Source organism: Lactuca saligna, chromosome 4 (genome assembly GCF_052625555.1).
Source record: "Lactuca saligna cultivar CGN05327 chromosome 4, ASM5262555v1, whole genome shotgun sequence".
Lineage (NCBI taxonomy): Eukaryota > Viridiplantae > Streptophyta > Magnoliopsida > Asterales > Asteraceae > Lactuca > Lactuca saligna.
Window position 1 is genome coordinate 14,922,897 of NC_136420.1, and position 72,089 is coordinate 14,994,985.

Genomic DNA, 72,089 nt, shown 5'->3' on the forward strand with positions numbered 1-72,089 from the left:
TTGGACCCATTGCATATTGGTATTCCATTCCGCTAACTGACTGGGATGAGGCATTCCAGTCCGATGACTGATTGGGTCAGGGGTAATCCCGCCCGATGGTTGTGGACCCGAGGGTATTCCATTCTAATGACTGATTGGACCCAGCATGCATGTTTGTATATGTTATATGTTTGTGTGGTGGTATTTTGGGGGAACTCACTAATCCTCGTGCCTACAGTTTGATTGTTATGGTTTCAGGTACTTCAGCTGATCAGGGGAAAGTAAAAGTGTGACCTTACACCTCCTTCGATAACATGTTTTAGGAAGATTTTGTGATGCAATGATCTTGGGATATTTGTAGTTGATACTTGGTTTTGATATGAGTTTTCTTTGAAAACAACATTTTCTCTTAACTTAAAAATGAAAATGTTTTACTGTGATTTTGGGATGTTATAGAAATAAGGAAATTTACTTTGACATGTGGCATGTGATATAGGCATCACGTCACGGTGGCTAAAGTAGGATACTCTTGATAAAGAATACCACGATGTGGGTTAGAAATCAAAAGCTTATGAGGTAATCATCTCCTTCATCCTTAATCTTTTAGGGATTTAATGGTGATTAATGGAACTGAGTTGGATATGAATGATTACCCTTAATAAGCTTGCTAATTGATGTCATTAATAGTTTTTAGAAGCTTTGAACAAGCTTTATGTGTGATATCAATGGTGAAATAACCATGTGTGAAGTTAGGGTTTGAAACCCTAAACTAGAAATTATGTCAGTTGATACATTAGATGTTAGATTATGATGAATTAAGTATTATGGGATGTTTAATTCATTGTTTGGATTAAATTTAGAAGTAGAGAATGAAATGTTAGAATGATGATCAATTAAGTGATCATTTTGACATTAAGAAGTAGATAAGATCTTAATAGGCTAAGACAATTTTTAAGGAACTTGAATTTTTATTTGAATAGGCATTGAGTAAGAGGATGAGCTAAGATGCATCAATTGGAGAAAGGAGTCAAGAATAGTAGTTAGTCTTACTACCTAACAAGGTGGGTTATATCTCCCACCCTATCTCTCTCTCTCTCTCTCTCTCTCTCTCTCTATATATATATATATATATATATATATATATATATATATATATATATATATGCATATGAGAATCATGTATCGGAGTATGACAAAGAGAAAGAAAGAATAGGATTATATGCATTATAATCCTAAGTATGATCATGTGCTTGTGGTTGTACACTTAAAATTACGTATGTGAGCATGTGTGTATAATCAAAGTATGTAGATATATATATATATATATATATATATATATATATATATATATACATATATATATATATATATATATATATATATATATATATATAGAGAGAGAGAGAGAGAGAAAGAATAATGGTGTTATGAGTAATGCCCTTAAGAGTAGATAAACAAAGTATGGATTATGTCTTATAATCCTATGTAAGAGTAGATGATGAGAAAATATATATGTGTATAGCTAATAGAGTTTAGATAAATATAAAGAATGATAATATGTAATATAACCATAAGTGTATGTATCTATGTCAAGACATGATGGTATTGTATAAAATACCTATATGTTGCTAGACATAGATAAAGACTAAGTATTTAATGATTTAAGTACTGGAAGTGTAATAGTAGATCTCTTGATGAGATAGAAAGATTGAATTTCCATGGGACAAGCATTATATGACAAGTCATATAATAGAAATAGAGTTGTGTAGAAAGATGTTTCCTTGATGAATGAGATAGATTCACCTTTTGCGGACATGATTATGATTCCTTCGGGAATAAGATAGGTGTTCCTTCAGGGACAAGATTATGTTTCCTTCAGGAATGAGATAGAGGTTCCTTCAGGGACAAGATTATGATTCATTCGGGAATGAGATTATGGTTCCTTAGGGAACATAGATATATGATCCCTTGGGGGATGTAGATAAATGATTCCTACGGGAATTACAATGTGTACGAATATCCCGATGTTTTCCCCGATGATCTGCCTGGACTTCCTCCGGATAGACAAGTAGAATTCCGAATTGACCTTGTGCTCGGTGCTGCTCCGATTGCAATAACTCCTTATCATCTTGCACCAGCCGAGATGAAAGAAATAATGATCCAACTGCAGGAATTACTTGACAGAGGCTTTATTCGACCGAGTACCTCTCCCTGGGGTGCTCCAGTATTGTTTGTCAAGAAGAAGGATGGATCGATGCGAATGTGCATTGATTATCGTGAGCTGAATAAGGTGACTATCAAGAACAAGTACCCACTACCTCGCATCAATGATTTATTCAATCAACTTCAGGGTGTTAGCTATTTCTCAAAGATTGATTTGAGATCTGGCTATCATCAGTTGAAAGTACAAGAGCAAGATGTACCGAAGATTGCTTTCCGTACTCGTTATGGGCATTTCGAATTCCTTGTCATGCCATTCGGTTTGACAAATGCTCCTGCCGTATTCATGGATATGATGAATCGAGTGTGCCGACTAATGCTTGATAAGTTTGTCATCATATTCATTGATGATATTCTAATATATTCCAAGTCTGAACCCAATCATGCCATTCATATTCGTGAAATCTTAGAACTTCTTCGAAAGGAGAAACTTTATGCTAAATTCTCGAAATGTGAATTTTGGCTTCGTCAAGTTCAATTTCCCGGCCATATTATTTCTAGTAATGGTGTATCTGTAGATCCCATCAAAATCGAAGCCATTCAAAATTGGGAAGTGCCCCGTAATGCTTCCGAAATTCGAAGTTTCTTAGGTCTCGCGGGATATTACCAGAGATTCATTAAAGACTTTTCTCGTATAGTCGTACCTCTCACAAGTCTTACACGGAAGGAAGTGAAGTTCGAATGGGGTGAAGCTCAAGAAAAAGCTTTCTCAACTCTAAAAGATCTTTTGACTCATGCTCCCATCTTATCACTCCCAGAAGGTGATGATGATTTCTCCGTATATAGCGTTGCTTCAAGATTGGGACTCGGTTGTGTGTTGATGAAGCATGGTAAAGTGATAGCCTATGCCTCAAGACAACTGAAAGATTATAAAAAGAATTATCCCACCCATGATCTTGAACTCGCTGCAGTAGTATTTGCCCTAAAACTTTGGAGACATTACCTTTTTGGTACGAAATGACAATTATTTACCGACGATAAGAGTCTCAAGTATATATTCAGTCAGAAAACTCTGAATATGAGACAACAACGATCCATGGAGCTGATCAAAGACTATGATTGCGAAATCCTGTACCATCCTGGAAAGGCTAATGTGGTTGCAGATGCACTTAGCAGGCAATAGTAATAGTATGTGTTATACTATTACTCATACTACGGTGAAGTTCACCATTCTTGATGAACTAGAGAAGTGGCAAGTTGAAGCCTTAAAGCCAGAAAATGTAAAGAATGAAGGAATGGTACATTATGCCGATGTTTTACTTGATGATCCACGAGGATTAAAAGTATTTAAGAATCGGCTATGGATTCCAAAGATTGGTGGATTAAGACAGAAGATTTTAGATGAAGCTTATAAGTCTAAGCTATCAATACATCCTGGTACAAGTAAAATGTACTATGATGTAATAGTTGATTATTGGTGGCCTGGATTAAAGAGAGACATTGGAAGATATGTACAGGAATGCTTAGTATGCTTACAAGTCAAAACAGAACACCAAAAGCCTTATGGAACTCCAGAAAGCCTTAGTGTTCCTGTATGGAAGTGGGAAGAGCTGTCCATGGATTTTATTATAAAATTGCCAAAGACTGCTAGACAACATGATAGCATTTGGATAATCGTCGACCGCCTAACTAAGAGTGCACATTTTCTCGCCATGCGTGAAACGGCTCCAATGGAGAAATACGCACAAGTATACTTGGATGAAATTGTTGCAAGACATGGTGTGCCACTAAAGATCATTTCCGATTGCGATACTCGCTTTACTTATCACTTTTGTGCAAGTATGCAACGTGAATTGGGATCTCGAGTTGCTCTCAGTACCGCTTATCCTCCCCAGATAGATGGTCAGACGGAGAGGACAATCCAAACAGTTGAAGATATGCTTCGTGCATGTGTTTTGGAGTTCGGTGGTAACTGGGATAAATACTTACCGCTTGTCGAATTCTCATATAATAACAGTTACCACACTTCAATCAAAATGCCACCATATGAAGCATTATATGGCCGCAAATTCCGTACGCCATTATGTTGGCGTGATGTAGGACAGAAGATCCTTAGAGGCCCTGAAATGATTCAAGACACCACCGACAAGATTCAAATCATACGAGAAAGAATGAAAGCGGCCCAGGATCGACAGAAGTCCTATACGGAAAAGAGAAGACGACCTATAGAATTTCAAGTGGGTGATTTCGTGATGCTAAAGGTATCCCCATGGAAAGGCCTTATGCGATTCGGGAAGAAAGGAAAGTTGAGTCCTAGATTTGCTGGTCCTTTCAAAATCATCCAGAGAATTGGAAAGCAAGCATACCGCTTAGAATTGCCTGAAGATTTGGTAGGTATTCATGATGTGTTTCATGTAAGTTATCTGCACAAATGCTTTAGCATCTACGATGAGACGGTTCCATTATCCGAGGTGAAATTAAATAATAAGTTAAGATATGTTGAAGAGCCTGAAGAAATCGTGAATGAAAGAACAACTAAGCTACGCAATAAAGAAGTAGAATTGGTGCTTGTCAAGTGGAAACGCCATCGTGGCCCAAACTATACTTGGGAAAATAAGAATGAGATAAAAGCAAAATATCCCCATTTATTTTAATCTATGTAATTTCCGGGACGAAATCCTCAAAAGGATGAGGTATTTGTAACATACACATTTTGAGATCGTGTTTTTTAATGAATAAAATTGTGAAATATTATGTAAAATTGAGTGTTGAGTTCTAACAGATGGTTTTTACTAGAAATAAAGTAAAACTATGTTTAGAATTACTCAGAAAATATTGGAAGTCTTATGAGATTCCAATTAAAAGCCAAATAGTGAAATTTAGCAAAAATATAAAATTTTAAATAAGTAAAATTCTATTATTTGATGTTGTAGATAATCTCGTTGGAAACTTGTAGGCGAAAACCTCGTCAAGATTCGAGTTATAACGAAGAGGTTATGACCAACCGAAGATCCGCGACAAAACCGGCACGGCACCGAATGACGTAAAAAGTGAGTTTTTTGATAAACTACCTTTTAGCCTTAGTATTCGTTATACCGAGAAATTCTATAAAAAGAACGTCAAAATCTGACTTCGTATGAGGAAGTTATGATTTTTCGAAGTTTCAACTTACCAGTAGACAGCTAAAAACTCGAATTTTAGATCGAGCGATATTTTACCAATACATCCTAAACGAGAATCGAAGGTGTCATCATTTGTAGTTCAACGGTAAAAAGTCTGACGAAAATGGATGTCGGGTGAAGAAGTTATGAATTTTTAACGGATTTTCCTGTCCCGGTCTGTTAAAAATAATAATATTAAAAATAAATCAAAATTAGCCGACGAAGTGTAAACGAAAGTTGTAGAGCGTAATTTTAGCTACGCGTGCATATAAAGAACGTCAAAAACGGAGGTCGTATGCGAAAGTTATGGAATTTAGAAGTTTGGGGCCCGAAAATCGAAGAATTTCGCATGAATAGTACCGGCCACGTCACCTCGCACGAAGCAGGTGCGTCACCGGAGACATGGCCCAAACCGAGCTGCTTTGCTGCTTGCTTCCCGAGACCGACGCGTGTTCCCTTCTGATTCGCCGAAGCCGAGGTCCAGCAGGAGCGAGACACGTCTCGCCTACCAACCTCGTATCCGACCCTCGCATCCGAGCCTCCCCTTCTCGCCACCTACCCCTCGCTGCTGCTGCCACCGAGCCCTTCGCTGCTTAGCCGACTCCAAACCTCGGCCCTATATAAAGGGGGTTGCGAGACCTTCAGACTAACTTTGGAAATTTGCCACTTTTAGCCCCTCTTTCCATATTTTCTTCATTTTGACTTTCCCCGAAGCCCCGATATCAATTTAGCACCCGAAACACGTCCCGAGACCCCCGAGAAGCCCGGAAATTTTATCTTTTTGGTTTTGAAGCCCTACCTTTGCAGAGCCTGGTTTTCAATCAAGCTCCCGGTTTTCAACATAGAAAGACATATTTAAAGCCGAAGTGATGTCCAAATTACTATTTTAACCCCCGGTTAACTTAAGGTGAGTTCAATATATAGGAACAATTGTATGTTATGTGTTATATGTGCTATGTGCTTTTCAGTATTATCATTCTGAGTTATTTTCTCGTGTTATTCGCTATGTTTATAGCAATTGTAATACCTTTGACCATGTGATCAATGAAATGACTTAGATTCACATTGGTACAGGTACGTAGCCTCTGGCCATGTAGAGCATGTCTCCGTAAGAGAATGACTTCTATTCTATGGCATTGGCAAATGGTTAGACAGGACTATAACCCTGAAATCTAACAAGATGTTACTCAGAAATTGCATGTTTTCTATGCTATTTGGGCCAAAGCTTTATTGATGTATATCAAGAATTGAAAAGTATATCTTTGAATAAAGTCTTGGATTTATATGAACGCTTGTCACATAATCTCACATACATCTTGTTGTTCCTCTTTGCTTTTGCCACATTGAAGTATATATATGGCATAACATTATATTGTATCTATTTTTGAACTCACTAAGCGTCACCGCTTACCCTATCAATGTTTAACAATTGCAGGTGATAAGTAACTAGTATGTTTACCTACTATTGAAAAATGTAGAATAGTTTGTAACAGTACTTTTGTACTACATTTTATGTTTGTATAAATTACAATATCCTGGGTAGTTATGTAATATATATATATATATATATATATATATATATATATATATATATATAACACTTTGTAATAGAAGGTTTGTATCCAATAGTTTGTAATTCCCTTTTTATCAATGTAAAATATTGCTTTTATAAATATGCAAATAGCATGTTTTGGAGTAATGATATTGTGAAGTTATGAAAGTTTGGGTCTTTCAAAAATACGAAAGTTGGGGTCTTTCAAGAGTAAACTAGATAAGAGGTAGAACAGAGTAAGAGTAAGAGTTAGAGCAGAGAAGAGAAAGAATTAGAGATAAAGTTAGAGTATGTACAAAGTATGAGATGAGTCTGATACGAGGGTAAGAAAGATTGAAGAGATAAATGATTAGTAAGAATCACTACTAGAAAAATAGCCTTTTACGATGCTCATTGCGCGTCGTAAAAGGCTCAGACGACGCGCAAATGCGCGTCAAGGAAGGCCCTGTCATAAAGAGAGACGACACGCTTTTGCGCGTCGTCTATAGACGACGCGCATTTACGATGCTTATTTACGACGCACAATTACGACGCGCGTTTACGACACGCAATGCGTATCAAGGAAGGCCCTATCATAAAGGAAGACGACATGCATTCGCGTGTCATAACCTTACGACGCACGTGTTAATGACACACATTTTTGCGTATCATAAAGGCCATGTCAAGAAAGGCCATGTCATAAATGACATGCATTCGCGTGTCATAAAGGAAGACGACATGCATTCAAGAAAGCCCCTGTCAAGAAAGGCCATGTCATAAATGAAGATGACACACATTTTTGCGTATCATAATTTTAAATGTTTAAAAAAATTATTATTTATAGATTTACTTATTGTCAAATTAAATTTGTATTTAATGTTTCATAAAAGAAAATAAAATATCATATACAAAAAATAGAATCCATTGCATAAATATGGAAACAAATATATACCAAAATAATCAATTTGATCCAATAACATCATGCCAAACAAGTTATCAAAAATTAAAATACATTCATATTAATCTGATAGTACATTGTTATTAAGGGGGTTTCCCTAACTATATAACCTTATACTACCTCTCTCACTATATAACCCGATCCTTCATGTCATTGGTTTGCCACCTGGTGTACCACATAAAAATGTTGAACTTCGTGTCATGGGTGGCTGGCCACCGGGGGTGGCTGGAAAGTAATTACTTGCAGATAAGATAACAATGCTTTAATCCAAGATGAGTCAAGAATGCCTAAGAAAAAGAATCAACTAAACAAGCAAAATCTTGATTGGATTTATGTTAGAAGTTAAAGGTACAACCCTTTAGAAGGCAGCTGGTACCCTAAGTGTGAGGTGTGGAGGCCTGTGATCCATTGTCACCTAAAACAAAAAAATCTTGAGTTAGAAACAACACACAGAACATCTGAGATGGAAATTCAAACTGATGGTAACCTAAACAAACATATAAATAAAGGTGATAATCTATAGAAGAAATTCAAACTGATGGTAACCTCAGCTACAGGAGTGAACCATCTGAGATGGAATCTAGGGTTCTTCAGCCGCAACTGACTGCAACCATTTATCATATTTTTTTATGCCCTCTAACCAACACACAACCGCCAGATTTCCTTTAAACACCGTATCAGTAAATGCATCCACCTGTTTTGTTTGTCAAAGAAAAAAAACAGACCAGATTAATAACCTTTCTAGATTTCGGTTGCTAAGCATAGATGAACCACTTTGATGAGGAGGTGATCCGATTGACAGTAGATTCAGCAGCTAAACATCTGTGCCACTTTTTTGAGCCTGGTTTGCATTTGTAACTGAATTTGAAACAAACAAAAGTAAAAAGGCCATATGTTACTTATGACATATATATATATATACACACACACACACACACAAGAATACGACTTCAATTTTCAACAAAAGAAACAAATTGATATGATTTGAATCTAAAGCTAACCTGGTTGTGATGAAGATGGGGACATGCCAACATCAAGAAGACCTTGAAGAAAGTTGCCACCTATCATCATGCTATTTGTATTTGGTGGAGGAGGTTCTTCTCCTCCTCCTAAATCAAGCAAGTCCACTAAAGGAGCAGAAGTTGTTTTAATAACTCCATTAAGAACACTTCTTCCCATTTAAGTTGAAGGAATAGAAGTAGAACCATTCCTCCTTCCACTGAAACTTGCTTCTTCAATAACTCGCATCCTTTCAACCAGTGCAGACCTTCATATACCATTACTAATTACTTCAATTCAATCTTTTGTATTAAACTATCAAAATTACTATCCACAATTCCATACCTTATATTCTGATGCTTTTCAATTATAGAATCAAATTTTGTGGATCTTTGTTGCAGTTCAAGCAGAAGGCTTCCTTTAGATTGAACAACCATATCCTTTATTCTCCTAAAATTGAACACCCATGACATGTTATCAGAAATTTCATATAAAACTAAACTTGAGTGCTTTTAACGAATATCAATCTAACAAGCAAAACTTACTGTGAGTTGTTGAATAAAATGATAATATGTGAAATTAACTGGTTATTAGCTTTTCTTAAGTAAGTTGTTGAAGAAAATGATAAATTAGTAATAAAAAGTTTGAAAAAAAATGAAATAAGACATAGTTGGAGTCAATATTAATTATCTCATTATTCATAGTCTAAAAGTCATAAGTAAAAATTGAAAGTAAAAAGTATAAAGAGTTGAAATATTTGCAATAATAATGTAAAGAATATAATATTCATTCAAATGACTATGAATTATAAACTGAAACAAAATTTGAAGTACATACTATGTACTCTTTTTTGTGAAATTCATCCTTAAACTTATTGATATATGATATATGTCATGTAGGCTAAAGTAACACCAAAGGTTGCGAAGGTCACTTTTAGGCTGAAGTAACATTAACAGAATATAGTATATGATAGATGATATATGCCGTGTAGGATGTCAATGAAATTAGCATACCTTCTATTTAACACATCATTCCCTATCTATGCAATTAGCCCAAATGGATATATTTCCTTTGGGTACACCTATAAAAATTAGAAACAAATTATAAGCAAGTTGATAGGAATCATGAAGTTTTGGGCCCAAGTACCATTTAAGCAAGAGTTTTATAGGTTTTGTTTAGAAGGATCGGTAAAGGGCAAAACAGGAAATTCACCTAGGTGGGCTAGGATTATAATAAATAAAGAGAAAGGTCACAGTAGAGGATGTCTAGAAATTTGATAGTGTAATACGATTTGTATTGGCTCTTAAGCTTTCGGCTTAGAGAGAGGGAGATTCCTTGGGCAATCTTTTAGATTGTGTTATAGTTTAATCAATTAGTTCTATTTCATCATCTTCTTTATTTCAATCTTTCTCTATTTGATCCTATTTCATCAAACCCTAATTTCTGTTCTTCATCACAAGTCCAACTCCTGCATCATTTCAACTATAATTCTCTCACTACTGTTGCTTCAAATATATATATATATATATATATATATATATATAAAATAAAAATTTAGTACCTTCAAATCAATGAGATGCCTCAGCTCCCTACCAGGATATGTGCAAAGACCAAAGTATGTATCAACTCCAAAATCAGTGCCCTGAATTGAATTAAAATCATAAAGAAAAGCAACTAGTTATTTTGAAAGGAATTTGAATCCAAATGAACTGTTACCTGATCACTATGGATACTGAAGACCAAATCCTCTCTTAAAAAGTTCATATCCTTCAAATGATTTACATACTTTGGTAGAAACCCTACATGACTGAAAATAACGGTGATTGGGCGTCGTAAAAGGCCCTGAAACTGTTTTTCTAGTAGTGAAAGTAGTATCAAGTACATGTTATGTAGTTTGAATAAAGATTCTCTTCTTTCTTTACCAACTGAAACTGCATTTTGTTTTCTCTTTTGTGCAGCAGTGTTCCCAACTACAATGATGAAATAACATTTCAGTGTAAGTATCAAGTACATGTTATGTAGTTTGAAGAATAACATTTCAGTTTTCCAAACTACAACACAACTCTAATTAGAACAAATATAAAACCTTTGCATGGATGAACGTCTCCTTCACAGCTATGGAATTAGAAGGACTAGGTTTACATAAATAAAGAAGCTGGGGCTAAGAAGCTAAGCATGTCTGAAATCGCCACTTCTTCCAGCTTATCTTGCTGCTGCTTTTGCTAAGAAGCTAAGCAAGCTAGCACTTATAGTCCCTACTTCTGGAGGTCTTGTTATTATTGCTCTTATTCATAATCTTTTGAGAAGACATCCTTCAATCAACTGTTTAGTCCATCAGGTAAAAAATTTAATCATTATTTTGTATATCTTTTACTTGATTCATCATAATGCTTGGATTGGATGATAAAAATTGTATTATGATAGTTTTTATATGTACTAGAACTAGATTATAAGCTCCACCTTGAATGGTTTTATTTTTTTATTTTTGCAGGAGGATGATGGAGAAACTGAAACAGTCAAATCAGGCATTGATCATTTCAATAATGAGGAAACTGATCTTCTTAAAACCAATGCTATGAGTAAGTTTCTGCAACATACTTTCTTTGAATTGTGCAATGTGCATTATATTTATAGCATCCTTCTACTTCCATTTATTTTTGGCAAACTACAATGTTTTAAACAAACAAATGAAAATGAGTTTCTCATATATATATATATATATATATATATATATATATATATATATATTGCAGGGAGTTCTCTATGGGAAATTGACACCCTGCGCCACCACTACTGCCCTCCTGTGTCTAGGTATGTACGGATAATAACTAAATGAAGACAAATTTGTAAAAGTATTTCTACATTAAGCCAAAAAGAAATGCTACTACTTATTTATAGCTGAAGTCCATTTTTGTATTTTTGTAGATTTGTTTTGTCGCTAGAAAATGATTGGACAGTTAGATCCAAGACAACTGAAGTTGCTATAAAGGATTTTAGTTCGGGTTCATATGCATGCAGATGTCATTTGCTTCAGTATTCACTCACCTGTTCTCCAGATTATATATGATATAATTTTCTTGATCAAACTCAAGCCCTCGAAATTATTAATGCAAAGACCTTGAAATGCCCTGTTGAAGTAATCAAATAATCTTCAGAATTTGTATTAAAAAAAAAACAACAGTAACAATTTTATTTTATAATAAAGACATATGTATATAATAAGAGAAGAATGTAGTCAAACCACATCTTATAAGAGAAACACGAGGAATCCGTCGAAAAATGATAGGGGTATTATCGACATTCACGTAATAGCCACCAAATACAATGAACACTATCATGAGAGACGGGCCCAGAGCCAAAATATTTCATTATATATTTTTGCAGGAGAAACAGAAATTGGAAGTATTACATTTTCTATGTCTATAAGTAAGCATACTTAACTTGTTTTGTATAAATTATAATAATGTATAGAGTCTGTGACATCTAAGTCACAACTAGAGCAACAGAAGAGGGATGAAGTTTTTCTAAAAGACGGAATACCAACATTGTTTGCAGGGTGATGTGTGCATACCTTTCTAAAGTTTATTTAACAAAATGAAGAATCCAGTCACCAGTGACACCTGTACAACAGCATAACAAGATTAAAATATATTTTAATATACATAGCTAATATAATGATAATATTTACTTACTGATAAAACAAATCCTTATTAGTGATGCACAATAGATAGCTACAAGAAGAGAAAACCCTAAAAGCATTTCTATGTAAGAATAAGTTGATAAAATAGGTATTGATATAACCAGAAGCAAAGAAAAACAAAGGTTAACTTTAAATAATTATGTACACAAAAAAAAGTTTTTGCAAATGGAGCAATGTCAAAGGGTTTGTCAATACTCCCCAAACACTTTATATAAACACTGGTTCAGATAAGTATATGACTATCATCCACCAATGCCATGATCAACAACAAATTATAGTCAATTTTCTAAACACATGTTCATCAATTTGGGTTTCTTATTTGGGAGGGAATATTCAATATACTCTGTGTCAAAATAAAATGGCACTGGAAATTTTATTCTCACATGACAACATACCCAACAATTAGATTATTAATTGTTGAAAGGTCAACCAAACGCCTTTATCTACTTAACCTTTTTACAATGCTGCCAATTTATATCCCCATTTTGTTTAGGGGGTATGAGAAATGTATGTAACAATCAATCCTAGCAAGAAGTCTTTTGGTCTTGTTTACATGAATAAAAGCAGAGGAAGCAATCATATATGTGTAAGGAAATAAGGGTCCAGAACAAAATACAAAGAATAAAAAAAGATGTGTAAAAGTACAACTTGGAATTGCAGATATAAAAAACTGGTAAACTGCACTAGCACTATCTGAGTGGCCTACTTCAACCCTGGTAATTGCAATTATATAAGTTGAATATGTTAATGATGAAAATAGAATCATACCTGGGTTTTCCCCATTTGAATGGAAGAGAAACATTGGCATCTTTCTACCGAATATGGTCATGCTTGCAAGGTGCAATGTATTATTGGTTTTCTCTTGTAAAAATTGTATAGAATTGAGTCCGACCATAACCTCAGCCATTGTAGGATGTTGCTTTGGATGGCTATTTAAACACCGTTCTGCAATCCATAAACATATAATTCAAAGATCAACAAACTGGGGTAGGAGGTCAAACAAAATCTATATGCGCGTGGAATAGCAGGTCCAACAATATCTATATGCAATAAGATAAATCATGTTTTAAAAGTGATGAAAATACCTCAGTAGTGTATGCATAGTTCATCAGTAGTTTCAGGGATCAATTGTTTCACATAAGCAATGAAGTCGGAGGTTCACCATTGAAATTGATTTAAGCAACAAGAACTAGGGTTTTGGGTCGATTTGATTTTGAGAGAAATCGGATAAAAAAAACAAGAAACATCGACATGTACAACCCATTTTGAGGCGTTGAAAGTAGGAGAAGGTAGGGTTTCATCAATTTCAACTGTGGTGGGTGATGGAATAGATGGTGACAACGGTGATGCAGCACTCGTGGACAAAAATGGCGGAGAGTGAGAGATGGAATGAAGTCTGAACCCTAAATCTCCCAAAGAAGGGTTTTCTAATTTCTAGGATTTCCTAGTTATGGTAGACGGGAGGTGGAGTGGGAGTCACCGCTGGAGCAGGTGGTTGTAGATCACGCCTATGTCTTCTTCCTTCCTCTTTATCTCTTGTAAGAAAGAAAGTCCACCTAATATAACCATCTGAACTCGGCCTGTATAAGTCTAGTGACATAGTGAATTCAATTAATTTTAAAACACACCAGATTAACAAACGATTTCCTAAATTTTCAAGTCTCAACAGGAAAAAATTGTAAAGGAATTATAAGCATGAACGTTTTCCTCTATGTGAGCCTACATCCCTACAGATTGAAGAAAAACCTCAAAGTTCAGCAAGAAACATAGATCACGTCAATCAATTCTCTGGTGGTTTGAAGATGGGGGAGAGAGAAAGAAAGGGGGAGAGAGAGAGAGAGACCTGAAATGTAAACTAAAGAGGTGTAAGAGTGAATATGGGTTGACTTGGTGGTAACCCTCCAGAGTGCATCTGGTCGTTCCTCTTCATATGGAAGACGAGGCTTCTTGAAAGTTTTCCATATGAAAGTGGTGGTGATGGAAGAGATGGCAGGGCGGCAGTGGATGATAGGAATGGTGGTGACAGTCGATTGTGTAGAGGTACGTGTGAGATGAGGTGGAATGAGATTTTATGAAAAAAGCCCTAGATTTGGACGTCTTTTGTAACTGAGGATAGTGGATGTGTGTTTGGTAAAAGAATTGTAAAACGATGCCTCTGCAATCGAGAAGGCGGAGGATATAGATTAAAGAAAACCTGGTGGAAAGGAGAAACGAGAAGGTGGAGGGGTTGTTTATCTGGTAGCTTCGATTGATGGCTGATGGATCGTGGTTGTCGATCGACGCTACAATCGACATTCACAGAGGGGTAGAGACGAGGGAGAAGAAGGCGGGGGTTGAAAAAATTTGGGGATTTCATTTTCCCTCTAAGGAGCTCGTTTCTTAAAAAAAAATATAAAACGACATTCACAGAGGACGCACAAGTGCCCTCCGTGTTTTTAATTTTTTCAGATGAGACACTAATTTAAGGGCACTCAATAATGCGTGACCTACATTCTTAAATTTTTTGAAGAGATGACGCTTTTTTAATGTCACTCTCTTTTGCGTAACATAAACCAGCGAGTGACGTAGTTTGCGCGTCGTAAAAGGGTCTTTTTCTTGTAGTGAATAGTAGTGTATGCTACTGGAGAAGAATAATAGAGGATAAATTACAAGTATAAGAGAAAAGAATTTTGATGCATGATGAGAGATAGAAGAATAGAGATACATGTGGTGAGATGAGAAAAGACTGGTAGTCTATCCCGTAAGAATAACAGTTTAAGATGTAGCATATGAGATAGAAGAGAAGATGAAATATTATATATGAAAGATAGAAAGAGTAGAAGAACATGATATTAGAAAGAATATATAACTCACCCGACATTATTGTATGATGTTGTAGAGATGTTTCATGTTTTGCAGGTTCAGGTAGCAGCAACCATGGTACCAGAAGTGAAGACATGAGCACAAGAACTTAGACTAGGTTGTTACTTTAGTTGTATTTCCTTGTTGTTCTTTTAAGGTGAGATTTTTATTGTAAACCCGTGACTATGCCTGAGATATAAAATGTTTTTATTCTTACGATTTTATAGAATTATGCAAATTTTTAGTAATAACTATGATAATCCCATTAGATTAGATGATAGAAAGTGCAGGTTGTTACATCACATATCCTTCAATCATGTTAAAATTTCTTTTATTAGACCTTGTAATTCTAAATTTATCATGGTTGGTAATGGTTTTGTAATCCTGGTTTCTCACATTGGTCAATGTTCTCTTCCCTCCATAAAAAGAATTTTTCTTTAAACAATGTCCTTATTTTGCCTCGCACGCTTAAAAATTTAATTTCCATTAGAAAATTTGCTCATGAAAACTTTGTTTCTGTTGCCGTTGACCCATTTGGTTTTTCTATAAAGGATCTTAACTCATGTAATCTTCTTCAATAGTGTGATTGTCATCGAAATCTCTACCCGTTTCTCTCGTCTTCTACTTTATCTTTATCCGCTCATACGTTTACAGTTGTGTCTCTTTATACATGGAATCAATGTCTCGGTCATTTCGGATCATTACTTTTAAACTGTGTGCATTCCAGTAATTTTATTTCTAGTTCGTATACTAAACTTCAAATTTGTCACACTTATCAAATTGGAAAACATTATCGATTGCTTTTTATTTTATCCACGTCAAAAACTACTTGTGTGTTTGAACTTATACATTTTGACTTATGGACCTCGCATATTACGATCACTAGTGGTTTCAAATACTATATTTTGTTTCTCGATGATTTTTCTCATTTTTTTGGGTGCTTCCATAACATGCTAAATCTGAAGTTTATTCTGTCTTTTGCAACTTTCACATGTATGTCAAAAAATCATTTTAAATCTGACATTCAATCATTTCAGTGTGATAATGGTTGTGAGTTTAACAATCAACGCCTTTTGTCTTACTTACTATCAAATGGCATTGCCATTCGGTTCTCATGTTCCTATATGTCACAACAAAACGACAAGGTTGAACACGCCATTCACACTATTAATAATATTCTTCGAACCTTTATCTTTCAAGCTTCCTTATCCACAAAATTTTGGATTGAAGATCTTTTCTTTGCCGTTCATACTTTGAATTTACTTCCCACTACAACAGTCATACAAAACTCCTTTTGAAATATTGTTTGGTTACTTTCCCTCTTATTCTCACATAGTGCCTCTACCTCCCCTCATAATCTTTCTCCCAGTTGTATTGCATGTGTTTATCTCGGTCCATCTCCCGGTCATAAAGGGCACAAATTCCTCGATCTCATCACTAAATGTGTCATAATTTCTTGTCACATCATTTTTTATGAAGAACATTTTCCTTACTCTGATTTCACTCCTCTCCCTCCATCTATGATTGCGACTCGCTTGTATCTTCTGATGATGATCCTCCCATCGTCATCCCCCTCTCACCACACCCACTACATAGTCGGCTCCCCCCCCCCCCTCCCACACCTTGGTCCCCTATCACTATGAGCCTACGAAATTTCCGACCTCTCCATCCTCCAATACTTACTCCGCTCCTTCTCCTCCTAAACTTACCGGTCATTCCATGACTACCCGTTCTAGAACCGACTCTCTTAAGTCACATATACTCATGATTCTCTCGACCATCTCTGATATATCTCCCATCCCGCGCTCCATTGCTCAAGCCATGTATGATCCTAATTGGAAACTTTCCATGGATGTTGAAATGTCTGCTCTCTCCTCTGACCACACTTGGGATCTAGTTACGCCTCCTCCCACTACCAACATTTATCAAAATAAATTTGACTCTCATGGAAATCTTGATCGTTATATAGGTCGCCTTGTTGCTCAAGGTTTTTCTCAGCAATCGAGTCTAGATTTTGATGACACCTTTAGCTCAGTTGTCAAAACTACAACCATTAGAATTGTTCTAAGCATCACTATCTCTCTTCATTGGTTTATTCATCAACTTGATGTTCAAATTCCTTTTTTCATGGCGATCTCACTAAAAAGGTATACATAAAACAACCTCCAGGTTACATTCACCCTCACTATCATGACTATGCCTATTTTTGATGTTTTCTATAACAGCCTTAGGCCTTATTTCCTTTTTTCTCGACATTACTGCTACTCGTAATGCTTAGGGTTTGCTTATCTCTTAACTCGTATTTGCCAAAGAGATTATGCCTCGCGTTGAAATGCTCTCTTGTAACCTTTATAGCACTACGATGGACACCAAACCGAAGCTTTATCCTTATGAAAATCAGTTTCTTGTCCAACCTTGTATCGAAGTTTGGCTGGTGCTTTACAATATTTGACGTTTACTCGTCCTGATATAGCCTACGTTGTTCAACAATTCTGCCTCATTATGCATGACCCTCGGGAACCACACTTCCTTGCCCTCAAGCATATTTTGTGTTATCTTAAGGGTACTATTGATTATGGTTTATTCATTTGTCTGTTTTCATGTCGATTGTTTGGTGTCTTTCTCTAATGTTGATTGGGTTGGATGTCTTGAAACATGTCTATCCACATTTGGTTCTTGTGTTTATCTTGGTGATAATAAAATCAATTCTTGGTCTTTAAAAGGGAACATGTCATCTCTAGGTCCAGTGTTGAAGCCAAGTATCGGGTGGTAGCCAATGTCCTTGTTGAAGTGTCTTGGCTTTGCAATCTTCTTCTCGAGCTTTCTTTACATTTAACTCGAACAACGTTGTCTTTTGTGACAATGTGAGTTCCATGTACTTAGCATCCAATCTCGTTCATCGCCAAAGAACCAAACATGTGGAAATATGTTCACATTTTGTTAGGTAACGCGTTGCCATTAGACAGGTTCACATCTTACACGTTCATTCTGCTCACTAGTTTGTAGATATTTTTACTAAAGAACTTCCTACATAGTTGTTTATTGATTTAAAAAAAATTAGCATTCTTCACCCCCCCCCCCCCCTGTTGAGAGGGGAGTGTTAGAATATTATTTGTTTATGTATAGTTATTTATAGTCTCGATAGTATAGGGCTCCTCTGTGTAATTATATTATGGTTGTACTATATAAAAGGATGGAATATAATACAAACCCTAACGTGTATTTTCACATCCAAACAATAGTACTGAAGGGTCAATGGCACCAATGTTTTTAATGTTCTAGTAACAATAGTTATATAATTTAGCTTTTAAAAAGTCAAAAATTAACTTTTATATTTGGATATTAACAAAAATGACCATTTATTTGTAAAGTATTATCAAGAAAGACCAAGTTATTTAAGTTTCTGAAAAATATGTCAATGATCAATGACTATGGAAAGGGCCGTTCAGGACCCATTGAAAACAGAGCCCAATTGGTTTTTGTTGTCCGCGATATAAATGAGACTCACAACCAACTAGACCATTGTTTTGGACAAGTGAAAAAAAAAACATATAATTTTGGAGCAGTAGTTTTCAATTAATATTCAAAGACAATAAGCATGGATTCAACGAACCATGTTAATTTGATGTTATTTTCTACTCGATTTAAAGTCAGAATGATATAATTATGTTCATAATGCGAAGAACCATTCTGAAATACAATTAATAATTCTAGAATGTTCAAATTTTAATGGCCATGAATGAAAACCCTTGTTCAAAATCCAAAGAACGGTCTAGGATGTGCATGTGTAACAAAATCATCGAGAGATAAATGTGAAACACCTCTTGTATAAACTAAATTATAAAATCATTTTCAAAAATATAAAGCTACATTTTCATATAAAAAATGTCAAACTTAAATGTTTCAAAGTTTACATTTGACACATTTGGTTTTCTCGTACCAGAAGCGGTGGAGCTCCTCAATAGAGTCCAACGGGGCATGCACTCTAATGTCATATCTTATAGATCCACAAATGTTGTTTTCAAAAAGAATAGTTGTGCCGTCCAGAAAAGGTTAGTGGCGCAGCTTGTTGCCCGTTTGCCTTCCATCGATATGTATTGAACTATATTATGCTTTTTGAAAAAAAAAAAAAAAAAAAAAAAAAAAAAAGCTAGATTAAATTCAAAAAACATAAACTAACAAGTGAAATCACTACATAGCCATGAGCTTCTAAATATCCTTGTTTCCATCCATCACCATCCTCTAAAATCACCAAATCTAAATACATATCAAAATACAAGTGTTAGGCTTAGACAGCCTAATACGTATTACCGAATTCAACCCCATAGTGTGTTGGATAAGTAGACAATCTAAACCCAAGTTAAACCTCCCAAAAATAGTATTAAAACATCAAATATTGTAATTCATTGGTTAGAAAAAGAAGTATTTATAAGTAGCATTGCTTGAACACTAATAATCAAAATATCACCTTAACATCAAAATGTAATGCAATGCAAATGCCTCTAAAAATCTAATCCAAGTCAATATCATAATCCAACCTCTCACCAAATATCCAAGTGAGTACACTTCGTCATGGTGTAGCTAAGTGGGTACACCTCCACACAATGATAACTAAATGAGTCAACCTCCTCATCAAACTAGGTACTTGTGAACTAAGGTCCCGTTTGATAGTTGCTGACTGAGAAAATGTTGACTGAGAAATGTCTGTCTGGGTAAGAAATCTTGACCGAGTAAGAAACCATGTTGTTTGATTCTACGTCTGACTGAATGGCCTGACTAATAAAAAAATGACTATTTTACCCTTTGCTCTAAAGGTTGATGTAAATTACACACAAATCCTTTAAAAATTCCAAATAAAAGTTATAAAAAAAAATCATTGTTTTTACAAAGTTATAAATAGATTCATTGTTTTTCAACAATTTAAACAATTTATTCTTTGACCAAAATTGATACTGAGCAACAGTAAACATAAGAATAACACTTTGACCAAATTGCCCCTGTTCCATTTTTATCCCAGATCATTCCATAAGCATAGAATTTTGACCATATGTCTTGTAAAAAATAGATCCTCTCATCCATATCTTCAATAATCTACTAATTTTGAATTTCTTGATCTAGAAAAACCAATTGAGAACCAACAGACCTGACTTATACATGTTAATCTTGAAATTAATCAAAAAAAGACCGAACTACCCTTTTCTTAAAAAAAAAATTATGAATCAGTAACCAAAAATCTTTATTCAATATGTCACTGTAAAGATCCCACCGAAATGAAAGAAGAAGAATTAGAGGGCGGGTTTCAAATTTCGTAACAATAGCACATCTAATCATAGCTTATACATATTTCATAACAATACAACATGACATGAATTATAGAGAGTTGTAATTAACAAATACAATGATAATCATAATCTGATCAAGTATACTTAATTCAATCATAAAAGTGTACAAACAAAAAATGAATCATATATCAACATCCATCATATCAACATTCATCATGTGCAAGTCTATTTATCTTTGTATGAAATTATGTACTTATAAAACTGGAAGACATACTAGAGCAATCCAGTGTCCTATTAAGCATAAATAATGTCATATGAACTTTTTTAAGTTCTCAAATCAGCGTATTCACAATAAAAAAAACATGACTTGCTAATAGCTATTCTATATGATCTTGTCCAGCCTATTATACAACCAAAAAAACATTACACTTGCTTATAGCTTATACATATTTCATAATAATATAGCAAAAAAAGATACAAATTTCATAACAATAGAGAAAAACAATTCGGATTTCATAAAGAATTCATAATATTCTAACAAAAAAGTATTTTGATTTCATAAAGAACTTCAAAGCATAGTATCTGATTTTAACAATTATTAACAGAAAAGAAGAAGAATATATTACCTGATGGCGTTGAGATGGTGTCACAGATGGAAGAGATGGAAGAGAAGTCTAGTGGAGGTGCGATCGGCGGGATGACAGAGGTTCGACCGGCGACCTCTGTTTGGCGTTCAATTGGAGATACAATGTGGAGTTGTATGCGGCTATGTTTTTAGGTCAGGGAACGATGGAAGAAAGAATAAAGAGGGAGGGTAGGATCATCTAATGTCTCCAGTCAGCGATTGTTAAGATACTGAGCGAGAAAGCAATTGAGCCAGCCAATCTTACCGAGAAAGCAACAATTCAAACACTTATGGTCTGACCGAGTCAGCCCAATTCGTTGACTCGACCCAGTCAGACCTTTATCAAACACACCCAAAGACATGTCTAGAATACTGATCTAATTGAGCATGAGGATGCCATGTTGTTACTTGCTTGAAGCCAAAGATATTTACCACTCAAAAGAAAACCGTAAGATTATTTTTCAAGGGTTGTCGTCCGAAAAACACTGTTCAACGATCATGAGTAATTTAAACAATATATGTATCAAAGTATATAACTATAGATATCAATAAGAACTCTCTTGCATGTATTTGTTATGCTACGATGATAGCATTTACAATCAGAATAGAGTGTGCTAGTATATTAACTTCCATGTTTAATCGTGCACAAGATCTTTGTTGTCGCATGAGATCTTGTAGTCACGATGATGTAATTAAGCTTGAATAGGCAAGCTTACATGAATATGTTACTTGGTTGCATGACTTTTTTTTAGTGATACAACTTGAGCTTTGGTCAGGATATAACACTCAACACTCATGCTTTAGGTACAAATGTCATCTTCTTTCTGCATCTTATTTCTTTTGCCATGGTATTTAGGTCTTCACACTCCTGGCATCAATCAGTATTTATGGCTATTGTCCGAACACTCGCACTACAGCTCATGCTTTAGGTACAAATGTCATCTTCTTTCTGCATCTTATTTCTTTTGCCATGGTATTTAGGTCTTCACACTCCTGGCATCAATCAGTATTTATGGCTATTGTCCGAACACTCGCACTACAGCTCATGCTTTAGGTACAAATGTCATCTTCTTTCTGCATCTTATTTCTTTTGCCATGGTATTTAGGTCTTCACACTCCTGGCATCAATCAGTATTTATGGCTATTGTCCTAACACTCGCACTACAGCTCATGCTTTAGGTACAAATGTCATCTTCTTTCTGCATCTTATTTCTTTTGCCATGGTATTTAGGTCTTCACACTCCTGGCATCAATCAGTATTTATGGCTATTGTCCTAACACTCGCACTACAGCTCATGCTTTAGGTACAAATGTCATTTTCTTTCTGCATCTTATTTCTTTTGCCATGGTATTTAGGTCTTCACACTCCTGGCATCAATCAGTATTTATGGCTATTGTCCTAACACTCGCACTACAGCTCATGCTTTAGGTACAAATGTCATCTTCTTTCTGCATCTTATTTCTTTTGCCATGGTATTTAGGTCTTCACACTCCTGGCATCAATCAGTATTTATGGCTATTGTCCTAACACTCGCACTACAGCTCATGCTTTAGGTACAAATGTCATCTTCTTTCTGCATCTTATTTCTTTTGCCATGGTATTTAGGTCTTCACACTCCTAGCATCAATCAGTATTTATGGCTATTGTCCTAACACTCGCACTACAGGTGAGAGAATTAGCATATTCGTACTTGAACGTTTCGAAGTAGATCTAAATTCATATGAACGTTTCGAAGTTGGAGGTGTACTGGTGTTAGCGTGGTATATAAAATTAAAGAGTATAGGAATTTTGGAGTAAATTCATATAAACTTCCATAATTTATAATTTCAAATTACATAAACTCATATACACTACCCAAATATTTAGTTAAATCATAATAAATCCACTTACAATTTAAAATTAACGCCAACCACAAAGTCCAAAACTGTAATTAATGTTGTTTATTTAAAAAGATACGCCAACCACAAAAGTCCAAAACTATAATTTACTCTATAATCTTGAAATCGAAAATTTTTGTCCCAAAAATTTTAATTTTTTTTTAAACGGTTGAAAATATTACAAAACATAGATTGATCGAATTTAAACAAAGTTATCGCCATAGGAATCGTTGTTTGAGAGCGAAGAACACATCAATCGGTTCAAATAGTGACGACGACTATGACATCATTAAAATTGCATATATGAGTACGGTATTATGTCGTTCAATGCATGACAAAAAACAATTATTAAAATAAAGAAACAAATATATGAAATTGACAATTGGTTTGAAAAACAAACAAAACCCTAACCACAAATCAATTTCAATCTGAAATTCGTCACTATCTAACAACAATCAATAAATCCAACAGCAATTGAAACCCCTGCCAGGGCAGAGTAATTGAAGAACTGCAGAGCTTTCAATTGTAAGAAAGAACGAAAAATCAAGACTGTAAAGAGATCATGAAATTATCTGATTCCGGTTGTAAATTCAATGGGAAGAAACTTTGAGATTGAGTGATTTATTGAACCATGCTTTCCAGCTGCCAGAGCTTTTTCTTGTTATTCCCACAGCCACCGGTTTCCCATCGCCGCCACCCTTCACTTCCTTCTGAGGTTTTTTGCACAGCATGAAGTTCCTCACTCCAAATGACCCAATCATGTCCCATGGACTCAAGGCTGAGATAACGAAAACATGAAATACATGAGATTCTTGATTTTAATCGAATTGATTCAACGGTTGAAACAATATGAGGAAGTTTACCTTCGGTCCCGGAGATGGGACAATAGAGTACGAAATCATTGAGATTAGAGCCGAGAACGGGGAGACGGCCTTCGCGAGCGTAGGATTTAAGAGCGGTGTCGGTGACGGAAGCCACGAGCTCTTTTTCGTTAACAACAAAACGGATCGGACCAGCGCTTCCAACGACGGTGACGCTGATCAAAAGTCGATTCCCGCCGCCTTTGGCGGCCTGATTTTTCTTATGCTTCGTAAGCAACATTCTTCTTCGAATAAACAATTAAAAATTTTCCTCTGAATATCCTTTATACGGAAATAGAAAGAACAAAACAATCAAGTAAAATCGAATTCAATCAGAAAAAACGTGACGACGGTGATTAGACGGCGCCGTTAACGAAAGCAGATTCCGATCTCACGGGTCGACGCCGATGCAGCGGTAGTACCAGCCTTCCTTGCAAGATCCGAAGGAGAAAGCGGTGGAAACAGAAGAGATCCCCCTCGAGGGAAGGGGGGAGATCATCCACCAATGAATCAAGATTTCCACCATTCACAATTGGAATTTCCCAGGGATGATTTGAGAGAAACTTTTTGGGAAAAAGAGAAAGCAATTCGCCGGTGGAGAGATTAGGGTTAGGGTTTGGTTGTTGGTATCGAATTGATCGAATATGCCTTATTTATACGACTCTAGAAAAAGGGCGTAACCGGCCGACCCCAACTGGGCTTTCCTATTTTCCAACCCTACATCATTCGCTATTTTTAACATATATAAATTCTCAAAAAACACCCTCAACTTATTTATTCATTACATATCTACTTATATTTCTTTATATAAAGGTTCTACAAAATATATTATTGTAAAAATTATAACCCAATTAATTATTTATATATTATTAATTTTAATTAGATATATTTTTATTTTATCAAAATGAACATTTATTAAATACAAAAATTATATTTATAACATATATTGTGTTTTGTGGTATAATATTTTAAAGTATTTAAATATATTATTGTGTTTTAACATTTTAATATATTTTAACTTTTAAATAAATTCAAAACATTAAGATAAATTTTATATTAATTAATATCAATTTAATAATATATAACATAATATTGTAATAAAATAATCATAATATTTAGGATACACTTATCGTTTTTATAAACTAGAAGTGAATAAATATTAGAGTTGTTGGATTAAAAATGACTTACGAAAGTTTTATATATTTTTGGAGTAAATAAATGATATAACATCAAATTTGTTATTATATTATTCATTAAATGAGATAATGATGGAGATGACTCTCCACCGAATGGAGTAAAATATAATATTTGATGTATTTCCATAAATATAAAAAAAAAAAAAAAGTATATAAGTATGTTATATGAAAATTTAGTTACTAGTTTTTTTAATTTAGGTTTTAAGCAATTTTATGATTTTCATTTTCATATAGGTAACATGTCTAAAATTTATGGATTATATTTATCTATACTTTAAAGTATATTCCATTTTGTAAAAAAAATATAATAATAAAAATATATTACATGACTATATATGAAATCTCAAAAATATCGATCTAAATAAAAAACAATAAAAAAATATTACATGATGTATCAGTTTGGTTTTTTATTTTTATATATAAAAAACAAATTGTATCTTTTGAAATCGTTTTGTTTTTTCTTCTAATTTTTTTGTACATGATCCATGTCAATCGAGTTATTTTGCCATTTAACTTAAAACCCGTGAGTATATCTTAAGGAAATTATTGTTTTCAAAATGATTTAGAGACTATTTTACTAATTTATCATTTCATGAAATACGTCATGAAGTGCATCTTTCTTAATTTAGGTATTATATAGATTAGATTATTTTTGTGGAGGTAAAATGAAAAAATAGGGTCCTTCTTCGTAATATTTTAAAAGAACAAGGTGTATTTTTATAGCTTTGCAGTTTGCGTTTTGTGTGATACACGGCATGATTCATCAACAGGCTTGCGGCTTGTCCCTCGAGGCCTTTACAGCTTCACTCCTCGAATCTCGAAAGAATAAACCTTTATTTTTATTATTATTATTATTATTATTATTATTATTATTATTATTATTAATAACTTGGTTAAAATATGACTTTTTTGTACATATAGTGATGCGGTTATACTCCCCTGAATAATTCTGAGAAGTATGAGGCCGATATGTTTTAGAAATTTTTGACTGAATTACAAATGGTTTTATTGCCTCATTATTCTGCAAAAACTTAGAGTTCCTTCATTTTTTGTTGGATACTTTAATTTTTCATAATATTTAGTACGTCTTTTGTGGGTAGTCTTTGAATTGTTTTAGAGTTTCTAACTTCACATTTTTAGAAAAAATTGAAAGAAAAGAAAAAAGTCATGTGTAATTTTTAGCTTTTGTATTAAACAAAAAACTATAAAAGCTACTTAATTAGGGTTTAACAAAAATTTCTTTTTAGATTTTAATAAATTGACTTAAATACCTTTTAAAATAAATAAATCATATTCATACTTTTAATCATTATCTTATACGATTAAATATAAATATATTTTAACAAGTATAATGTCTTTATTTGAAACAACAATATCAATAGATTTTATAATTGTTAATGAACGTCTAACAAAATAACAAATTTTTATTATATGAATTTATAAACAAAAGTAAAAATCATACAATAATATTGTTTCCTTTATCATGTCGAAACACTTGTAATATACAAAAATTATATGCGATGGATTCTTACAATATTAAAAAGTCTTAGATCATTTACATTATATGTTTGACATATTAGCTGAAAAACTAGATATTATCTGATAGTTAAAAAACTAACTCGTATATGAAAAGTCGGTTGATAGTTTAGAAATTAGCTGATAAAAAATAATATTTGGTAAAACTAGTTGATAAGTTAACTAAAAAATATAACATAACATAAAATGGCATTTTGAATAATATATATGTTATAATTAATTAAGAGCATATTTTCTAAAAGGGAAGTGATTCGTACACAACAGTTTTTTATCATACACAACAATTTATGAATTATATAATTGTACAATACAACACTTTAAATCACAAATTGTTGTGTACGGATAAAAAATGTTGTGTACCAATCACTTCCCTTTTTAAAATGCTCCAAAAATTTTATATTATGTTTTCTATATTGGTAAAAAGCAATTATTAATTTAAAAGATAGTTTACTAGTTTATAAGCTATTTTTTAGATTTCCAAACTATATATATATATATATATATATATATATATATATATATATATATATATATATATATATATATATATAACCAACTTTCAGGTACAAGCTTCTAGCTTCCGATTATTTTTATGAACATCTCTTAGTATGTTTAATTAGACATGATGAAGCATGCTTATTTATTGTTATATTTGTAGATCTATAAAAAATAATAATTATAAAGATAATGCCAAAGCACTTAGAAAATCACAAGTATTTATGTATGACCTCTTGTTTATTTGTATATAAAATTATTTATTTGATCTTCCGACTAAAAAATCACTATTGAAAATATGAATGTTTAATAATATACATGCCATTCATTTTTATCAGGTTTCTTTTCTAACCTCTATCCTTCTGCTATTTCTACCATGCTTTCGTCAGGATCGGTTCAAACATATTTTGAGTCCCGAGCAAGAAGAAAAAAAGACCCCTTAAAATCAAATATAAAAAAGATTAAAAAAAGTACCATGTATAAAAATCATTAATAATATCATAAAAACATAAAATATGGCCACAATAATTACAAAAAACAATAAGTTTAAAGGAAAATACTACTTTTAGATTTTTTACAAGTAAATCATTGATCATCCTATCGAGATCAATTTTATTTGACATATTTCTCTATATATAATATGCAATAAAATCATTTGAAAAACTTTTCTCTGCAGATGATCCTAAGTAATTATGTAGTAGCTTCAACTTTGAAAATATTCTCTATGTAGATGCAACAATAATATTAATGATTAATAAGATTTTATACGCAATAAAAGTATTTGGGTAACAATCCACAACTTTAACAAAGTTCGAAATTTCAATTGCGAACCCAATCTTATCAGGCATAGTCATTTGTATAACTTTTAATTTCGAAAAAAGATCTTTTGAATACACATGGACACATTGTTATTAGAACAAGTAGTAGCAAAACTTTATATAAAATTTCTTAAGTTCATTTTCACTGTTCCTTGGTTTTTTTTATAAAATTAATAAAGGAAATGGAAGGAAATTGTAACATCCTGAAATAAGATACAATTATCATTCTTGAATCTTTCCCTTTATGTCAAAATCAATCCCTTAATATGATAATTTGGCAAGTTAGTACGTGGGGCGTACGCATGAGTATGTTGCGCGTACTCATGCACCATGCAGATCGCGGAGGTCACCTAGTACGTTGGGCGTACCAAAGGGTAAGCTGGGCGTAATAGGCTCAGATGGAAAACCATAATATTTCATTGGTCCCTATATAAAGAACATTATGGTCTCACTTCTAGCCATCCTTATCAACCTCCAACCCTCTCTAAAACCCTAATCGTGTGTGTGTGTGTGTGTGTTTGCAAGTTTTGAGTGATTCTTGGTTCTTGTAGTTAAAGAAGAAGGTTATAGAAGAAGAGGAATGTGCTATCAAGCTTAGTGATCCAGAAACTCTCCACCTTTGTGCATCATTTTCAGGTATAAAGTTTATACCTTAACTAGTATTCTTCTAGATCTCTTTAGTGTAAGATTCATGAGTTTATGTCCCCAAGTTTAGACCTTTTGAGTATTGAGACTCTTCAAAGAGCTTAAGTTGTCCTTTCATGTATCTTAAAGCACCTAGGTTGATAAAAAATGCTTGTTGATCTTTCTTTTAACCTCATGCATGAGTAAAGTACTTTAGAATGAGTGAAATGGTGTTTTAGCCTCTCCTAGCCATGCAAAGGCTTAAAGCTCATGAATTTATGGATTAAGAGGTCTTAAATTAGTCAGATTTATGGATAAAATGGTTGTCTTAATGGATTAAGACCCTAAAAGTGTGGAAATAAAAGTCTGTGGAGTACGTCATGCGTACTCACCGCTACATGCAATGTAGTTTGAAGGGTCATCGTCGGGTGCTTAGCATGATAGCACGCCCAACGTACTCACTGGGTGTTGACTTTTTATTGATTTGCTGATTTTGACTTTTGGTCAAAGTTTAGGGTCTTGGACCTAGGAAGGGGAAAAAAGGTCCTTTTGCCCTAAGAAGGATTAACTATGGACCTTGGACGCGTGAGTGGTTTGGACCTTAATTTTAATTAAGTTAAATTATTTTGTTAACTAGTCGAAGTCTAGTTCCGGAAGTTTGGGTGCTAGGTTTTAATGTCATCAGTATCAGGTGAGTCTCCTCACTTACTCCTGTATGGTAAGATAGTTGTAATATTATGACCAACAGGGTCTAGCTGTTATGTTGTGTATGTTATGTGCTGATATGAATTCGTTGTGATTGGGGCTGCTGATAGCCAAATCGGGGGTTACGGATAACCTTCCGAGCATGTTGTTATTGATGGGTTTTATACAAACAATCCTATGTGTGCATGCAACCCTAGATTTGGATCTATGTTTTCACTATTAGATACACAACATTATGAACACAAGAATAAAACCTTAAAGTAGATTGCTATTTTTGAAATTCATATATAAGGTTAGATCACATACCTCTTGTTGTTATATTGCAATAACAACTTAAATCTTCAAACCCTAAGTCTTGAAAGAAAGCACCACAAGTGTAGTGCCTCTAATAGCTCACAAACACCATAAGCAATTGGAGAGGCTATAGAGAGAGAAGAGAGGATGTAGAAATCGGCCTAGGGATCTCTTAGAAGCAAGTGGGATGATTTCTTAACTCCTAGGGGTCTTTATATAGGTTTAAGATTAAGGTTTCAGTTCTTATCCTTATCTAGTTACTTGCCCACCAAGCAACCACAAGATAAGCCTTGATAACCCTTATCTCTTGGACCACATGGACGATTTCAAGGATATCCAATCCCTTGAATGCGTCCAACCTTCTACAAGGAAAACCATTACCCTATTTTGCAACTATCACATAATTACAATTCAACCCCTCTAGTTTAATTAATTACACTTGATCACAAAATTAATTCCTAATTAATTATTGGCCAATATTAATTAAACAAATATGATTTCTCCTTTAATATATTATTCTTTTAACATATTAATAAATCATAATAACCTCTTTTTCTATTTATTTCTTCAGTCAAGTTGCTTTGGTGAAGGCAACCCAAAAGGACCATGCACAATCGGGTCAAGTATTTACCAAATATGGTTACGGGCTTAGATACTAATCCAACAGTCTCCCACTTGGATAAGTCAAGTAACCATAAATGTAACATACAACTCAGTTAGCAATCGTAGCTCTCAAAGACGTTGTTATACTCTGATCTTATCAGTAACTAGTCCTTTAGATAAGGGATCGTACAATCCTCTATTTTAATATCGTGCAGACAACCTTATTGTCTAGCAATTAGTTTCTCGATCTCATATTTATTTGATATAGAACTTAATTGAGCACATCAATTCAGTCCTGACCAGGCCCGACACATAAGTGAAATCAAATCATCAAGCGGGCGTGATATCTCTTTTACCCTCTTAGGATAAAAGTAACAAATAAACTTCGACTTATAATCAACTATAAACAACAATGCGTTTTATGACATCAATTTACTGATGCGGTTTCGCATTATCAATGCACAACCAATTAGTAAACAATAAACCATATATCTTGGTTTTAAGACCATATGATATTATCGTCTTGCGATCACTTGCGATAAATTCCATAAAGTGATTCTAGCAAGTGTGGGTTTATTCCAATGCTCAAAACTTGTTCATATGCACTCATGAACGTTGTAGCAAACCTTTGCAATGTCTAATACCATTTAGACAATCTACACACTAATTCATGACAATCTTCATTCATACCTACTTCCAACATATGAACGATTGTGGACCGTTTGAATAATTCGATTATTCTTAATAAACTCAATTATTCTGGAAGTCAAAACATGCAAAGTGAAACAATAATTAAACAATCATAAGACAAAACCATTAAATAATACTCCTTTATTTAATCATCAAATATCAATTACATTTATCTAGTTTCTAAACTATCTAATCCAAACTAATATCATCCTTCAGCCCAATGCTCCTAGCATGCTGCAAGTGCTTAACCCTACTCAGTCCCTTCGTAAGCGAATCTGCTGGGTTATCTTCTGATGATATCCTCTTAACCACGAGGTGTCCTTCCTCTACTCGATGTCTAATAAAGTGATACTTTTTGTCGATATGTTGAGATCTACCATGATCCCTCGCTTCCTTGGTCAAGGCAACCACTCCTTCATTATCATAGAAAATTTCCATAGGCTCCTTTATGGCAGGTACAACTCCAAGGTCACCAATGAAGTTCTTCAACTATATTGTCTCCTTTGACGCTTCGCTCGTTGCAATGTACTCTCATTCGCACGTTGAATCAGCTACAGTTTCTTGCTTGGAACTTTTCCAAGTCACCGCTACTCCATTTAGGGTAAAGACCCAGCCCGACTGCGAACGGTAGTTGTCTTTGTCGGTCTAGAAACTGGCGTCACTATACCCTCGTACCTTTAAGTCATCACTCCCTCCGAGGACTAAAAATCATTCCCTGGTCCTCCGAAGATACTTAAGAATGTTCTTAACTGCAATCCAGTGAGCTCTGCCAGGGTTCCCTTGATATCTACTAACCATGCTTAAAGCAAAGGCCACATCAGGGCAAGTACAAGTCATATCATACATGATCGAGCCAACTGCGGAAGTGTAGGGTACTCGGCTCATCTCTGCTATCTTGGCTTCGGTACTCGGACTTTGAGTCTTACTCAACTTGGCATTACTATGTATCGACAATTATCCCTTCTTCAAGTTTCCATACTAAAACGTTTTAGTACCTTATCTAAGTAAGTATTCTGAATAAGTCTTATTAGTCTCTTACTTCGTTCTCTCACTATCCTTATTCCCAAAATATAGGAAGCCTTTCCGAGGTCCTTCATAGCGAAGCACTTCCCGAGCTAGGACTTGACCTCCTGCAGAGTCGGGATGTCGTTTCCTATGAGTAGTATGTCATCAACATACAAAATGAGGAAACTAACTATACTCCCACTGGCCTTGACATATACACATGATTCATCTTCACTTCGTACAAATCCAAACTCTTTGGATTTCTCATCGAAGCAAAGATTCCATCTACGAGATGCTTGCTTAAGTCCATAAATGGACTTCTCAAGCTTGCACACTCTATTGGGATGCTTCGTATCAACAAAACCCTCTGGCTGAGCCATGTAAACATCCTCAACCAACTTCCCATTAAGGAAAGCGGTCTTGACATCCATCTGCCATATCTCATAATCATGAAATGCAGCAATGGCTAGCATCACCCTAATAGATTTTATCTTGGCAATTGGTGAGAAGGTCTCATTATAGTCAACTCCGGGAATTTGAGTAAATCCCTTCGTCACCAATCGTGCCTTATACGTGTGCACATTCCCATCCATGTCGGTCTTCTTCTTGAAGATCCATTTGCACCCAACCGTCTTACATCCGAGCACATTGTCAACCAAATTCCAAACTTGGTTGTCATACATGGATTGAATCTCGCTGTCCATCGCCTCTTCCCATTTAGCAAACTCCGGGCCTGCCATGGCTTCCTTATAGCTGTTAGGTTCATCTAGATTTACTAGTGTACTGTCACTAATATACGTGTCCCCTTCGGTAGTAATATGAAAACCATACAACTGGGGTTGAACTCTAACTCTTTCGGAACGTCTAGGAGGTAAGGATTGGTCAATCGGTTCAACCGGAGTTTCCTACTGGGGTGAGCGCCAGCGTTAGAGGTTCCTTCATCGTTCGATTCTTGAATCTCTTCAAGATCGATTTGCCTCCCACTATCTCCTTGGCTTATGAGTTCTCGCTCTCGGAAAACCCCTCTTCTCGCAACGAAGATGACATTGTCACTCGGTCTATAGAAGAGATATCCAAAGGATCTCTGCGGGTAGCCGATGAAAATACATCGCTCACTACGAGGTTTGAGTTTGTCGTGAGTATCTCGTCTTATGAAAACCTCACAACCCAAACCTTGATATGTGCCAATGAGGGAGCTTTCCCTATCCACATCTCGTGAGGTGTTTTGGCAACCTTCTTTGTAGGGACTCGGTTAAGGATATGGGTGGCAGTCTCTAAGGCATACCCCCAGAATGAGATAGGTAGTGAAGCACGACTCATAATAGAACGAACCATGTCTAACAGGGTTCAATTACACCTTTCTGCCACACCATTCAATTGCAGTGTCCTAGGTGGCGTCAATTGCGAAACTATTCCGCATTCCTTGAGATAGTCGTGGAATTCAAGACTTAGGTACTCTCCTCCTCGATCGGATCGAAGCATCTTGATTTTCCTACCCAATTTATTCTCTGCTTCATGCTTGAATTCTTTGAACTTTTCAAACGTGGCTATAGAGAAACAACGCTGATGTAATGATGTTGGAATACACGACCACTAAAGTTTCATATGGATGAATATAAAAAAGTTTTTTAAATAATGATCCGAACTAAAGTTGGCCAAGAAAGGAGAAGTTGCTCATGTTTGCTTCAAGAACGTTGATTATGCAGGTTGACTTTTAACATTTGAAGAGAGATCGAAACAACCAAAACATCGGCTAACCAATAACCTCCAAGAAAGTCGATCCGTAATGGAAGAATGATTAACCAAGAAACGATCAAGCAACAAACTCTTTTAGTGTTAAAAAACCGCAAATAACTATGATATTCAAATAACTACACTTTGTAAGAAAACATAACTAATGAATTGTCTTTAGGGTTCAAGAAGTGCAACCAAACAACAAGTATGCTTTCAAATCTTTGTGTATGCTATCAAATCTTTGAATGCTGATGATACCACATGTTATAAAATAATCAATGTTAATACTGAAAAGCGCAATCGAACAACCACACAAACATCACGATACAAAATGGAAAACCGAAATCGTAAAAAACCAAACGAGAGAGAGAGAGGTTACACATATTCAAACAATGCATGGCGTAATTTAGATAGGAAAAACACACACGGTAGTGGTATTTAGCTTATATTGTTGCATAGATTACAAAGAATCCTTGCTTTGTTCAGTTATATTTCCACCCTTATCATGGAGTCATAATCTTAGAGCTCCCAAGTTTGATTCCCCCAACATTGTTTTTGACATGCTATTGGAGCCTAGTGGTTGATGTGTGGAATTCAACAAAGAAAATCCGAAGTTTGAACCTTGAACGTTTAAAATATTGCTAATGTACTATGATTGATTTTCTACATGGGCCATGAAACCGGTTAACATGGGCCACTAAATATTAGGGCCACTTATCTTGTACTCTTGCTAAGAAACTAGTATTTCATCATGGTAAACAATACATTTAGGATGATTTAAATTTATATTTGTTACATTGTTTTGTCTTGGATTCTTCTAGTTGATTATGTACATACACGCTACTTCTCAGATTGTCAACATCTTGACGAAGGGATTATATTTTATACATTTTGCTTATCGTCACTCCAAGCTTCATGTTGCACCTAACATTTGTCTTTCATGGGTATATTAGAGTGGTTATGGACTTATCGTTAAATTATATATTGAATGACATAGGGCAAGAGTTTGTTATGGTCCTGCATATTCTTTATTTTTTTTAGTTTTCATCAACAACTCAGATTTAGAAAATTGTATTTAAAAAAAAAATTGAATTTTATTTTCCGCTTTATTATATTGATTTTCAAGTGATAATTCCTATCATTCGAACTATCAATTGAGAATATTATCAAACAACTATTACGAAATAATTCATAGGGTATACAAGAAGGGCCTTATATATACAGATGTGGTTATACTTTTGGAAGATTGCTAAAAAGCTTAAAGCCCAAAACCAACGATACACTTTTAGTAACCTCGACATAAACTATAATAAAATACAAGTATATATATATATATATATATATATATATATATATATATATATATATATATATATATATATATATATATATATATATATATATATATATATATATATATATATATATATATATATATATATATATTCTGTCTCGTGCCTTCACTAGTTGTCGAGCCAATATATATATATATATATATATATATATATATATATATATATATATATATATATATATATATATATATAAAATACATGTATGCCTAACTAACCTCTTCTAAATTAGGAGGATTATTGACTTTCCTCATAATACATATATGATAATAAATACAATATATATTCCACTAATATACAATATATAGTCTGCTAATATTCCCCCTCAGTGTGAGAGGGATGTGGAACGAACACTCAAACTGTCGCGGAAGTCCTGAAACAGATGTCTTGAAAGTCTTTTGGTAAAATTATCAGCATACTGATGCGCAGATGGCACATGAAGAACTCGAATGTGACCCAACCGAACCTTCTCACGGACGAAGTGAATATCAATCTCCACATGTTTTGTTCGTTGGTGTTGCACGGGATTACTTGATAAGTAGACTGCGGATACATTATCACAAGATACTATCGTGGCTCGCCGTAGAGGAACGTGAAGATCAAGTAAAAGGTTCTGGAGCCAACTTGTTTCAGCGATGGCGTTTGCAACACCTCGATATTCAGCCTCGGCGCTGGATCTAGAAATTGTGGGTTGTCGTTTTGACGACTAAGAGATAATATTATTACCGAGATAAACACAACCTGAAGTTGACCGCCTTGAGTCGGGACAACCCCCCCAATCAGCATCGGAGTAGGCTGTAAACAAAGTGTTGGGGGTGCTATGAAGTCGTAAGCCGAAGTCAATAGTCCCTTGTATATATCGGAGTATCCTCTTCATGAAAGCCAGGTGTGGTTCTCGAGGAGCATGCATAAATAAGCAAACCTGTTGTAAAGCATAGGAGATGTCGGGACGTGTGAAAGTTAAGTACTGCAGGGCTCCAGCCAAGCTCCTATAAATGCTACTGTCTGAAAGGAGTGCGCCATCAGTTGCACTAAGCTTAGAGGACGTATCCACTGGGGTAGTGCACGGTTTACATGAGGTCATGTTAGCTCGATGCAAAATGTCTTTGGCATACTGTGACTGAGACAAAAACATACCGGTTGAGTCTGTAGTGACAGTAATGCCAAGGAAATGGTGAAGGGAGCCCATATCTGTCATGGCAAACTCTCGAGATAAGGTTTGTATGATGCTGTGAAGAAGCTTTGTAGATGAAGCGGTAAGCACGATATCATCGACATATAAAAGTAAATAAGCAAGTTTATCCCCGTGGTGATAAACAAATAGGGAGCTATCACAACTGCTTCCTTTAAAACCATGTGATGTAATAAACATCGAAAAACGAGTGAACCATGATCGAGGTGCCTGCTTAAGACCGTACAAAGATTTTCGCAATCGGCATACATGTTGTGGTTTAGTGTTGTCTACGAAACCCGGTGGCTGATGCTTGTAGACTGTTTCTTCCAAATGTCCATGGAGAAACGCGTTTTTAACGTCTAACTGATTAAGCGGCCAATTTTTTTGTAAGAGCTAAAGATAAAACGGTGCGGACGGTTGCTGGTTTAACAACCGGGCTAAAAGTCTCAATGCAATCAATTCCTATTGTTTGAGACTTCCCGTTTACAACCAAACGAGCTTTGTACCTGTTAAGACTTCCATCAGACTTAAACTTGTGGCGAAATAGCCACATGCACCTTATAACTGGATGAGATGTCGGTCTAGGTACCAACTCCCAAGTGCTATTATCCATTAATGCTTTATATTCATTAATCATGGCACGTTGCCAATTAGGGTCGGCTAAAGCTTTGATGTAAGAGGTGGGCAATGGAGAGATATAAGAGGAGTGAAATGCATAGCAAGGATTAGGCTTAGAGACTCCGACCTTACCCCTGGTAGTCATCGGGTGTGTGTTACAAAGGGCAGTGGAAGCGGATGGAATAGTAAGAGATGTAGGAGAGGGCGACTGAGCAGGGGAGGTGGGAATTGAGGGCTGGTCATTGGGAGTTGGATCAAGGATAGTGGGTACGGTAGATTGGGTAGCCAGGGGTGTTGGTGTAGAAGGTTGGTAGGCGGAGGAAGGAAATTGGAAATTGTGAAAATTGTTGGAATCATTGGATAGGAAATTGTAGTTTTGAGTCGGTATTGGTTGAGCAAAGGGGAAGGATGACTCGTCAAATTGAATGTGATGAGATATATAAACTTTCCCGGAAGTAGGGTCAAGACACCGGTAACCTCGAAACTCGGAGGGATATCCAAGAAAGACACAACATATGGACCGAGGGTGAAGTTTGAGAGGTTGTGAGGCGGACATGTTGGGATAACACGCACATCCGAACACCCGTGGATGATCATAGGTAGGGTGTTTCTGATATAATGAAAACGTAGGAGTAAGAAGCCTTAGGAGTTTGGTGGGAAAAATATTATGTAAATAGGCTACGGTGTGGAGAGCCTCAACCCAAAAACGGGGAGGTAAGTTGGCATGAGTGAGTAAGGCACAAATGATATCATTTAAGCGTCGAATCATCCGTTCGGCCCTGCCATTTTGGGGGGAGTTTGAGGACATGAGTATCGAAAAAGGAAACCATGAGAATGGGCAAAAGTATGGAATTCATGGTTGTCGAACTCACCCCCTAAATCACATTGAAAGGGTTTAATGGATTTGTGGAATTGTGTGTGGATAAGTTTGTGGAATTTAGCAAAAGTTGGAAAAGCTTCAGATTTAAATTTTAATGGATATACCCAAACGTAGTGTGAGAAATTATCAATAAGCACCATGTAATATTTATATGATGAGTTGCTTAGGATGGGTGACGTCCATAAGTCACAATGTATAATATTAAATGGTGAAGTTGTAAAAGAATGAGAAGCAACAAATGGTAAGCGTTTACTATTAGACAAATGGCAAGAATTGCAAAAAAACTTTGAAATATCTTTATTACATGGAATTAAAGAACGACTAAAAAGAGTGTCAAGGACTTGAGTGCCCGGATGTCCGAGACGATCATGCCACTTTATTGCTGAAGTTGTGAGACAAGCAAGCGTAGGTGAAGTGAACGGATAACGGTCACCGGTGCTTTCATGGCGCGAAAGGAACCTGCCAGTCTTGAGATCCTTCAAAGTAAAACCGTTAGGATCAAATTCAACGGAAACTGAATTGTCACGAGTAAATTTTCGCACCGAAAGCAGATTTTTAATTATGTGAGGGGCTAGAAGAATATTATTAAGGCAATAGGTGTGGTTTGGAGTAATGTGTAGGCCATTACCCGAGCGCGTAATCGACAACGTGTTCCCATTACCAACAAATAAATCACCATTAAAGGAAATAGAATTTGGTGTTAGTAACTTACCAGGGTCTGAAGTAATGTGGGAGGAGGCTCCAGTGTCCAAGTACCAAGATTGGTCTGGCTGATTCAACGTCACAGTGGAGAAGGCAGCACCAAGGTCAGTAGGATTGAGCGGGTCAACAGTCAGCCTTTGAGAGTATGTGGGTTGTGTTGGATAGGTTGGCGAGTAAGCCAAATTGGCCGAGTAACTGGGTTGCTGAGCAGAGTAGTGACCACGCTGTTGAGCCGAATACCCAAGTTGACTGGGGTGAGCTGTGGGTCTGTTTGGCCAAGAGGATGACCAGTTGAACTGAGTTGGATGTGGGCAAGGAGGTGATGATGGAGTCCAGGTCCAATTACCAGATGGTTGCAGTTGAGGACTCGATTGGTTGTACTGTTGTCGTCCACGCCCCCTACCACCACGATTATTGCGACCATGACCTCGTCCCTGCGAGGAGTATTGGCGACCACTTTGCTGCTCGAATCCCTGTGATTGGTGGTTGCTTGTGGTGTTGTACTGACCTGGAGATGGGTTTGTGTTTTGACCAACCTGCTGCATACCTGAATGAGTTGTTGTGAACGCCGATTGATTCAGATTCTGACGAGCAGAGACGCGTTGCTGTTCTAATTGAATCATTGAGCATGCATTGTCCCAAGAAGTGTTTTATTTATTTTGGATGATGGAGGCTACTGTGTCATATTCTTGAGGAAGACCTCGTACCATTTGTAGGACAAGATGTGATTCAGGCACGGTGTGATCCACACCATTCAACTAATCTGCCAGATCTTTGATTTTTTGTTGGTACTTGTCCATGGATGAACACGAAGTAAGTGTCAGGTTGATGAACCGGTGTTCGAGGGCTGTTGCACGTGAGCTTTTATTGTTGAGGAAAATATCTTGAATCCGGTTCCATGCTTGTTGCGCCCTAGTATCAGTGTCTAGAACTCTAGCCATTAATTCGTCAGATAACGATCCATAGATCCATTGAAGGACTATGGCGTCAATTTTCGACCACGACTCGTAAGTCGCATCCGTCTTCACCGGAGGAGTGCTTCCGTCAATGTGATTTAACACACCGTACCCACGTGCATGCAACTTGAACAATTTTACCCAAGACGAATATGTGACTTTCACACCATCTAAAGTTCTGATTTTGTTTTGAATGTTGGCAACAGAATAAACTGGGTGTAATGGCTTTGGATCATTGGCATTAGTAGTCATGGAGGCTGTTGAATCGGCAACTAGGGTTAGAAAGTTGGCTTTGATACCATAAAAGCCAATATTCTATCTCATGCCTTCACTGGTTGTCGAGACAATATATATAATACATGTATGCCTAACTAACCTCTTCTAAATTAGGAGGATTATTGACTTTCCTCATAATACATATATAATAATAAATACAATATATATTCCGCTAATATACACTATATAGTCTGCTAATAATATATATATATATATATATATATATATATATATATATATATATATATATATATATATTGATGGAGTAGATGACAAGAAGGGTTTGACAAGGTCTCGTTCTTTCTCGATCAGCCATTTTATGTGAACCTCTATATTTTTAAATTTAGCAACAACTAATAAACCTAAATTAGGCAACTTCTACCATTTTTGATAAACATATGGGAAGAAAATTAAGAACAAAATTACAGAGATTGAATGGAAGAAGTAAAGGGAATCCTGAGGCTAACAGTGAACAAAGGGACAAATCTAGCTGTTCGCGATAGGGCCAGTGGTACAAGTGATCCATACGTTGTTGCAACATTGGATCATCAGGTTAATTTTTTAAGAGCAAATAAATGAAAATTTTAAATCACGTTGATTTAGATTATTATTTATATGTGTAATTTTAATGCAGAAAACTAAGACCAAAGTGGTTAAGGACGATTGCAATCCTGTTTGGAATGATGTTTTAACACTAGCAATTAAGGATCCTAAGGAACCAATCAAACTTGTAAGATTTTATTATTTCTAATTTGGGTTTTTCTAACATTTAATAATAACCTAATGTTAATGAATGAAAGTATGTTGTTATGTTTCAGACAGTGTATGATAAAGACACATTTAGTGAAGATGATAACCTAGGGACAGCAAATGTAGATGTAAATCCATATCTTGAGTGCCTTGAAATGCGTACAGATTTAAATGATCTTGCTATTGGTACTAAACTTGAGACAGTTGAACCAGATGAACATAATCATCTAGCAGAAGAGAGCTTTATTGTATGGAATAAAGATTCAATCACACAAGATATGATTCTACGATTGAGAAATGTGGAAACCGGTGAAATTGAGGTGCAAATAGAGATCACTCCTGTGAAGGATCCACATTTAATCGTTTAGGGTTTTATGTAGATTTTGAACTTGTAAGTGTATAAATTAAGTTTGTAAGTATGGAGTATATATTTAGTCAAATCAAACATAATTTTTTTTCCATATCGTTTAATACTGCATTTTTTTAAATTTCAAACTATTTAGAGTCTTGCTTTTTCTTTCCATTTGGGTCCAAAAATAGTTAAAAAGGCAAATATATATATCTTTTCATTCCCATTTGTTCCCCTTCCTTTTCTTCAAACAAAACTCGAGGAATTCTTTTCACTTCTTTCTCTAAAAAACTGAACGAACACACATTTCTTTTCCTCTCCTTATTAAATAAACTCAAGAACCGGGAGTTCTTTGTCTATAGTTGTTTATTATTTTGTGTGCGATTTGTTTTCCCGTATTATTTTTTATTGTAATCGTTATTGCAACAGGTGTGTTGCTCTCTTCCTCAGAGTCGATTTGCTCCAATAGACCACACTTGGACAAAAAAGTCTCAGTCGTCAATTTGCTCCCACCAGCATTGTTGTTTCGAGAAATTAACATTTTATTTCTATTCGTTACCATATCAAATGAATTTGATGAGAAATAGATTAAAATATTATTAATTCTTTTAAATGTGTTATTTGTGTTATTAAATATGACAAATGTGACAAATGATATGGTAAAAAGATGAATAAAATAAAATGTAGAAGAATATTTACATTTTATTCTCTTGTTTATGAATATTTATTCTCTTGTTTATGTGACTTTCACACCCACCAAACCTTAAACCCCAATTTAAATATAGTGGTTTGGGGTGTTTGAGATAGTTTTTTGAACTCTAAAAAAAATTGCTTATTTGCTTATAGTGGTGGTAAAATGAGTTTTTTAAAAAGTGTTTGGATAAACTTTTATAGTGAAAAAGCCGATAAGTCAATAACTTAAAAAGTGATTTTTAAAGTTATTTTAGTTGAAAAGCCAAGTTTTACATTCTTATTAAAAAATGCTTTTTGAAGCTTATCGAAAAGCTATTCTGAAACGTGCTTATGAGTTTGCCATTTTTTTTTTGATTTATTAGCTTTTCAAAAAGTCAGTAAGCCAATAAGCTCTTTTGAAAACCAATCCCAAATACTCTGGTTGTTATTTTTTAAAAGGTATCTATTATGACACTTCCTTAAACATCTCTAAAATCCTTCAATATCTTAATAAAAACATATACCATATTTAGAAGGTGTTTGTGATTACTTTTCAAACTTATTGGACTTTTGACTTTTTCAAAAAGCCAAAAGTTTAAAAAGAGGTTTGACAATTCCAAAAGTCATTTTTAAACTAACTTATTGAACTCTAAGTTTCATTGTGAGTCATGTTCTATCAATAAAAGTCATAAAATTCCATTTAAATACACCTCATTTGTGACTACAAAACCTTTGTAATTCATATGTACAGATGTTTGGGGACCAACACAAAAGTCTGTTGATGGTTTCGAATATTACCTAATATTTAGCTTTTACATTAAATGTGTGGCTCTATCCCATGTGTCATATATCAAACGTATCTATAATATTTCCTCGCCTCAAAATCTTAGTTGGGCACTATTTTCAAACACCTCTCATATCCATCTTCTCGGATAATATCATTGCCGAAAGATGAGGGGGGGGGGGGGATACCAAGCCCTTATTCCTATTTTCCAATTTCTTGGTATCTTTCACTTCACCACACCGACTCACACACTCCGAATAGAATAGCATTGCCGAAAGATGTCACTGATATGTACTGGAAACAGGACTACCCTCCTACACTACGCCGATCTACCTTTACGTTTCTGGTCACATGCGTTTCAAATGACAGCTTACTTAACTAACCAATTACCCACACCCATCCTCAACTACAAAGCCCCTTATGAAAAGTTGTATCAACAACCACCAAACTTAAACCGTTCGGTTGCCTTTGTTATTCGTGGCTCAAACCCTATTCCCCATTTAAACTTCATCTAAAATCTTCCCGATGTGTCTTTCTTTGCTACTTCACCTCTAAGTCCGCCTACAAATGTTTGAACATTGTAACCAAACACCTTTATTATTCCCTTCACGTTCAATTTGTGACTCACATCTTCCTTTGTGTGACCCACATGTCACTACCAACACACCCATTAAAATTAATGATCTTTCCTCCGCAAAAATATATCATTCACCCACTATCCACACCCCTTACACAACCTCTACTACAATTCCCGTCCAAAACACCACTATCCCTACAACATCTATTACATAACCTATTACCAACCCATCTCCTCCCTTAACCACCCCCTTCATTTCCATACATATCTGTCGCATCAACTCACACCGCCACCCCACCACCTTAAATCCCATACAATAATTATGATCACCCCTACTACACCAACGTATGTCACTCCCTCATCACCCCAACCTCTCATACATTCCCTATCATCAAGCCATCACCTCTCAACCTAACTCCACCTCTTCCCCAACAAACCCGAAAACCCAACTCGAAATATTATGGCGAAAACTATATCAACCACACCACTATTCATCCCCTCATGAATGACTTATCAAACATTTATGAATTGCAATAGACGATGGACAAATATATAATAAGCTTGAGTTGATCTTGGTCTAGTAGCAAGATTTTTAGCTTTAACAATATTTTCTCCCCCTTTTGACACCAACAACTAAGGTCGAGCAGAATAGAGTTTTATCTCATAGTCTAGTAAGATTGCGATGTCTCCTGATAGCGTGGGCTTAAGCTTCCATTCACTGAAATAATATTCCGAGATCTCATCAGCATGTGGTTTCATACACTGAATCATAAATCTCTTTTATTAGAAGAAAAAAGGAGAAGAGTGGATAGGTGCGTCTAATATATCACAGACAATGATATACCCATCGGCACAGATTGTCAAACTTTCATCAGTGTGTAGAATATCGTAGTGAATTGTTAAGTTTTATTAGGAAGATAAAGGAGAGAATGGCTTGTTTTAGTCACGCTGAAGTGAAATCAGCGTGAATCATTAACAAATTAACACATCAACAAGAAGTGGTTTAAGCTTCCGTATCATAGAGTAAGTTGCAATCTAGAATAAAAGATTCACCGTTAATTCATATTTGTTCCATGTCATACCTCAAAATAGGAGGTTAGGGACATGAACAACCCTTTGTCATTTAAGAACATGACAAGTATCTCTTACATTGATGATTATGCCATCAGGGTAAACCATTAGGTTTTTGCTTAATGTTTCAGTAGAACATGAGACTTAATTCATACAACATGCATGCTTCTAGGGACAAGGTCATGTGAGAGATGATTAACCATGAAAATAAACACCCAATCCTTAAGATAAAAATTTTAATTAGGACCATACAATCTCACAATAATACTTTAGACAATGCTAGATAGTCAACGTGAGTGGGTGACTCAATGTTCTAAGTAGATGGTCTCGCTGATGAGAAACTTACAAAGATTTATTCACATATAGTAGCATGCTTTTAGGGACGATGATGTGTCAAAATTTGCAAACTAGGCTTAGAATTGCCACAATCAAAATTTTTTTTTAAATGGTAAAAAAAAACAATATAAGAATATAAAAAGAGTTAGTCAAACAAGAAAATAGTTTAAACAACGAAATATGTGCAACTTTTTCAGAAAGGTGATAAAGACTCATTCCATCAAATCTTTGGAATTGAATGGTAATTAATGCACTTCCATTTTTCAAGATATCTACCACTTGAAATTTCAGCTATATAAGAAAACAAATGATATTAACGATATCACACAAAAATGGCACAATATATCACAAGTGATGTAGCCTTTTATTATTGAAGTGTTACAGAAGGATTCCAAGCTTCATGTTCACCAGGAGCAAGAGAATAAGTGAAGATTAGTCTTTGTAACCAATAAGTTAACTTGCTCTAATCCATAAAACCATCATATCTTCAAGATAAACATGAGGGCATTCAAGGTTTTACAGGATCATGAGTCAGTAGATGAAAACTAGACTTATTGCATTAATGGTTGCTCTTTGCATCCATAACAGTGAGTGAAGGAGAAAGAAGGTTTTGTTAAGAAGAAAAGGACATGATGCCACTCTTTTTCTTACCAAAAAAAGCATTGTGATCTTTCCATAAAGCTCTAGTCCTTACAAATTATGAAGCAATAATATGCAGATAAATCTTAGATAGGACTGTAAATAGTAAATGTAAGATGTTGCATTAATAAAAGAAGCACTTGTTTTTGAGTTTTTCATAAGACATAAAACAATTAGAAAATAATTAAGACATTGAAAGCATTCCAAGATTTGTAATTAATTTGTTCAAACTCTTTTCGTACAATGCCTTGGTGAAGATGTCAGCTAGCCGATCAGTGGATGGAATATAGAGCAATTCCACATTTCCCTTTTGAACTATGTCCCTGATGAAATGATGATGGATGTCGATGTACTTGGTATTTGAATGTTGCACTAGATTTTGTATCATTTGAATGGAATTGGTGTTGTCGTAGCTGATGGGTGTCTTCGAGAAGTTTAGACCATAATCCAAGAGCTGATTCTGAATCCATAGAATTTGAGCACAACACCTTCCAGCGGCAACATATTTAGCCTCAGCGGTAGAACAAACCACTGATGTCTGCTTTTTGTTGGACCAGCTTACCAATCAATTTCCAAGCATTTGAGCTCCACCTAAAGTGCTTTTATGATCAATGCCACACCTACCATGATCGGAGGTAGTGTATCCCGCCAACTTGAACTGAGAGTCACGAGGATACCATAACCTACGATTGGGTGTATGCTTTAAATACCGTAAAATCCTTTTGACAGCGTGAAGATGAGATTCCTTAGGACTGGCTTGATAGCAAGCACATAATATGATGTCAAACATAATGTCAAGGCGACTGGTTGTAAGATAGAGTAGAAAGCCTATCATTCCTCGAAATATAGTTGCATTCACATTAGTGCCACTTGGATCGGTGCCAATAGAAGTTGATGAAGACATCAAAGTCTTTCCCGGTTTGCAATCAGAGAAACCATACCTCTTCAACATATCTGCAATATATTTAGCTTGACAAACAAAAATACCATCAATTAGTTGTCTGACCTGTAGGCTCAAAAAGAAAGTTAGTTCACCCATCATACTAATCTCGAATTTCTCTGCCATGACCTCCGCGAATTCTGAACTTAGCTTTTCATTAGTGGATTCGAAGATGATATCGTCTACATACACTTGAGCAAGAATGATATGAGATCCTGATTGCTTTATGAACGAAGTGTTATTGATATTTTCTCGTTTGTATCCACTTGAGAGAAGATAACTTGCCAATGTGTCATACAATGCCCTAGCATCCAACTTTAATCCATAGCCAACTTTATCGAGATGATACACATGATATGTAAACTCTTCATTTTCAAACCCTGAAGGTTGTTTGAGAAAGACTTCTGCTTGAAGATATCCATGTAGAAAGGCAGTCTTGGCGTCCATTTTGTAGACTTTGAAGGTTTTGAAAGAGGCAAAAGCTAGAAACAAACGAATTGCTTTTCAAGTCTTGCAACTGGAGAAAATGTTTCAACATAGTCTAACCCTTCAATTTGACAAAACCCTTATACTACAAGCCTAGCTTTGTTTCTTATGAAGATTCCATCTTCATCCATTTTGTTCCTGAAAACCTACCGAGTGCCAATGATAGTCTTTCATTGAGGTTTGGGAACAAGAGTCCACACACGATGACGTTCAAATTCATTTAGCTCATATTGCATGGCCTTAATCCAGTTAGCCTTTTTCAAGGCATCAACAATATTCTTTGGTTTGATCATTGAGGAAAATTTTACAAACATACAGAAGTTGTTGTTGACTCTACTGCCAGTGAGAATCCTAGAATTTACATCTCCAATGATTTGTGATTCAGGATGATCTCAAAGGATTCTTGGATTAGAACTGTCATTTGTATTGATATGGCAAGAGACTTCCTGATTTGATGATTCAGCTTCTCCAGGGACAACAAACTGATCTTCAGAGATAGGTTGAGAGCTGATTAATTGATCAACATTGGGAATAATGAGATCAGCATCATTTGACAAGAGCTCAGGAACAGGTTCTGAAGGACTGTAAGTAAGTTCATTCAGAATTGACGAGGGGTGATCAAATCGATCATGAATGAATGACTCTTCATCAAAGGTGACATGAATTTTTTCTTCAACAATTTTCCTTGAAAGATTAAATACTATGAAAGCCTTGGATATGCTGGAGTATCATAGGAACACTCCTTCATCAGATTTAGCATCAAACATTCTAACGTTGATCTCTTTGATTCATGATGTAACAAACGCATCCAAACGCATGGAAATAAGAGATGGCTGGTTTCCTTTCTTTCAGTAGCTCATAAGCAGTTTTCCCATGATGTTTAACAATAATATATTGGTTTTGGGTATAACACCATATGTTGACAACTTCAACCCTAAATGACTGTAACATCCCAAAAGATCATGACCAAAAATTTCATTTTTATTTATTGAAATAACCATAATTATCAAAATCATTTCATCCAAAAACATAAGTCATAATATCAAATCAAAGTATCTCATCAAAACTTATATCAATATATCAGAATAAAAACATCCTAGGCTAAACAAATGGTGTGTGCACTGCAGTCATCCTGAGCTCTTCCCCTTGTTACCAGAAGTACCTGAAACCAAAACTGTAAGCACGAAGCTCAGTGAGTCTACCCAAACTACCACATACCATACACATAATCATGCTACTAGGAGATATGGGTCCTGCTTACACTCAAGGAGATACGTACCCCGCCCACACTCGGCTAACTAAGAGATACGGGCCCTGCCCATAATCCACTGAGTATAAGATACGGGTCCCACCCACACTCCGCTAACTATGAGATACGAGTCTTGCCCACACTCGACTAACTATGAGATACATGCCCTGCCCACACTTGGCTAGCTATGAGATACGAGCCCCGCCCACACTCAGATACTAAGCATACATACAAGTATCACACAGACAACAAGTATAACCAAATCTATCAATCATTCTTATATCCATACAAAAATAATGCTATGAGATACGGGCCTTTCCCACACTCCGCTATCTATGAGATTCGGGCCTCACCCACACTCAGCCGCTAATCAATACAAATAACATATACGTACCGGCCTTGGTGCCTTCAACCCATTCAAACCAAGAGGGAACTCACCTCACTGTCGGATGATAGCTGAAACGTCTCTGCCTGGAATTAACTCTACCCACTCTTTGAACAAAAACAACCCCTTAGATACGATTCCATACTCATAACCCTTAAGGGCCAACTCTGGTCAAGTCAAAGTCAAATCCAAGTCAAAGTTAACGCTCCGAGTTGACTCAACTTGTTGAGTTTACCCTTCAACTCGTTGAGTTCCCATGAATCACAGAATCGTGAAACCGCGATCTAACTCGTCGATTTTTCCTCTAACTCACCGAGTTACTCCTTCTCAATAAAAATAGGACTTTCCTAGTACAACTTGTCAAGTTCCCTTGTGGACCCACCGTGTTCCATTAACAGAATCAGGAATATTCAATCCAACTCGTCGAGTCCCTCTATGAACTCGCTGAGTTCCATGCATTTCTAGTATATTAAGCCCTTTCCTTAGATCTAAGGTTCCAGAATATAGATCTACATTGTTTCCATGGCATATTTCTGCAAAGTTGGTAACTTGATGGCTTTGCATGCCTCAAATGGACCCAATCTCAAGATATAGCAACCTACTTCTATGGACATGGTATTTTCTTGGACAAGGATAGGTTTATGACCCTTTTTATGAATCTAAGGACCAAATGACACTGAGAATGGGAGTTTGTAGCATCATGACTATGAAGGGTATCATGCTTCCAACAATGGGGTCAAAAGATCCATAAAACAAGCCTAAGAGAGATCTAAGATATTAATCATCAAGTTAGGGACTTTTTACATTAGAAAGTTGCCAAATCCTTCACCAAGCACAAAAACACACAAAAATCCACTCAAAACCTCATGTTTCTCACCAAGGAGCTCTATACGATTTAGGGTTTCAGGCAGGCTAATGAGAGGATGTGGGAAAATATTAAGTCCTTAAAATAGGGTGCAAAACCCTAGGATTTAGGGTTTCATCCCAGCCAATCTACTTGTCGAGTTGAGGTGCCTCAACTCGTCGAGTAGGTTACTTAAATCACACGGTTTTGACAATATCTACTCGACGAGTTTGGGGCTTCCAACTCGTCGAGTTGCTCTATAAATATCAAAAATTATAAATTAAATGTGTACCAGGAACCAGACATTACAATGGAAATGAAAGACTAGCTTCAACAACCATAGTTCTACCTGCTTCAATGACAATTTTGTTTCTTCTTTCTGCAGCACCATTTTGTTGGGGAGTTCTAATTGCCGAAAGTTCTGAGAGATTCCTGAGATTAAGAAAAAAACTTTCAGAGAGGAGTTTCTAAATTCAGTTCCATGATCAATATGTAATTCATGTACTTTGTGATCATAGAGGACTTCCCACTGCTTAATGAGATCAATGATTTCATCAGCAGTATGACCCTTCTTTCTTAAAAAGACTACCCACGTAAACCTTGAAAATTCATCCATAATGACAAGAGTATATTTCTTCCCAACTCTTGAATTAATTGGAACTGGTCCAAATAGGCCCATATGAAGAAGATGAAAAGGTTTGATGATTGAAGAACAAAACTTTGGTTTGAATGAAGACTTGGTTTTCTTCCCTTTTTCACATCCTGAGCATAGTTTTTCCTTGACAAATTGTATTTTAGGAACTCCTCTCACAAATTGATTCCCCGTAATCCTTGAGATGTTCTTGAAGTTCAGAGGCGATAGCCTTTTGTTCCACAACCCATTTAGATAAGACCGAGTATGAGAAAAGAAGCAACGAAGAAGAGAGTTCTTAGCAGAAAACATATCCATAACTTAGATGTTGTTTTGTCGGTTTATAGTAAGAACAATGATGATCTTTTGATTAATAAACTTTCATTCTCTCTTGTTAAGAATAACTTCATAGCCATTATCACACAATTGACTGATAGAAATTAGATTATGCTGAAGACCTTTCACATAAGAGACATTCTTGAAAACAACATAATTGCACTTGATGTATCCATATCCATTTGTAGCTCCCTTGCTATTATCTCCATATATAACTGATGGACCATCCTTCTTTATGAAATCTTCCAGGAGAGACTTGAATCCTGTCATATGTCTTGAGCAGCTGCTGTCTAAATACCAAATATACTCTTTACCCTGTAACTAAGATGTATAGTATGTCCAAAAAAATATAAACTAAATGTACATTGACCTGTTTTCAAAGGGTCACTAAGAAAAGATGTTATAACGATCATCAGGGAGATAGTTCAATAAGTTTCAGTTTTTGATCCACTTATCATTTCGAGTCATGATATTATCAGCGTGGTCAAAATTCTTTTCAAAAGTGCACTCTCTGACTTTGTGATAGGCGTAACCACATCGATAACAAACTTTAATTCCATGATTATTTGACTTAAGAGCTCTTGATTTAGCTCTAGAACAAGGAATGTTATCAATGGTATGCTCATATACTACCTTATCATGAGACTCATGATCCTTTGAAGATTTATCAGGATTAGAAGGTTTTTATTGATCTTAAGGTTTAGAATTGCTAACTGAGCACTGAGGAAACATGCTAAGAATTTCATTTATAGAATGAACTTCACCATTACATATAGGAAACTTTAGCAAAATCTGAGTGGAGGGAAGAGCATACTCACGATGACAAGGTTGGAGAGTAGGATCAAGAGTTTAGAAACACATTTAGTAATTCCATTAGAATCAGTAGAGAAGTGAGTATTGATTAAAGTTTGATTTATAAAATAAAAATCACAAATCTACTCTTAAAGTCTTCTTTAAAGTAGTCAACTTTATAAAAGGTTTGTTTAGTTTCAGCTTTGGTTAAATAAGCAACACTTTCTATATCACCTCCAAGAATTTTTTTACACTTATATGGAATCTGAGCATTAATGATTCTTGTGACATTAAAGTGAGAGGGTGCCCAGTAATTCAAAATAAGTTGAGTGCGATTAGAATGATCAACAAATTTTTTTTCAGTGTGAAGAAAATTATTGGTTAGTGAGATACAAGTTTTTTCCATTTTTAAAATAGAAAGAGATTTTTCTAGAGAGGAGAGTTTTTCTTTGAGAATCTTTAGCTCAAGACTGAGAGAAGATTTTTATTTATTTAAAATAAATAAATTGAAACGTAAGAGATCAATCGTGTCATCTTTTTTGATATCATCAATAGAGGAAATATTAACATGGATTTTTACCTGATAGGCTGACGTATCATCCCATTCTGACTTGAGGTCTTTAACAGTGTGATGAGAATCAACATTAAGGATCCCAACACTGTCATGTGAAGTGTCAGCGTGAGATTCAAAAATATGAGCCATGAGACACTTAACTTCATCGTCTGAAGAGTTTTACTTTTCAAAAGCAGATGATAGAGTGGTCATCATCTCTTCATCAGTTGAGCAGTTTTAGACCAAACAATAGACAAAGAAAGGGAGTGAGTTTCCAACAACAATTCTAGCCTTTACATCAAGATTTAGCATCCTTTTTCTCTTCCTTGTTATAACTGGGAACATATTTCCCTTCAGCTTACTGCCATATGCATCTTCATTGGATGATTGATGCATAACAACTATAGGACCTTTGTTGACGACATTGAGAATACTGAAATCCATGAACTCTAGAACTTCCATGGCCTTTGATTTCCAAACTAGGAAGTTGTGTTCGTCAAATGGAGGGATGTTGTTACAGAAAGTTACCTTCGAAATGAAAAAAGTCGACATGATTACTTGAGTGTATCACAAACCCGCTCTAATACCAAATGAAGGTTTGTATTCATCCGATACACTTCAAGTATGAATAACAAACATAAAAATAATCTAAGAAAAATAATAAACACAAAGTAAATAACAAATAGGTTCTTCAAATAGTTCTTTCACTAAGAAAGAGTTTTTTCTTCACCAAGAAGACAGGTTTGTCACAAATACGATTACCACAAATCTGCGATCACAACATATTAGTTTTCCTTAATGGTGTATGTATAATAATCTGTACATGTATATCCCTTGATTGAATGGATTGTCTCTAATCTATACTAAGAACCGATCTTATCACAAAGATACCGGATATGTGATCTATTTTATACCTATCTATATCATTAACTCATATACAAAAGATTACAATCGGATAACTGAACTGTAAGCTGATGCTAATAGATTTCATATGCTGATGCTATCAATGTCTAGATGCTGATGCTGATAAATCAACATGTCCAATGGTTGACCCATCAGATCATAAGGTGTGACATTACACCCTCTTATGTTAGTTCAAATGTATGCTAACGACATCATTTTTGGATCAACAGATCCAACAATGGTTGTTGATTTTGCAAAGTTAGTGGTTAGTCGATTCCATATGACATCATTTTTGGGCTTCTTCCTCGACCTGCAAGTTAAACAGACAAACAGTGGAATATTCATTCATCAAGAGATATATATTTCCAAACTTCTAAAGAAATATTCTATGGACACCTATGCTTCTGCAAAGGTTCCAATGGGTTTTGGACACAAGATCTTCTCGGATCTATCATGTGTTGCTGTTGATCAGAAGAAGCATAAAGGAATGATTGAATCGCTACTTTACCTCACTGTAAGTAATCCCGACATCATGTTCTCTACATGTCTATGTTCTAGATTCCAGGTTAATCCAAAAATGTCTCATCTTCTTGCCGTCAAGAAAATCTTCCAATATCTCAAAGGAACTAAGCACCTCGGAATTTGGTACCCTTCAAATGAAAGTTTCCTTCTTCAAGTCTACTCCAACTCAAACTATGGAGGTCTTCAACTTGATAGAAAAAACACTTATGGTGGTTGTCAATTTTTGGATGGAAGAGTGGTTAATAGGTCATCCAAGAAACATAAGTGTATTGCTCTTTCAATAGCTAAAATGGAATATATTATTGCTGCAAGATTTACCTTGCAAGTTCTATAGATGAAATATCAGCTTTTGGACTATGGTTATCGATTTCAATAGATTCCTATCTATTATGACTCCAAAAGTTCAATTTTGATCTCTCATAGTCCAATTCAGCACTCCACGACCAAGCACATTGATATTCGGTACCGTTTTATTAAAGATCATGTTCTAAAAGATAACATTGAGCTCATTTTTGTTCCATCTAATGATCAAATTATTGATGTCTTTACTAAGGCATTAGACGAAACCAAATTTAATGGGTTTCTGAACAAAGATGGGAATGATGATGCCTGACCCTCAATTCTTCCAAGAAGTTTGCACTCTCTAATGGAAACATTAGAAGGTTCAATAATTACGATCCAAATCATTTTCATCTTAGAATTGTTTCTTCTCGGAAAAATAAAGAATCACAATATGACTTTTTGTTTAGCCTTTCCTCTAGTCTTAAAATTTTCAGCCATCCTCATCATGTGAAGCTTATTCCGATACAATTACATCGAAAATTCTGAAACATTTTCATCTTGGAATATTTCTCCTCGAAATGAGCTCTCTAAAGTACACCTCGGAATTCAAATTCAAAATGGTAGTGTAATTTTGTCACTTATCACTTGTTGAGCTCTGTTCCTTTAGCTCTCGGAACTTCAATCTTGTTTCGAAACTTGTTCTCTAAGATATTAATGCATTTTAACTCTGATATTCAGTCTGATATTGTGCCATCTCGAAGTCTATATCATGTATCAATGATGTTTTCAAATTCTTTTCGAAGAATATTATGACATTCCATCTTGAAATCTGGTTGTTCCAATACTCGCAACATTAAAAGAATTTTAAGGTTATTATTAATGTTTTTATTGTAACATCCTGCTTCGGATTGTCCGTTATTAGGGTTCGTGGGCTGCAAACCAGGCATGAGAAAGTCTCGGGGTTGCGGCCAAGTTGCTAGGAGCATAGGCCATCTTGTCACCTTTCCGTAGGTATGAGGTTCATTAGAATCGGAGTTATATCGAGGAAGCGATGGAAGTTTGAAGTTGTGGCAGGATGAGTACCTTATTTAAGAATGGTGGTAGCTGAGTACGTTGGGCGTACATGTGTGTACGCTTAGCGTACTCATGTGCGTGAAATTACAGCGGAGTCACCCAGTACGCTGGGCGTACCAGAGGGTACGCTGGGCATACTAGGTACGTAAAGAAACCCAAATATTTTGGAGTGTCCCTATTTAAGGAACATTATGTCTTCATATCCAGCCACCATTTCCAGATTTCAACTCTCTCAAAACCCTAATTCCTGGTCTTTGAGCTTGAGTGTCTATTGTGAGCTTATAAGTGTTTTTGTGGGATTTTTGGAGTGAAGAAGGAGCACGGAAGAGAATAGAGTTGGAGTCTAGGCTTTGGATCCGACCTTTTCTGTGGATGGAGCATCATTTGAAGGTGTAAATCTCAAATCTTTCCCATCCTTTTGGTTTGTGCATGATATGGTCGATTTTAGGGTTTTTTTGGTCCCAAAGCTTGAAGCTTTATGAGTTGTTGCACTCCAGAGCCTAATGTTTGTCCTTTAAAGTGTTTCTAGTGGAGAGGATCCATAAAAATGAGGTCTTGGACGTTGGAATCAAGGCATGCATCAGTTATGAGCTTTTTAAGATAAGAGAGTGAGTGTTTATCACCTTCTCAGCCATGCAAAGACTGAAAGTCATTGACTTTATGGAGTAAGAGCCATTAGGGAGTCCAGATCTGGGATTTGAGTTGATGTCTTAACTGATTAAGACCAAATGAGTAGAAAGAGTGAATTTGGGGACTACATTGAGCGTAATTCCTATACGCCCCGCGTACTGCCGTAGTGTCCCCGATGGCCAATCTGGATTCGTGAGTACACTGAGCGTACCAAGAGAGGTACGCCCTGCGTAACCTCACTGTTGACTTTTGGGCTAAGACTCATTTTGCGTCTTGAGTGTTGGGCTTGGAGTTTGGGCTTGTTGTAATAGAATTTCGGACCAAAGGAATATGTATATGTGCTTGGGGGCCTTGAGTTGGGCTTGCCATTTAGATTTGAGAGTTGGGCCTCAGGAGAGCCTATTTATTATTGGGCCTTGGTTGGTCTAATGGGTTTTAGGTTATTGATGGACTGGTTAGTGGACTACTTTATGACCTAATGAGCGAGAGTTTGGACTTATTTCCTATGTGGGTTAATTGTGGATTTGGCTCAGAGTTAGAGGCCGGTGCGTAGCATCAACGTTTATAGGGGTTGTTCATCATCCGAGGTGAGTCTTCTCACTATACTTACCATGAGTGGTATCCTTGTGTGACTAAGTTATATTTAGAGGATCCTGGATTATTAATAAAAAAATTATGGTGTTGTGTTGTAAAATAAATAAATGAGATTTTTTTGAAACGTGTTATGAGAATTATGTGATTTTTAAAATGAAAATTTTGTTTAAAAATTTACGTCATTACAAGTTGGTATCAGAGCCTTGTTTTGAGGGATTCGGATGCACCTTCGGGTATGTATGGACTCAAACTGGGGATTTGTGAAAAATTTTCATAAGAAATGATTTTCTACAACGAGCAAGAGTTTCTAGGAGAAAACGAGAAGAAGCAGTGTGTACAATCAGCAAGAGCCCGAATGGTGATTTACCAAAATACCCTTACTTATTTGTTTGTGTTATGAGTTCTTATTGAGATATTAGTGATGCATGCTAGAGGATAGGCTAGGTATTTCATATATTAGGGCTAGAGTTTCCTGATTTGTGATGCCTTAGCATTGGAATTGTTGTTATCTGTGATGTGCTTTGAGTATGTGCGGAGTAAGAGTATCCAATAGGAATCTTTTAAAGAGAGCTTTGAGTAGAGGAGTAAATCTAGGAGAGATACCTAGATGAGCATTGGGGGAGCCTGCTGAGGGAATAGTTAGATACCTGTGTGAGGTAGGGCTATTTGAGTTCGGTGATACCTTTTGAGAGAGATTAGAGCAAATAGAGTTGTAACCTAGAGTGGTTTTACATGTTGGTGGAGATTATTTGATGCCCGAATGCTGCTTGCTTTGTGCTTTGTGGAAATCTTCATGATGGGAGTTAGCTACTAAGTGAATATGACGATATTCAGGAGGTAGATGGTTGACATCATAAGGAGTTCTTCAGCAGCTGATGGCAGAGAAGTGTGAGAACCTAGGAAGAGCCTAAGGAGTGTCTGTAGTCAGATGAATATGCTGATAGAGGAGAGTATTTGCTAGGTAGCTACCGATTATATCGGGATTGGTGATCGAGAAGGTTGAGCAGCTACTTAGGAAATCTTGGACGGTCAGTGTGTAAAGTATGGGTAGGTGTGGCAGGTAGTATGGGGACATACTACTGAAAGCAGAGGACCCATACTCGATATAGGGAGAATTCCAGAGGTTCTAATTACCATATTGAGAGGTGATCCCATGGTTCAGGTACCATGATTCGTGGCGGTTAGTGCTTAATGTTTTACTAGTTGTCCCGTTGTAGTTGATTAGACTTAGATCAGATGATAGAGTGTGGGGCCAGAGGGTCATGTCGAGCAAGTTTTAATGGAGTATACCTTCAGAGGGGAATCGAGTTAGCTTTCGAGAGATTTTATTGGTGAGATGCCAGTTGGAATCGCAAGGCTTAGGGATGAGAAGAGATGATGCTTATTGGAGGATCGAGGTCTGAGCTGAGCCATTGGCTGATGGATAAGACGTTACTTTCTGTGGCAAGAGTGCATTGTCCCCGTTTATGGGGAGAATTAAACGAGACATCGAGTTTCTGGTTCCAGATTTTGGACGCAAACCCTATGGAGGGTAGCTTATGGTGGTAACCTTTTCACCAGTGTATTTGGGCAGTATGTCTGTTGTGAGGTATTTCTTGTATCATGGAGTCATTGTGGGGACTGAGATGGAAGAGACCCAGGAAGGTGCCCTTAGGAGTGTGGCATGCTTTTTGCAGCATTTTCAGGTGGTTAAGAGGAATATATCGGGGCGGTGGCCCTCGTTGTTATGTTGTGTATTGGCTGTGAGAGTGAGGTCTCGTGCTTTGGTGATGATTCCAATGTTGGGAGGCTGTTCGAGGAGTTAGAGATGAGGTGTGTGATAGTGCATTATTTCCGGATTGAGGGTCAGGATTATTTTGTAAAAGTTGAGGTGTCCGGCGGTATACCTGTTTGAGGTTTCGAGATGACTGGAGGCAGTCACGTTGGGATGATTTTGAGGTTTTTGTCTGAATTACGAGATATTTGGAGTTGCTTGGTTTCCACCGGGAAGATCATTGAGTGTTTACATGGTATGTTCCAAGATTTAAGTGTGATGTACCTGGTGGGATAGTCTATGGAGTAAATTGTTGGTATGCCCACTGGTAATGGTTCGAACCCTGAGTGGGGGAGAACTGGGTAGTCAATTGAGGATATCAACAATTCATCTAAGTACGGTTAGAGAACTAATTATGGAGATCTGCGGTGCGGACACATGAACTTGGGATATGGTTGGATGTGGCAAGGTGCGAGGCGGGATGATGTATGAGTATGTGCTTAAAGAAGGATGAGAGAATCCATGACAGGTGGCCATCGGTCAGAGGATTTATTATGGGTAGAGATTTTTCGGGTTTGCAAATGTTGAGTTCAAGGTGTTTGGGTCACTGAGTTCAGGGTGCAATAGCTGAGATTTGTAGGTATAGGTATAGATTGTGATCTATAGTCCAGAAGGGGTAGCAGTTGAATTGTCAACCAATTTCAGAGTCGGTATGAGTAGTTCGTATGGGTGGTGATCAGAAAAGGGTGGAGCTTCGGATTTTGTCAACGTGTAATCAGTCACTGACGCTTCCTCTGTGTTTCAATTGGGAGATGGGATTATTTTGATGTTTTTGATTTGCATAGGTGAAAGATCAGTGGTTAAGGCAAGACCGCAGAGACGCTGTGATGGTGTACCGAGGTACCCGAGTATGATGTCCTAAATTTTGGTCATGTTAGTACTCGAGTTGTGAGATGGCGAGTGGAGTACCGAGTGATTTTGTTCCAGTGGGAACCCATCAACTAATTGTTGTTGGAGTGAGACTGTCTAAGGGTGTATCTGTGCTGAGACTAGTGCCTTGCCTGCGAGAAGTTACATCAGAGTGGTGGTACATAAGCTGGGTGGGTGTAAGCACCTATCTATGTTGAGATGCAAAACATGAGTTGGTGAACTCAGTGTGGTGATGACTTGATGATGAAATTATGGAGGGATAATAGAGAAATATTCAAGTGGGGAGTATTAGCTTGGGATTATCAGGAGAAACCATGGAGTGAGCCCATAGTGAGTCAGTGAGAGAGAGAGTGTTGTAAGACTATGGAGAGCCATAGCATCCATGAGTCAGTAGGAGAGAGTGTCGTGAGACTACGGGGAGTCGTAGTATTCATTGGATAGTGGGAGTGTGTTGTGATACTGCGGGGAGCCGTGGTATTTACTAGTCAGTTAGAGAATGTCGTGATACTGAGGAGACCTGTAGTATTTACTGGTTAGAGAGAGAGTGTTGTGATAATGTGGGGAGTAGTAGCATTCACGAGTCAGTGAGAGAGTATCACAAGTCTGCGGGGAGCCGTAGCATTCATGAGTCAGTAAAGGAGCATCTTAAGACTAAAGGGGAGATCGTAGCGCTCAGTAGTCGATAAGGGTGAATACTGTTCAACGAAGAGCTGTAGTATTCACTAGTCAGAGTATGATGCAGAGGAGTGATGGGTTTTGAGCATTCTAACACCTCCTAAGTGTACATGCAACCCTAATAACCTTGGATCTATGTTTGTCTAATTATCATGCAAAGTTGAATCCAAGGTTATATTCCTATCTAGCATACATGGGGAACAATTTTAACTTGAATAATAGATAGAATAACTTACCTTGTTGTTATTTGTGTTCCTTGAAACCTTGTGAGCCTAGCACCCCAAGTGTGATGCCTCAAATGCTTCACACAACACCAAATGCTCTTGGAAGAACTTATGAGAGAACATACACTTCTTGAAATCGGCCAAGCCCTCTTGTTTCCTTAGTGTGTCCGATTTTGGTGGAGAACATGTTTCTTATATAGTGTTGACACATCTAGGGTTAAACCCTAATGTGTCATGACTCTTCATTTCCATGACCCATGGGTTTGTAACTCCCATGGAGCATCCATGGAGCATCCTATGGGTGGAACCCAACTTGATAATCCATGGAGCCTCTTAGCCCACTATACAAGATATGGATGATTTACATAATCAACCCATATATTTAATTAGTTATCTTTTGATCACATAATTAATTCTAAATTAATTCTTGATCATACTAATCAAATAATATTATTAATATATTAGAACTTATAATATATTAATAATCTCCAAGTGTTATTTCTCTCATTTAGTCTATCCAATTGCATGGTGCCATGCAACCCAAATGGACCATGCCGGGTCGGGTGAAGTACATACCATAAATAGTTATGGACTTAGACACCTTATCCAACAGTCTCCCACTTGGATAAGTCTAATAACTATTACCGCAAGTATGACTTCAGGAACTGATCGGCAATCGTAGCTCTTTTCAAGGTTTCTCGGAACTGAGAAGATGATGATACGCCATTTAAGATAAGTGATCATATAATCCTCTGTTCTTTGATATCAGTCGGACAAATACACGGAACAATGTCTTACTTATTTGTCCAACAGTTTGTTTCCCGATTTCCGATTTGTTTGACAAAGAACTTCATTGAACACATCAACTTAGTTCTGACTGGGCCCGACACATAGGTCAAAACAAAATCACCAAGGGACCCAGATATCAGCTTCTAATCCAAGAAGGAATAGATAAACTTCGACTCATATGTTTGTTCTACCACTCATTGAATTACACACAAGAGCAAGATTTATAACATCGAGTTACCAATGCGTTTTTCATACAATCAATGCACAACCAACTTGTAAGTAACAAATCATATCTCTAGGTTTGAAGACTTATACGATATTACCGTCTCACGATCACTCGAGATAGAATTCCATGAAGTGATTCCAGTGAGCGTGGGTTGAGTCCAATGCTCAGAACTTATGAGCACTCATGATTGCTGTAGCCTTGTCCAAGACCTCTACAACCAAACATGACCGTCTTGATTCATACCTACTTCCGACATATGACCGACTGTGGAGGTTTGAATAATATGTTATACCAAACAAAAATTATTCTGGAAGTCAAAACATGCAAAAGAAATATAGTAAACGATCGACAAGCGATAGCAACACTTTACTCATAAATAAAATACCTTTTATTCATCATCTAATGTCAATTAAACTTTACAAATTTCGAGGTTGTCTAACTACTAAATCTAATATCATCCTTCAACCCTATGCTCCGAGCATGCTGGAGATGCTTAACCCGAGTTAGTCCCTTCGTGAGGGGATCTGCCGGATTCTCATCTGATGATACCCTCTTTGCCACGAGTAGTCCTTCTTCGATCCGATGTCTGATGAAATGGTATTTTCTGTCAATGCGTCTGAATCTCCCGTGATCCCTTGGTTCCTTGGCTAAGGCAACAACACTTTCACAGAAAATTTCCATTGGCTCTTTAATGGCTGGTACAACTCCAAGGTCTCCAATGAAGTTCCTCAGCCATAACGCCTCCTTTACCGCCTCGCTAGCTGCAATATACTCTGATTCACAAGTAGAATATGCCACTGTCTCTTTCTTGGAACTCTTCCAAGAAATTGCTCCTCCATTTAGGGTAAAGACCCAGCCCGACTGAGAGCGTAAGTTATCCCTATTAGTCTGGAACCTAGCATCACTATACCCTACAACTCTCAAGCCATCACTCTCACCGAGGGTAAGGACCCAGTCCTTAGTCCTTCATAGGTACTTGAGAGTATTCTTTACCGCAGTCCAGTGTGCCTTGCCAGGGTTCCCCTGAAACCTGCTAACCATGCTCAGGGCAAAAGCTACATCAGGTCGAGTACACGTCATAGCATACATGATCGATCCTACAGCCGAAGCATAAGGTACTCGACTCATTTGTGCTATCTCAGCCTCAGTGCTAGGGCTTTGTGTCTTACTCAGTTTGGCGTTACTCTGGATGGGCAACTCTCCTTTCTTGGAGTCTTGCATGCTGAATCTTTTCAGCACCTTATCCAAGTAGGTACTTTGACTAAGTCCAATTAGTCTTTTACTCCGATCTCTCAAGATCCTTATCCCTAAAATATAGGTAGCTTCACCAAGGTCCTTCATAGCAAAACACTTTCCAAGCCAGGACTTTACTTCCTGCAGGGTTGGAATGTCGTTTCCTATGAGTAGTATGTCATCCACATACAATACCAAAAAGCTAACTATACTCCCACTAGCCTTGACATACACACAAGATTCATCTTCACTCCTAGAAAAGCCAAATTCCTTGACCTTTTCATCAAAGCAAAGATTCCATCTGCGAGGTGCTTGCTTTAATCCATAGATGGATTTCTCAAGCTTACACACTCTATTAGGGTACTCGTTGCTGACAAAACCCTCTGGCTGACTCATGTAAACATCTTCAGCCAACTTTCCATTAAGGAAAGCGGTTTTGACATCCATTTGCCAAATTTCATAGTCATGAAATGCGGCTATGGCTAACAGAACCCGAATAGACTTAATCTTGGCTACCGGAGAAAATGTCTCATCATAATCCACTCCAGGAATTTGAGAGAAGCCCTTTGCAACCAGTCTAGCCTTATAAGTGTGTACTTTACCATCCATGTCGGTCTTCTTCTTGAAGACCCATTTGCACCCTACAGTCTTATGACCTGGTACATTCTCAACCAAGTTCCAAACTTGATTGTCACACATGGATTGTATCTCGCTATCCATAGCCTCTTTCCATTTAGCAGACTCGGGGCCTGCCATGGCTTCTTCGTAGCTGTTAGGGTCATCTTGACTTACTAGTGTCCCATCACTAATAAGTGTCTCACCTTCTGCAGTAATATGGAATCCATAGTAATGCTCAGGTGCACTCCTAACTCTCGTGGAACGCCTCAGAGGCACAGATTCGTCAACTGGCTCAACAGGAGTTTCCTCCTCAAGTTGAGGGCTAGAGTTTGAAGTTCCATCACCACTTGACTCTTGAATTTCTTCAAGATCAATTTGCCTCCCACTGTCTCCTTGGCTTATAAACTCTCTTTCTCGAAAGACTCCTCTTCTTTCTACAAAGACCACATTGTCACTAGGTCTGTAGAAGAGGTAACCAAAGGATTGCTGTGGGTAGCCGATGACAATACACCTCTCGCTTCGAGGTTCGAGCTTATCATGAGTCTCGCATCTCACGAAAGCCTTGCAACCCCAAATCTTGATGTGGTCTAGTTTAGGTACTTTACCAGTCCACATCTCGTGAGGAGTTTTGGCAACTTTCTTTGTAGGGACTAGATTAAGGATATGGGCGGCAGTCTCTAAGGCATACCCCCAGAATGAGATTGGTAGCGAAGCTCGACTCATCATGGAACGAACCATGTCCAACAAGGTTCGATTACGCCTCTCAGCCACACCATTCAACTGTGGTGTCCTGGGAGGTGTCAGTTGTGAGACAATCCCACATTCCCTTAGATAGTCGAGGAACTCTGAACTAAGATACTCACCACCCCGATCGGATCGAAGCATCTTAATGTTCCTGCCCAATTGATTCTCGACTTCTTGTTTAAATTCCTTAAACTTCTCGAAAGTCTCTGACTTATGCTTGATTAAGTAGACATATCTGTTGGATAAGGTGTCTAAGTCCATAACTATTTCTGGTATGTACTTGACCCGACCCGGCATGGTCCATTTGGGTTGCATGGCACCATGCAATTGGATAAACTAAATGAGAGAAATAATGCTTGGAGATTATTAATATATTATAAGTTCTAATATATTAATAATATTATTTGATTAGTTTGATCAAGAATTAATTTAGAATTAATTAAGTGATCAAAAGATAACTAATTAAATATATGGGTTGATTAAGTAAATCATCCATATCTTGTATAGTGGGCTAAAAGGCTCCATGGATCATCAAGTTGGGTTCCACCCATAGGATGCTCCATGGATGCTCCATGGGAGTTACAAACCCATGAGTCATGGAAATGAAGAGTCATGACACATTAGGGTTTAACCCTAGATGTGTCAACACTATATAAGAAACATGTCTCCACCTAAAATCGGCTACAACATACACACACTAAGAAAAGAGGGCTTGGCTGATTTTGTGAAGTGAGTATTCTCTCATAAGTTCTTCCAAGAGCATTTGGTGTTGTGTGAAGCATTTGAGGCATCACACTTGGGGTGCTAGGTTCACAAGGTTTCAAGGAACACAAGCAACAACAAGGTAAGTTATTCTATCTATACTTTATGTTAAAATTGTTCCCCATGTATGCTAGATAGGAATATAACCTTGGAAATCAACTTTGCATGACAAATTAGACAAACATAGATCCAAGGTTATTAGGGTTGCATGTACACTTAGGAAGTGTTAGAATGCTCAAAACCCATCAGTGGTATCAGAGCCTAGGCTTGTTTGTTCTTATTTGTGCTTAAAAGTTGAAAACAGAATCGAAAATTTGCTGTCTGCGAATGGACTCGTCGAGTCTATTGGGGGGACTCGTCGAGTCCATGTGTATCTTCAACCAACTCGGCGAGTCATGTTCATGCACTCGGCGAGTAGGGTCGAATGAGTGCAGAATTTCGATTCAGTTGCTGGAAAATGAATTAGAAACATTACCCTAAACTGTTTTAGTAAATGTAAACTTGTTTTTGGTGGTGTAATGTCTTGCTAATTCATTTACAACAACTAGTTATCAAAAATTACAAAGTTTTATGTAATTTTTTGATTGTGTTCATATTCATGTTCTTGTTCTTATGATGTTTTAGATGATCATAGGAATTATTTGTAACCTATTTGGTAGTTTAATTCTTGATCATAATGTGTTTTAATGGAGTTCATAACTTATCCTTAAGTTATGGAAAACCAAGAGTCACACTTGAGTTAAAACCATTAAGAAAACACAAGAGTTATAAAAATGAAGAGTCTTCATTTTATTACTCTATTAAACTCATAAGTTACAAGAAATGAAAAGTTTTGAAAGTTACAAAACTTGCCCTCAAGTTTTGGAACAAGTAAAGTTAAGTTAAAACTTTAAGTTCCAACCCCTAGAGTTTTAAAAGTTAAAATTCAACCCTTATACTTATATTATGATGATTTAATAATTATATATATATATATATATATATATATATATATATATATATATATATATATATATATATATATATATGTATAAGAACAAGTCGTCTTACCGCTAGTACGCCTCATTCACGAAGCCGGTCTATAAGGTGGGTATAAGGTTGTTGCCTATAAAATGGTGACTTAATGGGTGAATATTCTCACCCACCGCTTGCTTGACTGGTGGAGGGTCGTTAGCCGAACGGGTAAGACAAGGACTTATAAATTCTCATTCAAAGTATGATGAATATATAAAGTAACTAAATGTTTATTAAATTCCCAATCTTAGTTACTTTAGGAAAAATGTGAATAAGGTGCTAATCCATGAAATTACACTTTACACTTTGTCTGAGTCGTTGGTGGAGCGTGTGTGGTTAACCGGCACACTAACTTGGACTTAACAAGGTAGGTAAAGGGTGACTTAAGGTTTATTATAGTATCGGTGGAGCGTGTGTGGTTTACCGGCACATCGATTGAGTGATAAACTTTAAGGGTACCAAGTGATTTGCATGGTTACTTCACACCTCGTTTTGTGATCCTTGGCATCCCAGTCACAAAACCTGGAGGGCACTCCCGAGATTGAAACATGCCTTTGAAAAGTTCATTGGATCTCAAAGAATCTAGGAATTTCTAAAACCAATAAAAACTAAATATTTATTATTTCGGTTTTCGTGGTGGAAATTGGTGAATCGTCATTCACCTACCTTTCAAATATGGTATAGCTTAGATTACGGCATACCTCTTCTAAGTTATATTATATTGTGATTGGATCCTAGCCTTAATATTACATTTGGGTGTTTTATTAAGGACTCTCTTAAATCTAAACTAAACTTGTTCTTCTTTTTCAGATGTCTTCAACTAATGCTTCTGGCTCGAATCCTAATGGCTCCTTTACTCTTATGAGTCTATGTGGGAAAGTCACCTTTGATGGATCCAACTTCAATAAGTGGATCAGAAACATCAGGATGATTACCCGCTACGAGGACAAAGAATATGTCCTTGACAAGGAGCTTAAGGAAATTGACGAGTCCACTGCAACTCCCCAGGAGATCGCTGCCTTTCATACTCATGAAAGAGATGCAACCAAGGTGGCTTGCATCATGTTAGCCACCATGACAGCTGAACTCCAAAAGTCTTATGAAGACTTCTACCCTTATGAAATGCACCAAGATTTGATGGAAAGATACCATCAAAGTGCACGACAAGAGAGGTACGAAGTCATCTGCTCCATGATAACAACCATGATGAAGGACGGAGAGTCCGTCACGAGCCACATGCAGAAAATGCAAAGGTATGTGGATCGGTTGCTGAAGCTCAATGTGAACTTCCCTGAGGAGCTTGCAATAGATATCATTTTGCACTCCTTACCATCGTGCTATGATCAATTCCGCATGACATATCACATGAACAAGGAAGAGGTCACCCTCAGCAAACTTCAGGGGCTTCTCAAGACCGCAGAAACAGGTCTTAAGGGGAAGTCGGTTGCTATCACTCCTACTCCAGACTCAACTCCGGTCTTGGCAATCGGGCAAAGTCGAGGGAGGAAGAGAAAGAGATCTTCAAAGGGTACCAAGGCTCGGACCCTTGATGGCTCTTCTTCAAGTGGAACCAAGAAAGGTTTCATTACTCCTTCTTCTGACCCAAAAGAGGCTGAATGCTTCTATTGCCACGAAAAAGCTCATTGGAAGCGGAACTGCCCAAAGTACCAGCAAGATGTAAAGGATGGGAAAGTCAAACCCAACCATGCAGGTATTTACACTATCATTTCTAATAACTCACCCCATTCAAAATCTTGGGTCCTTGATACAGGTTGCGGAATTCATATTTGTTGTGACTTGCAGGGACTAGGAAGAAGTGAGAATGTGGAGCAAGGAAGAATAAACTTAATCATGGGGAATAGGAAAGTTACACCTGTCACCAAGATTGGAGTTTATACTTTATCGCTAAGTAGTGGGTTAAATTTAGATTTGAATAAATGTTGTTATTCGCCAGAAATGGCAAGAAATATTATTTCCTTTCATGCATTGTACAAACAAGGTTTCACCTTTTCGTTTGATAATGAAGTTGGTTCGATTAATGCTTTCTTTAATAATGTACCTTATTTTAAAGCATTACCTTGTGATGGTGTGTATGAAGCTGTATCTATTGTAGATAACTTAGGAAATAATGTTTTGTGTATTGATTCTAATAATAATAACTTGGATAAAGCATCGTTATGGCATTGTCGTCTTGGACATATAAGCAAGAAACGCATAGGCCAACTCCAAAAGGATGGAGTCTTGGAGTCGTTTGACCTAAAGTCAAATGATAGTTGCGAATCATGCTTACTTGGAAAAATGACAAAGTCACCCTTCACAGGCTCATGTGAAAGGGGTGAAGGTTTGTTGGACCTTATACACACGGATGTGTGTGGACCATTCAAACATGCCACAAGAGATGCTAATCGTTATTATTTGACTTTTACTGATGATTATAGTAGATATGGATATGTCTACTTAATCAAGCATAAGTCAGAGACTTTCGAGAAGTTTAAGGAATTTAAACAGGAAGTCGAGAATCAATTGGGCAGGAACATTAAGATGCTTCGATCCGATCGAGGTGGTGAGTATCTTAGTTCAGAGTTCCTCGACTATCTAAAGGAATGTGGGATTGTCTCACAATTGACACCTCCCAGGACACCGCAGTTGAATGGTGTGGCTGAGAGGCGTAATCGAACCTTGTTGGACATGGTTCGTTCCATGATGAGTCAAGCTTTGCTACCAATCTCATTCTGGGGGTATGCCTTAGAGACTGCCGCCCATATCCTTAATCTAGTCCCTACAAAGAAAGTTGCCAAAACTCCTCACGAGATGTGGACTGGTAAAGTACCTAAACTAGACCACATCAAGATTTGGGGCTGCGAGGCTTTCGTGAGACGCGAGACTCATGATAAGCTCGAACCCCGAAGCGAGAGGTGTATTTTCATCGGCTACCCACAACAATCCTTTGGTTACCTCTTCTACAGACCTAGTGACAATGTGGTCTTTGTAGCAAGAAGAGGAGTCTTTCGAGAAAGAGAGTTTATAAGCCAAGGAGACAGTGGGAGGCAAGTTGATCTTGAAGAAATTCAAGAGTCAAGTGGTGAAGGAACTTCAAACTCTAGCCCTCAACTTGAGGAGGAAACTCCTGTTGAGCCAATTGACGAATCTGTACCTCTGAGGCATTCCACGAGAGTTAGGAGTGCACCTGAGCATTACTATGGATTCCATATTACTGCAGAAGGTGAGACACTTATTAGTGATGAGACACTAGTAAGTCAAGATGACCCTAACAGCTACGAGGAAGCCATGGCGGGCCCCGAGTCTGCCAAATGGAAAGAGGCTATGGATAGCGAGATACAATCCATGTATGACAATCAAGTTTGGAACTTGGTTGAGAATGTACCAGGTCGAAAGACTGTAGGGTGCAAATGGGTCTTCAAGAAGAAGACCAACATGGATGGTAAAGTACACACTTATAAGGCTAGACTGGTTGCAAAGGGCTTCTCTCAAATTCCTGGAGTGGATTATGATGAGACCTTTTCTCCGGTAGCCAAGATTAAGTCTATTCGGGTTCTGTTAGCCATAGCCGCATTTCATGACTATGAAATTTGGCAAATGGATGTCAAAACCGCTTTCCTTAATGGAAAGTTGGCTGAAGATGTTTACATGAGTCAGCCATAGGGTTTTGTCAGCAACGAGTACCCCAATAGAGTGTGTAAGCTTGAGAAATCCATTTATGGGTTAAAGCAAGCACCTCGCAGATGGAATCTTTGCTTTGATGAAAAGGTCAAGGAATTTGGCTTTTCTAGGAGTGAAGATGAATCTTGTGTGTATGTCAAGGCTAGTGGGAGTATAGTTAGCTTCTTGGTATTGTATGTGGATGACATACTACTCATAGGAAACGACATTCCAACCCTGCAGGAAGTAAAGTCCTGGCTTGGAAAGTGTTTCGCTATGAAGGATCTTGGTGAAGCTGCCTATATTTTAGGGATAAGGATCTTGAGAGATCGGAGTAAAAGACTAATTGGACTTAGTCAAAGTACCTACTTGGATAAGGTGCTGAAGAGACTCAGAATGCAAGACTCCAAGAAAGGAGAGTTGCCCATCCAGAGTAACGCCAAACTGAGTAAGACACAAAGCCCTAGCACTGAGGCTGAGATAGCACAAATGAGTCGAGTACCTTATGCTTCGGCTGTAGGATCGACCATGTATGCTATGACGTGTACTCGACCTGATGTAGCTTTTGCCCTGAGCATGGTTAGCAGGTTTCAGGGGAACCCTGGCAAGGCACACTGGACTGCGGTAAAGAATATTCTCAAGTACCTACGAAGGACTAAGGACTAGGTCCTTACCCTCGGTGGGAGTGATGACTTGAGAGTTGTAGGGTATAGTGATGCTAGCTTCCAGACTGATAGGGATAACTTCCGCTCTCAGTCGGGCTGGGTCTTTACCCTAAATGGAGGAGCAATTTCTTGGAAGAGTTCCAAGCAAGAGACAGTGGCAGATTCTACTTGTGAATCAGAGTATATTGCAGCTAGCGAAGCGGCAAAGGAGGCGTTATGGCTGAGGAACTTCATTGGAGACCTTGGAGTTGTACCAGCTGTTAAAGAGCCGATGGAAATTTTCTGTGATAGTGAAAGTGCTGTTGCCTTAGCCAAGGAACCAAGGGATCACGGGAGATCCAAACACATCGACAGAAAATACCATTTTATTAGACATCGGATCGAAGAAGGACTCCTCGTGGCAAAGAGGGTATCATCGGATGAGAACCCAACAGATCCCCTCACGAAGGGACTGACTCGGGTTAAGCATCTCCAGCATGCTCAGAGCATAGGGCTGAAGGATGATATTAGATTTAGTAGTTAGATAATCTCGAAATTTGTAAAGTGTAATTGACATTTGATGATGAATAAAAGTGTTTTATTTATGAGTAAAGTGTTGCTATCTCTTGTCGATCGTTTACTATATTTCTTTTGCATGTTTTGACTTCCAGAATAATTTTGTTTGGTATAACATATTATTCAAACCTCCACAGTCGGTCATATGTCGGAAGTAGGTATGAATCAAGACTGTCATGTTTGATTGTAGAGGTCTGGGACAAGGCTACAACAATCATGAGTGCTCATAAGTTCTGAGCATTGGACTCAACCCACGCTCACTGGAATCACTTCATGGAATTCTATCTCGAGTGATCGTGAGACGGTAATATCATATAAGTCTTTAAACCTAGAGATATGATTTGTTACTTACGAGTTGGTTATGCATTGATTGTACGAAAAACGCATTGGTAACTCGATGTTATAAAATCGTGCTCTTGTGTGTAATTCAATGAGTAGTAGAACAAACATATGAGTCGAAGTTTATCTGTTCCTTCTTGGATTAGAAGCTGATATCTGGGCCCCTCGATGATTTTGTTTTGACCTATGTACCGGGCCCGGTCAGAACTAAATTGATGTGTTCAATAAAGTTCTTTGTCAAACAAATCGGAAATCGGGAAACAAATGTTGGACAATAAGTAAGACATTGGTCCATGTATTTGTCCGACTGATATCTAGAACAGAGGATTATATGATCACTTATCTTAAATGGCGTACCATCATCTTCTCAAGTTTTGAGAAACCTTGTAAAGAGCTACGATTGCCGATCGGTTCCTGAAGTCATACTTGCAGTAATAGTTACTAGACTTATCCAAGTGGGAGACTGTTGGATAAGGTGTCTTAGTCCATAACTATTTCTAGTATGCACTTGACCCGACCCGGCATGGTCCATTTGGGTTGCATGGCACCATGCAATTGGATAAACTAAATGAGAGAAATAATGCTTGGAGATTATTAATATATTATAAGTTCTAATATATTAATAATATTATTTGATTAGTTTGATCAAGAATTAATTTAGAATTAATTAAGTGATCAAAAGATAACTAATTAAATATATGGGTTGATTAAGTAAATCATCCATATCTTGTATAGTGGGCTAAAAGGCTCCATGGATCATCAAGTTGGGTTCCACCCATAGGATGCTCCATGGATGCTCCATGGGAGTTACAAACCCATGAGTCATGGAAATGAAGAGTCATGACACATTAGGGTTTAACCCTAGATGTGTCAACACTATATAAGAAACATGTCTCCACCTAAAATCGGCTACCACATACACACACTAAGAAAAGAGGGCTTGGCTGATTTTGTGAAGTGAGTATTCTCTCATAAGTTCTTCCAAGAGCATTTGGTGTTGTGTGAAGCATTTGAGGCATCACACTTGGGGTGCTAGGTTCACAAGGTTTCAAGGAACACAAGCAACAACAAGGTAAGTTATTCTATCTATACTTTATGTTAAAATTGTTCCCCATGTATGCTAGATAGGAATATAACCTTGGAAATCAACTTTGCATGACAAATTAGACAAACATAGATCCAAGGTTATTAGGGTTGCATGTACACTTAGGAAGTGTTAGAATGCTCAAAACCCATCAATATCCATATCTACTGTAATCATCAGTAAAAGTCAAATAATAACGATTAGCATCCCTTGTGGCATGTTTAAATGGTCCACACACATCCGTGTGTATAAGGTCCAACAAACCTTCACCTCTTTCACACGAGCCTGTGAAGGGTGACTTTGTCATTTTTCCAAGTAAGCATGATTCGCAACTATCATCTGACTTTAGGTCAAACGGTTCCTAGACTCCATCCTTTTGGAGTTGGCCTATGCGTTTCTTGCTTATATGTCCAAGACGACAATGCCATAATGATGCTTTATCCAAGTTATTATTATTAGTAGAATCAATACACAAAACATTATTTCCTAAGTTATCTACAACAGACACAGCTTCATACACACCATCACAAGGTAATGCTTTAAAATAAAGAACATTATTAAAGAAAGCATTAATCGAACCAACTTCATTATCAAATGAAAAGGTGAAACCTTGTTTGTACAATGCATGAAAGGAAATAATATTTCTTGCCATTCCTGGCGAGTAACAACATTTATTCAAATCTAAACTAAACCCACTACTTAGCGATAAAGTATAAACTCCAATCTTGGTGACAGGTGAAGCTTTCCTGTTCCCCATGATCAAGTTTATTCTTCCTTGCTCCACATTCTCACTTCTTCTTAGTCCCTGCAAATCACAACAAATATGAATACCACAACCGGTATCAAGGACCCAAGAATTAGAATGGGGTGAGTTATTAGAAATGATAGTGTAAATACCTGCATGGTTGGGTTTGACTTTCCCATCCTTCACATCCTGCTGGTACTTTGGGCAGTTTCGCTTCCAATGAAATTTTTCATGGCAATAGAAGCATTCATCCTCTTTTGGGTCAGAAGAAGGAGTAATGAAACCTTTCTTGGTTCCACTTGAAGAAGAGCCATCAAGGGTCCGAGCCTTGGTACCCTTCGAAGATCTCTTTCTCTTCCTCCCTCGACTTTTCCCGATTGCCAAAACCGGAGTTGAGTTTGGAGTAGGAGTGATAGCAACCGACTTCCCTTTAAGACCTGATTTTGCAGTCTTGAGAAGTCCCTGAAGTTTGCTGAGTGTGACCTCTTCCTTATTCATGTGATATGTCATGCGGAATTGATCATAGCACGATGGTAAGGAGCGCAAAATTATATCTATTGCAAGCTCCTCCGGGAAGTTCACATTAAGCTTCAGCAATCGATCCACATACCTTTGCATTTTCTGCATGTGGCTCGTAACGGAATCCCCGTCCTTCATCATGGTTGTTATCATGGAGCAGATGATTTCGTACCTCTCTTGTCGTGCACTTTGATGGTATCTTTCCATCAAATCTTGGTGCATTTCATAAGGGTAGAAATCCTCATAGGACTTTTGGAGTTCTGCTGTCATTGTGGCCATCATGATGCATGCTACTTTCGTAGCATCCCTTTCATGTGCCAGAAAGTCAGCGATCTCCTGAGGAGTTGCAGTGGTCTCATCAATCTCCTTAAGCTCCTTGTCAAGGACATATTCTTTGTCCTCGTAGCGGGTAATCATCCTGATGTTTCTGATCCATTCATTGAAGTTGGATCCATCAAAGGTGACTTTCCCACACAAACTCATAAGAGTAAAGGAGCCATTAGGATTCGAGCCAGAAGCATTA

At 36.8% G+C, this 72,089-nt stretch overlaps 3 protein-coding genes and 1 long non-coding RNA gene across 4 annotated transcripts; 2 read left to right on the plus strand and 2 right to left on the minus strand.

Annotated features, from left to right (window-relative positions):
* Positions 1-11,282: 11,282 nt before the first annotated feature.
* On the plus strand, positions 11,283-11,791 carry LOC145039023 (uncharacterized). Its single transcript, XR_013679688.1, has 3 exons — positions 11,283-11,367; positions 11,542-11,599; positions 11,714-11,791. It is a non-coding gene; the product is annotated as an uncharacterized LOC145039023 (long non-coding RNA).
* An 11,774-nt stretch (positions 11,792-23,565) lies between these two features.
* LOC145041283 (uncharacterized protein At4g22758-like) lies at positions 23,566-24,595 on the minus strand. Its single transcript, XM_078989293.1, has 2 exons — positions 23,978-24,595; positions 23,566-23,892 (listed from the first exon to the last, which is right to left on the minus strand). The coding sequence occupies exons 1-2, from the start codon at positions 24,213-24,215 to the stop codon at positions 23,705-23,707; spliced, it is 426 nt and encodes a 141-aa protein (XP_078845419.1). The 5' UTR covers positions 24,216-24,595; the 3' UTR covers positions 23,566-23,704.
* A 14,563-nt stretch (positions 24,596-39,158) lies between these two features.
* On the minus strand, positions 39,159-39,608 carry LOC145039309 (uncharacterized). The gene has a single exon (XM_078987376.1). It carries the CDS (start codon positions 39,606-39,608, stop codon positions 39,159-39,161), a length of 450 nt encoding a protein of 149 aa, XP_078843502.1.
* Positions 39,609-40,021: 413 nt separating this feature from the next.
* LOC145038315 (Calcium-dependent lipid-binding (CaLB domain) family protein) lies at positions 40,022-40,768 on the plus strand. The gene is made up of 3 exons (XM_078986716.1): positions 40,022-40,184; positions 40,267-40,362; positions 40,451-40,768. Exons 1-3 carry the CDS (start codon positions 40,068-40,070, stop codon positions 40,748-40,750), a joined length of 513 nt encoding a protein of 170 aa, XP_078842842.1. The 5' UTR covers positions 40,022-40,067; the 3' UTR covers positions 40,751-40,768.
* Positions 40,769-72,089: the final 31,321 nt, after the last annotated feature.

What these genes read in the sequence shown, in the direction of transcription:
- LOC145041283 (XM_078989293.1), bottom strand. Translation starts at nt 24,215, where the DNA reads ATGTTGCTTACGAAGCATAAGAAAAATCAGGCCGCCAAAGGCGGCGGG. An exon ending in TCCCATCTCCGGGACCGAAG is followed by an intron (nt 23,893 to 23,977) that starts GTAAACTTCCTC and finishes TCGTTATCTCAG; the next exon opens with CCTTGAGTCCATGGGACATG.
- LOC145039309 (XM_078987376.1), bottom strand. Translation starts at nt 39,608, where the DNA reads ATGACTACTAATGCCAATGATCCAAAGCCATTACACCCAGTTTATTCT.
- LOC145038315 (XM_078986716.1), top strand. Translation starts at nt 40,068, where the DNA reads ATGGAAGAAGTAAAGGGAATCCTGAGGCTAACAGTGAACAAAGGGACA. An exon ending in TTGCAACATTGGATCATCAG is followed by an intron (nt 40,185 to 40,266) that starts GTTAATTTTTTA and finishes ATTTTAATGCAG; the next exon opens with AAAACTAAGACCAAAGTGGT. An exon ending in CTAAGGAACCAATCAAACTT is followed by an intron (nt 40,363 to 40,450) that starts GTAAGATTTTAT and finishes GTTATGTTTCAG; the next exon opens with ACAGTGTATGATAAAGACAC.